At 40.2% G+C, this 60948-nt stretch overlaps 1 protein-coding gene across 1 annotated transcript; it reads right to left on the bottom strand.

Moving 5' to 3' along the window:
* Positions 1–1301: 1301 nt before the first annotated feature.
* Positions 1302–50016, bottom strand: SLC35D1 (solute carrier family 35 member D1). Its single transcript, XM_046011027.1, has 12 exons — positions 49441–50016; positions 48557–48590; positions 48373–48459; positions 47609–47676; positions 45909–45980; positions 45222–45290; positions 43031–43133; positions 39112–39204; positions 24044–24111; positions 22856–22934; positions 18217–18299; positions 1302–5616 (listed from the first exon to the last, which is right to left on the bottom strand). Exons 1-12 carry the CDS (start codon positions 49641–49643, stop codon positions 5508–5510), a joined length of 1068 nt encoding a protein of 355 aa, XP_045866983.1. The 5' UTR covers positions 49644–50016; the 3' UTR covers positions 1302–5507.
* Positions 50017–60948: the final 10932 nt, after the last annotated feature.

The following is a 60948-nucleotide window of genomic DNA, read 5'->3' as shown; positions in this document are numbered from 1 at the left end:
CCCTTCACAACCAGCTCCTGCCCATCCTTTCAGGTTCTCCAAAGGTCACCTCATTAAAAACTCAGATGCAGTTGGTTGAAAGAAGCTCATTATGAATAACAAAAGACTCCCATTTCATCTTTATGGCTACGGAACTGTTTCAACTTTCAACAACTCAGAACAAAAATTTAAACGCTATAGGAATATCTTTTGTTATAAAGCACAAGGGTTTTAGGAACTGTGTGCCAGGAACAGGAATAAAAGCCAGATACAAATTTCTCTCATAAGTCACAATATCACGATGACAAACTGTATAACAAGGTTTCAGTCAACTGGATGCCATCCTCTTAAATGTGGGCAGACCTCTGGCTCCTTGCATGCACTTAGAAAGGAATGTTAATACATGTGTTCAGGAAAAAGTATTTATTTGACACCTTTACAAAAATATTTAGGCACATAATTTTCATGTTTATGTCACCTGATTTACATATCTCAATCCTTAGTACCTTTTAAAACACTAAAACGGTCATTTCGTAAATAGGATCTGTAGTGAAAAATACTGTGATAAGCCAACATTTGTAGACAAAAATCAGTTGATCAGCATGACAAAGAAATATTTATGAACAAAATAATCTCTAAAAACATTTTTGTGAGTTAATAAATCTAACCAGTAGATTTCTTTTTAAAAAGTAATTCAAAAAGAAAGTTTAAAAAAACCCACCAGAGAGTGTCTCTTCTTACCGTAACGAAGTGGCGCCCTCACGCAAGGCCTAGCAGACCAGTTCAGAACACAGTCGTGGCGCCAGAGGCTCCCAAACCCCAACCACCGGGAGCGGCACCGACTCAGAGGCAGTGCGGAGCCAGCGCGTTTCACTCGGAAAAGGGAAGAAGGAATGTCTGGCCTGTGGAGCCTGTAGAGGAGCTACACCTTAAGGAGACAAACTGGGAGAGCGTAACCAGCACCACCATTCTGAGGTGAAGACAGAAAATCATTCTTTCTTTTGAAATTCACCACCAAAAGAAAAGCAACTCTGTTCTTTTTTTAAAAACAGGTGGAATGACCTGCATCACATAATGGCCACAATTATATCCAGTAGGTACTTAACAAAACAAAACAAAAACAAAAACAGAACTGTTATTTAAACATTCCAGAGGCAACAGAGTGCGGGATCACGTTTTTCAAGAAATAGACCCACTGCCCAGGCCTCCAGCGTTTAAGGAGCAGAGATGAAGTACCTAGTTTGCCTACAGTCTCCCCATGATGTCATGACATAATGACACTTGCTGGGCGCCTCATATGTATGAAGCATCGTGCTGAATAGTTTCACATCCGTTACCATTTATTGTGACTGTTACTGTTTTCCCACCAGTTACAGCCTTATTCGAGGAGCCGATACAGAAGTGTCCCCCTTTATTCACAGGGGATATGTCCCAAAATCCCTAGTGGATGCCTGAAGCCACAGAGAGTACCGAACCCTATACATGCTTTTTCCTATACGTACATGATAAAGTTTCATTTACAAATTAGGCACAGTAAGGGATTAACAATAAAATAGGAAAATTATAATATACTGTCATAAAAGTTACATGAATGAGGAGTCTCTCAAAGTGTCTTATTGGACTGTACTCACCCCATGATGGCGTGAGGTGATAAAATGTCCACGTGATGAGATGGAGCGAGGTGAATGACGCAGACATTGTGACATAGCGTTAAGCTACTACTGACCTTCTGACCATATGTCAGGAGGATCATCTGCTTCCAGACCTCGGTTGACCACGGATAACTGAAACCGAGGAAAGGGAAACGGAGAAGGGGTGACTCCTGGACTACAGAGTTATGGGGAAGAAAGAATATGTGAAATAGAGGGAGAGGAAGCCAGACTAGTCACAGATTCTAACAGCCGGACACTTCTCTCAGAACTAGAAGAGTAGCAGGAGTTGAAAAGGTCCTTTTAGATGAAGGAAACGCTTTGGCTCTATGGGTGGGTGGGGCACCCGTACTCGGTGGTAGCTGCCAACCACTCTTACTTACAAACCACTGACTCCTTTCACCCTCTTCCTCTTAACATGCATCTGGCTAAAGAATTATACGTTCCTTGAGAGCAAGAACTGTCCTATTTATGGTGGTTTCCCCAGAGCTTGGCATAAGGCTCTGGCGTAAAAAAGATGCTCAATAAATCTCTGTTCACCGATAAGACCACAATAACAAAAAGAGGTCCAAAATACTAAAGCACTATTCCAAACCAGTCAAATATGAAACTCTGCTAGTCTTTCCATGAAAAAAACATTTCAGTGTTACTGACCCAAAGTTTCCATGGATTCCTGATATGATAGGACTACAGAAAACTTGCAGATGCATGTTTTTTTAAACCAACTTGCGAGCTGGAGCCTAGCAATGACTAACTTATAAATTCAACACCCATATGAAGCAATTACAAATCACCTGACACGCTGGCAATGTGCAGTCTGGTCAGCCAGGGTTCTCTGAATCAATCTGGCACAGACTAAAAAGCAGGATGGCCAAAGAAGACTTTGTTTTCATGAACTCAAGAAGAGGAGCCACTAGTCAGAATTTGGTTTTCAAAATTCTCACCAGCTTATCTGTCTCAAAGGGCAAATGAAGGGTGTAACTATAAAGCTGCCTCTCTTTCCCCCAGGAGGTAGTAGGTCACAGAATTTTTGCCCTGTAAAGTATAAACCTTGGGGCAAAATCCAGACATTCTGGGTGATGTCAGAGCACCAGGTAAACCTCTAGTTCACTAAAACCAAGCCGGCACAAAATTGAAAAACTCCAAAAACGGTTGGCCAGTCTCTTCAGTCCTAACTTCCCCAGGCTGATTTCTCTCATCTTGACATGTTGGTGGAAGTCAGTGGCGGGCATCTAGGAAGCAGAACCTGGACAAGGCAGAAGACGAAACTCTCTCTGCTGTTTCTGGACAGTCAGCAAGTTCAGCATGGGCTGGGGGGATGGGAGGGGGGTGGAGTGCCAAGGTCATGTGCATTCAGTGAGGCTGTAATGACACTATTTTCTCAAACCTAGAGGGATGACAGATCTTCAAGGAACCTGACCCCCAAGAAGCAGTTCGACCCCTCCTGGGGTTCTAGCCTAACAGCTCTAAACACATCCAAAGGCCTTCATGACAAGAAATTCTACAACACAAAGTATTTCTAAAGTCAAAGTTCCCTCCATGTGCCTCAATAGAAGGAACAGAACCACTAAAATTAACTCTCATGATGCCTTTCCACCTTATCCAGGCAAAACCAGGCAGGGGCAGGCAACATTCACAGCCAGAGTTTACAGCAACTGAGGCCAGCCTGGAAATGAGACAGAAGCTCTGGCATCACTATCCTCTCTGAGTCCAAATTCAACCAAGCATTTGCCTCCTTTGAAGAGCTCAAGCGACCCCAGCATCTTCATTTCCTCACTCTCAGAGGAAAAGGGCAGTTTATAATGGCAGCATGGTACAACAGAAGAAGCATGAATTTTTACTTCTTAACAAGTCACCTACTTCCTCAGAGTCTTGTTTTCTTTTGGTAAAACAGAGACCAGAAAAACCATCTTACAATAAGAAAATATCCTATGCTCCCCCTGCCCCCACCCCAGCAAATTTTCTCAGATCAGGTGACCCTGAAAAAAGGGAGCCTTGGGAGCTTTTAGCTTGGAAGTTGGCCATGGGGCTAATTCTAGTGACCCAATACCACTGGTCCAGCTTTAGTAAAGACAAATCCAAATATAGGAAACACATGGATATGAAAATGACCTCCATTTTTTAAAAATAAAAAGAAATCAAAACCTTCCAGGCCTCCTGTTAAGTAAGCCACCAAAATACTAATTGTTTGGATCAGTAGAGCCCTGTGGATTCCAAACCCAGTGAAAGAGAAGTTAGTGCGGACCAGTACAAAAGTACCCAGCCTCTTCCGCACTGACTGCACAACCGGCCTGTGCAAACACTCATACCCAAAGTCAGCGGATGTCTCTGAGCTGGCTCACAGGGCTGTGTGTGAGGGAAGCCCCTTCCCATCCAGAGAGACAGCGCAGGCACCGCCCATTCACAGCTGCTCTCCCAGGATGCAGCAGAAGTCTTTTGAAAAGCTGCCACGCCCAAGGGACAGGGGCTGTCGGTGACAGTACCAGAGGAGACCGGTATGCTCCTGCCGTGTAAACTCTAAGCGGACACTGCCACACAGAGACCAAGCCTGGACAACACGGAAACATCTCGGCAGGCTTTCCCCTCAAACCAGCACACTCAGGAATGGAAGACCCAGCTGCAGCAATTCAAAGAGGAGTAAAAAGAATAGCAACCAAACCCAGAAGAGGGAAGCACAGTGAAGAGGTGGGGGCCACCCTGCGGGCCGGCCAGTCTCCCTCAGAGAAGAAGGTCTGGGCTGCATGGTTTCCGAAATGCAGCTCTTCATACGACTCTTGATGTTGGGGTCAGGGGTTCAAGCTCCACGTTGGGTACAGAGTTTACTTTAAAAAAATTGAAACAAAACAATTGTTTAAATAAATAAACAAAACGCAGCTCTTCACATGCATGTCATCTCCCTTCGTAGCTTCTGGTTTCACCACTGTGGGGCAGACAGGGGCGGGTGCTTCTAAGCCCATTCAGACTCGCAGTAGCTAAGAGCTGAAAAAAGTTTCTGTGGCTTGTTCAGGGTCACAGCATCTCCTGAATGGATCGTAAAGTTAAGTTTCCTCTCTTAACCCTCAGTCACAATAGCAGGAGTAAGATCATTCAGCTACCTCCAGAAACATCCCTGTACCCCTAGCACTTAGCATAATGCCAGGTACATATTATATACCCGGTACCTTTGAGTTGAATGAATGAATCCTACAGATGAATAAATGAGTCAAGGGCCTACTTTCTCCATCCCTTCATTATCGCCATCCTACACAACAAAAAGGGAATACAGCATAATTTCAAGGAATGCACTGTGCCCGTCCCAGGAGTCCTTAGGGAAGCCAACATGGAAACCCATACAACTTCAAAGCCCACATGGCTTTTTAGTGCCAAAGCTGTCATCTTAAGCAAATGCAATGATACTATCCTTACGAAGGAAATGCAATTGTTAAGAAACAAAATTCAAGAAGGAGAAATTGTAGATACTTGGCTGCATTTCCAGCAGAAGGCAGGCTCACCTGCCTCTCTGTGCAGCAGCTATCCAACTGAGGAGACTCCAGCTGGGGCACTATGTAAATGCAGCTCTAAGGGACCCCTGGATTTCAGACTATGGAACAATATTTTCAAAACACCAATGTTTCACTGTCGGCATAAAAGAAATAAATTAAAAAGCCCGGTATATTTTCCAGTTTGATATAAATTAATTCCAATGGCATATTTAAAATAGAGTCAATTATAAGTTTCTCTCATAAAATTTTAAAAGGCAGCAATCAATCCTCAGATTGTACAAGTGCAAAGGAATGGTTATTTTCTCCATAATCAAGACACCTCTGTGTCTGTGTACGAATTGCCAGTGTTTTCAGTTGATCAAAAACTTGGGCCTACGTCATCGAAGCCATCCTCTGGTCATACTGCTCCTTTCCCCTTAATGTCCAGCTTGTTACTGGCCTCTGACTGTTTGCTCAGCTGCTCTTCAGAGAAAGTGATGTAGGAATACACCAGGCTCCCTGCAATGCTGCAAAACAGAAAACCACCATCAGGGAGGAAAGAAGGAAGGAATGGCGAAGGTATGGGGGACTAGTGTTGAGGGCTGGAGTTACCTTCATAAACCAACAGCACGTAAAATTAAAACATGGTGTTTTCAGCTACCTAACAAGAGATGCTCCCTCAGTGCCAATTTTATACCACCCTTCTGGAATACCATTTGTTGAAGTAAAAAAAAACCTTAGGATTCTGCTTCTCCTTTGACCGAGCAATCTACTTCATGGAAGAATTATATACATCTTCATAGACTTACCAAGAAAGAGTTTGCCACAAAATTTATAATAGCAGAAAATGAGGTAAAGGATAAATGTCCCAAGAGAGAATTACATAAATGCATACAATAGAATATGATGTATCTCATAAAATAATATAAAACAAAAATGGCAATGACATCTTAAATGAAAAAATAATCTCACAAAACATGAAGTATTGTCTAATCCCATTATTTAAGTAAACACGTACACTTATATGCATCAGAATGAAGTCTAGAGACAACACAAGAACATTTATGGTTTTTACATCTAGATGGTGAGATCATAGGTGACTTTTTTTATTTCTATTTTCTGTATTTTCAAAAATAATCATTCGAGACAAAGAAATGTAATTTTTAAGGATAAAAAACATCCCAATTAGTAAGTAAACATGCAGACCCTGGGAAATTCATAGAGCTAGTTTCTCTCGGACTAGAATCAAGTTCACAGTGCAGAACCTCTCATCTGAGCCCTCAGCCTCTGAGTTGCTTTCTGGTACTCCTCACTTATCCACCACACTGACCACTACACTTGCCAATTCTCTATAGGGACCTCAAATCCACATGGGATACACAGCCCCCTGCCCCAGTCACCAACTGAAAGTAAACTGGGGGAGCTCACAGAGACACTAGAGACTCTTCTGCTAAGCCTGACACCTTTGACTCTCTTGGATCTCCAGTTGGCATCTTGGCCCCACTCCTGCTTTCAGATGTTCCTGTCCCGGATTTGGCTCCCCACCTTTTGCATGATCACTTGACTCATGAACTTACACCTTGTTTGAAATTGGCTCTATTCTCGGGGCACCTGTGTGGCTCAGTCGGCTGAGTGTCTGCTGGGTCGTGATCCCAGGTTCCGGAGATGGAGTCCCACCTGGGACTCCCTACTCAGTGGGAAATGACAGAAGCTCGACATTCTTTGAGATTCACATGTACATCTACAGGACAAAGTCCCCTTTGCCTCCAACCCTGCCCTCCCCTCACCACAAAGTGGGATTGCTCCTTTCTTCCTTTCATTCTATCCTCTAGGGTCCTCCTTCCACAACAACCTCAAACATAAAAACGGTTTCTTTATTTTTCCTGTCAAGACATTCTCTGATCTTTATATTAAGCTGATTTCACTTGGAGAGAAAAAATAGAGCAGTGGAGGATTGAAGAAGACAAAGAATACCCTGGAATTTCTTCTAGGCCTCATCCTTAAGATGACCCTGTACCCTACATCCCTAGCATAGTTGGTGTAATGAAAAAATATGGACTTTGTGGAGTTAGGTCTTGGTTCAAATCTTGAATATACTATTAGCTCTGTGTCCCTTGTTAATTTCTCTGAGATTCTATTTCTGTGTTAATAAAATAAGAATAATACTCTCTATAAATGAGATCATATGCATAAAGAACCCAGGCCCTGATCCTGGCACATGGTAAAACAACCAGGACATATATATTTCTTCCCCACCCTTCCCTGTCAGCCCCACTATTCACAGACTAGAAGGGATGCACCGTTAACAAAGGTAGGGTGGTATCACAGGGAGACTTGACCTGATGCAAAAGGAGGGCACACTGTTGCCACAAAGCTGTTTGAACAACCAGAACAAAACCAAAACACAGAAACTCCTAAACTCTGGAGAAAGGGCACAGACTTTTCAAATCCTTACATGTTCCAACATGAGGCAATAATAAAAGATTTTTCATCTCATCTTTATTCCTGACTTTATCATTATCAAATATGCACATTTTCAGAAATGGCCATTTCCAAATGGTCTGAAGAGAACTGAGTATCCATCCACAAGGATCCTGTGAGCCAAGCAGTGGTGAATGGATGCTTTGGAAAGGAATCTAAATTGCTTCCTAGCAGCTTTGGTCATGTGAACAAACTTCAAGGAGGAGGAAGAGGAGGGTGGAGAAAAGAAAGGGAAAAGCCCAAATTGGAGGTGGGGGGTCTATATGAATCTTTATATATCAATACCAAATGGCTGGGAATTAGGATCTTCTACAGATTCAAACAAAAAACTTCTCCTTCTATTGGTTCTGTAAATGTTCACATTAAAGATGACTTCTGATACTCTGGACTTGTTATTTATATATTTGACCATCCTAAATACTCATTTTTTTAAATCTCAAGCAATTTTCCCCCTGCCTAATACTCAGATCACAGTACTACCATCTCTGAGTTCACTGAACCTGTGACAGACACAGCTGGGAGCTGAACGGGAGAGAGAGACCAGGCTTCAGTTAGAATACCGCAAGGCTAGGCCACTCCACCCGCTCTGACCACATCTCGTCTTCCCAGGCCAGGCAGACGCAATCTACCTCTCCTAGATCCACAGCCACGGACCTATTTACCAGCCTCACTTAGATATCCGTTCTACAAACAGATGCTGAAATGCCTTCCATATGGCAACTCCATGGTCAGGGAGCAAAAGTCTAAGATCCAGGCTGTCTCCATCTCCTTCACATGTAAAACATGTCAATCTACACCAAAACCTGTGACCCAGGGCAGTGTGACTTATCTGCTATTTCCTAGCATTCAGTAATTCCTGCCGTGTAACAGCAACTGTACCTCTGGCTACATTCTTCCTATGCCCCATCTTGACACCCCACACAGCAGCTACTGGGGAGCCTTCTTTCCTCTTTCTCACCAGCCAAATAAAGCAGAGCTGTGTCATCTCTGTATATATAACCTTCCAAAGCTTTCCAATCTGAACAGAGAGAAGCACAGAGGTGAACAGGATTGACTGCTGACCTTGACATTCACAAAGCTCTATGATGGGGGGACAAGTTACTTACCCTCTCAGAGCATCGGCTCTGTGAAATGAGCCCATCTGGGAAAAGGCGATTAGAATACCACTCTTAAAGGACTGAAGGGCAAATTAAGTTATATAATTTATTTATATAACAAGAGGCTAAATAAAATTATGTGTTAATTTTATAATTCAAATTCTATACTTAAATTATATAATGGACAATAGATCATTTCGAAAAGTTAATTACCATACAGTAAACATCAGTCAAAGTCAAAGTCAAAATGCCAAGGCACACCAGGAGCTAAATACTGCCAAAAAGCAAACAGAAGTAACAGGTTTTGCCAACTGCGGCTTTTCTTCATCTTTTCTTCATCTTCATTTTCTATTCACCCAGAAAATCCAGGAGTCCTACGTGTAATAAAGCCTCTTGTCTTTGGTCATCCCAAAGAGGCCTTACTTGTATTGAGTGAACAAGCTTACCTCACCTCTATGACCTGCAGTTTAGCAGTAACTCGCACGGTGTCTTCTGAGCCGGGTATTCCTCATTCCCGGGTTAGGAGACACTCTAGGCACCTAACACATGGGGGCCGGTCTACTCCAGCCATCCCGGAGTACCTGCTGCCCATCCCCAGTCTCCATCCAACATCTGCACGGCTGGCTCCATGCTTTTGCTCATGCAGTACTCAGTGACCGGAATAAGCCCCTTCTGTTTTCTGCCTCCTCAAATCCTACCTACTGCTCAAGGCCACCCCTAAGGAGCCTTTCCTCTATGCAGCTTCCCAAGCAGACAACCACAGCCTTACGATAGGTACCAGTTTGGACAGCTACTTTGTGACACTTGCGTGATGACAGCTATGGAAAGCTCTCAAGAGAATGTAGAGAAGTACCTCATCATTGCTGTTATTAAGGCCATATACATTCCTAATGTTATAATAAATGCTTCAAAGCCATTACTGTTAACAATATTCACCCTTTCCTTCCTCCTTGCACCTTATCTCAACAGTGGGCAAAGGAGTCCTGTTAAAACTAAATCAGATCATGTCACTCCTTTATACAAAATCCTCCGTCCTGCCCTCTCTTAAAAGCAGTCCCCAATCTGTCACCCCATCCCATTACATGTGTGGCCCCATCTCATCTCATCCATGCCACTCCCACCACATTGGCCTCACTTGTGCCCGGAACACACCAGGCTACACTCCCACTTCAGGCTCTTTTCACTTGCTCTTCCCTCCAGAAATCCATGTGGTTCATTCCTTCCATTTTATAGGTATTGACAAGTTTAAGTATCCCTGCCCCCTGCAACTCTTTAATCCCCTTCCTTGCTTTATTCTTCTGCATTTATCATCACAGCTAACACTGATTACCAGCAAATATTTCACTCACTTATCTCCATGTATTTTTTTGTCTCCTCTACTAGAAGGAAGACTCCTTGAAGGGCAAGGGTTTTGATAGCGGGCTCTATCCCCAGTGCCTAAAACAATGTTTAGCAGGTATCAACCATATATCTGTTAATGAACAAATGAATCTTCCCAGCTAAATTACAAATACCCTCAACATAATTAGTCTATGGCTTTGTATACACTAAGTCATCACTTTCTTTAACATATGCACAGACTGGCTTCAATAATTCTGATTCTTACTCTGCCTACCAAAGGAGACAGGAGAATAGAGACCAATCAGTGGTAAGGCAGGAGGTAAGCGAAGAGGCTCTGGGAACTGTTGAAAACAAAGGGCAGGCCATTTGATCTCTTAATCCATGTGGCCTCAAATGGCTAAATCACGGGACAGATTTTTCTAGTCACATTAGGGTTAGAATCTCAGTTCTGCTTCTCACTGGGGCAGCTCTGTGCCCTTGGACAACTGACTTTACTGGAGTCTCCATTTCACTGTGCTGTGAACCAGAGACAACTGGATGAGGCGGCGTGGAAAGACAGTGTCACCAACTAGGTACTCGGCAAACACTGACTTCCTATCCACTGCCTTCCCACAAAGGTATTTGCGTCCTTTCTGTGCCAGGGTAAGTGCTGGTCCATGCACACACTTTAAAAATAGAAGTACCTTAGTCACAGATGTCTGGCCAGGACGTGAACCATTCCATCTGCCTAAGAGTTTTAGGAATTTGCCCAGGAATAAATTTAGAAACAAACAAAAGTCTCCCAAATCCTGTTGTGATGTTGTTTGGAACTCATGGACCATGAAAAGGGTATCATTTGCTTTATTAACTGATATGAATGAATCAGGCAAACGCTCTAAGATCAGAATTCTGGGGAGGCCCCAGACAGATAGGTTTGTTGTTGCTGTTGTTTTAAAGACAGCACTAGAGAAAAGTTACAGGAAAACAAAAAAGAATATAAGTCTAGAACTTGTTTTCTACCTATTCTGTTTAGTATTGGTTTTTTGGAAGGGGAGATTCTCTTATATATTTACAAAGAGCTTTTTGCTTTGTTTTGTTTTGTTTTCTTGACATCTCTGATACTGTTCCTCAGCTTGGGGCTGAATCCAAACTACTTCAGCCCATCTACCATTTCTTACCCTCCACCTATACTTCTTTTTCTTTTCTGCCTCTTAAAAAAACTTAGGATGTGGATGGAGGACTCCCATCAAAACTAAAAGGACAGCATATTTTATGTATCTTCCACACCAAGAGGAAGTTCCTTCCAATGTCGTGAGTCTCCTGCAAAATAACTCCAGACCCCCTGAGCATGGGGCACAGTTTCTACAGGACTCCCACAAGGTGAAACAGAGAAGTTTAGTGGCAGAATTAGGACAGACAACTGGAGCTCAAAAACGGAGAGCAAAAAACCCCGAGGTTGTGAAAGGTGAATTATGAATAGCACATGGCAGTCCTGCAACGGAACACAGATTTTTTGCCATTTCCATTTCGGTGCTCTTCTGTCAGGAATTATGATATAACCAACAGCTAGCCAACCTCCCTAGATCCTATTCGAAAGTCTGAGTTACTCGAGTGAGATAGATGCCAGTTATATAACTCTATAAATAGCCTAGTGGAGATTCCATCAGCAGCAACTAACTGGTAGCACAAAACATGTCTTTCTCTCTCTCCAAATGAGAGAACCACTAAGCAAAGGAAAAGCTTATGACCTTCAGAAGAAGTCTGGAACCAGAACAAAATCTACTAGGATGGAATTATGCAGGAGGAGAAGCAGTCTGAAAACCGGAAGCAACTCATCTAAGAGGCTAAGGAGTCCCAAATGAGGGAATGGTGCTGAGCAGAGTTGGCAAACCAAAGTCCTCAGGAATCAGCTCTGGAACTACTCTAAGCTGCGCCACGTCCCATTCCAGACACTGTGTAGACTGTCATAAGGCCTCAGAAGCTACAGTAAAATGAGTTTTGTGGCCCTAAAGGAGGCTGCCTTAAAGGTATGTAACCAGTATGATGGCGTATCATGAAGGGATGTGAAAATAAAATTAATCCATTCATCTATCCACTATTTACTAGACTGTGGTTAAGAATGAAGACTTGGAAGGCAAATCATGGATGGAATACTTACCAGCTGGGTACTATGGTACAAGCTTTTCAGCCTGTGAAATGGAATATTCACAGCATCTATCTCATAGGGCTATTACAGAGATGAAGTATGGAGTACTCAGCACAATGCCCAGTACAAGTTCACATAAAAACTATAGGTTAAGGGACGCCTGGGTGGCTCAGTCAGTTAAGTGTCTCCCTTCAGCTCAGATCATAATCCCAGGGTCCTGGGATCGAGTCCTGCATTGGGCTCTGAGCAGGGAGCCTGCTTCTCCCTCTGCCTGCAGCTCCCCTTGCTTGTGCTCTCTCTCTCTGACAAATAAAATCTTAAAAAAAAAAACAAAAACTGGTTAGTATTTTGTTACTATTACCAGTCGAATGCTTACTATGGGTCAGGTGCTAGTAAATACCAGCACAACTATAAATAAGACAAGTGATTTCTGCCTTCACATAGCCAAGAATCTAAAATGGTGATGGATACATAAACAGTTTACTAGGTTACAATGTAATTATTCAGTCATTTGCTGAATGAGGGTACATTAAGGAATGAGAACTTGGACTCTGGAGTCCAACCCATTTGGGTTAAAATCCTTATGATATGACTTACTAATTGTGTGACATCAGCAGATCTAGGAGGGAATGAATGCACCATGTCCTTCTAGAACATAATGCCTGGCATAAAAACACACGCTCAATGCCTAACTTCAGAATACACTCAACTTACTTAGCCTTTCTCTAGGCTCAACCTCCTCATAAATCTCCACTATAAAATAGTGATAATCAAAAAAACTTTCAAAGAGTGTTACAAAGAATCAGGCAATTCAACAGAGAAAGAATAGCATTCTCAATAAAAGGTTCTAGAACATCTGGATATCTCTTTTAAACACACCCAATATAAAAAGAACTTTTCATCCCGATTTTATACTATATAAAAATCCAAAAATGGGCTATATACATAATTGTAAAATAAAACTATAAAATGTCTAAAGGAACACATCAGAGATAATCTTTATAACCCTGGTTTACACTAAAGCACAACTCATCAAGGAAAAACTGATAAAGTAGTCTTAAAAGTTGTGCTCTTCAAAAGAGTATTAAGAAAATGACAAGACAAGCTAGAGACTGGGAAATAATACTTGTAAATCACATAGCTAATAAAGGACTTGCATCCACAATAAATAAGGAACTCTCAAAACTTAAGAAAACAAAATTTAAAAAAACAATGGGCGCTTGGCTCGCTCAGTAGAGCATGTGATTCTTGATCTCACAGTAGAAAGTTCAAGCCCCAGGCTGGGTGTAGAGATTAGTTACCTAAAAATAAAATCTTCCAGGGGTGCCTGGGTGGCTCAGTCATTAAGCATCTGCCTTCAGCTCAAGTCATGATCCCAGGGTCCTGGGATCAAGTCCCGCAGCAGGCTCCCTTTTGGGCAAGAAACCTGCTTCTCCCTCTCTCATGCCCCCTGCTGTGCTCCCTCTCTGGTTGTATGTCTCTCTAATAAATAAAATCTTCCAAAAAAAAAAAAAAAAACCAAAACACATAACCCATTTTTTTAAAAATATGGGCAACATATTTGAAAAGCCTTTCTACCAAAAAATACATACGGATGGCAAATAAGCATGTGAAAAGATATTCAACATCATGAATCATTACGGAAATTAAGAACACAGTAAGGGGTACCTGGGTGGCGCAGTCAGTTAAGTGTCCCATGGCTCAGGAAGTGATCTCATGGTCGTGAGTTCAAGTCCCGTGTAGAGCTCCACATTCAGCACAGAATCTGCCTAAGTCTTTCCTCCCCTCTCCCTCTGTCCCCCCACCCACTCTTTCTCTCAGATAAATCTTCAAAAAAAAAAAAAAAATACAATGAGATACCACTACAGATCTATTAGAATGCCTAGAATTTAAAAAACAAAAACTGACAATACCAATTGCTAGGATGTGGAGCAACCACCATAGATCATCATATGCAGCTGAGGGATATGCAAAATGGTACAGACATTTCTTGAAAATAGTTTGGCAATTTCTTATGAAATTAAACATACATTTACCAGACAACCCAGGAGTTCCACTTCTAGGTATTTACCCAAGTGAAACGAAAACTTATGTTCACAAACTTTTAAGCAAGTTTTTTAACAGCTAATATAAAACAGCTAAAAACTGGAAACTACCCAAACTTTTTTTTTTAATATTTTATGTATTTATTTGACAGAGAGAGAGGTCACAAGTAGGCAGAGAGGCAGGCAGAGAGAGAAGGAGAAACAGGCTCCCCACTGAGCAGAAAGCCCGATGCGGGGCTCGATCCCAGGACCCTGAGATCATGACCTGAGCCGAAGGCAGAGACCTAAACCACTGAGCCACCCAGGCGCCCCCAAACTTTTTTTTAAAAAGATTTTATTTATTCATTTGACAGAGATCACAAGTAGGCAGAGAAGTAGGCAGAGAGAGAGGAGGAAGCAGGCTCCCCACTGAGCAGAAAGCCCGATGCGGGCCTCGATCCCAGGACGCCAGGATCATGACCTGGGCTGAAGGCAGAGGCTTTAACCCACTAAGCCACCCAGGTGCCCCCCAAATATCTTTCAATTGGTGAATGGATAAACTGTGATACACCGATACACCCATAACAGAATCTCTGAATGCAACACAAATCTCAAGTGCAGTATGTTAAGTGAAAGAAGTCAGACCAAAAGCTACCATTCCATGCCATTCTGGACACTACACAGATAGAAAACAGGGGCTGAACAGAAAGGGAGAGATTCAATGCAAAGAGACATGGGAAGATTTTAGAGACAACACAATTGTTTTATTATTTTTTTTATATATTTTATTATTTATTTATTTGACAGAGATTACAAGCAGGCAGAGAGAGAGGGGGACGCAGGCTCCCTGCTGAGCAGAGAGTCCTATGCTGGGCTCAATCCCAGGACCCTGAGTTCACGACCTGAGCCAAAGGCAGAGGCTTAACCCACTGAGCCACCCAGGCGCCCCAACACAATTGTTTTATATCATGAACGTGGTGGTGGTCGTTACATGACTGTAGACATCTGTCAAAACTCACAGAACTTTACCTGAAAAGGGGTGAATCTGACAGTACTTAAATCATATATATATATATGTACATACATACACACACACATACTTTTTTTAATGGAAGGAAAAAGAGAAATCACAGATGAAGTTGAGTCCCAGAGATTCTAGGAATTCTAGCCTGGGCAGTTATGAGGATGATGATATCATTATCTGGAAAAGTTGCATTACTTAGGCCAAAGGCAAGGCCAAGTCCACCAACTGATGGAAGTACAGAAGCAGGCTCTTGTCACCACCATTTGCTAATCATTTCCTACTCTTGGTTGTTGCCTTTTTGGGCTGGGGTGAGCACTCACTAAGTGGCTACTGGAAAAAGGCATTTAGAAGACTTGAAGACAGCCAGGCTCTCAAGAGAGCCCTACTGGGGAGGAAAAAAAAAAAAAAAAAAAAAAAAAAAAAAAGCCTCCTAAATCACAGAATCAAAGTGGATGAAGTCTGAGTAGCCTGGTACAAACCTCCTGCTTCTTGCACTTGAATCACAACAGAGAGAGGGCTACTTTTTTTTTTTTTTTAAGACTTTATTTATTTGACACAGAGACAGAGAGATCACAAGTAGGCAGAAAGGCAGGCTGAGAGAGAAGGGGAAGCAGGCTCCCTGCTGAACAAAGAGCCCGATGCGGGGCCCGATCCCAGGACTCTGAGATCATGACCTGAACTGAAGGCAGAGGCTCAATCTACTGAGCCACCCAGGCGCCCTGAGAGAGGGCTACTTAAACTTTTCTTAAAACAACAAAGAGGGCACCTGGGTGGCTCAGTTGGCTGGGCAGCTGCCTTCGGGTCAGGTCATGGTCAAGTCCCCTGGCGCGCTCCCTGCTTGATGGGGAGTCTGCTTCTCCTGCTCACCTCTCTCCTCTCATGCGTGCACTCTCTCTCATTCTTTCTCTCTCTCAAATAAATAAATAAAATCTTTAAAAAAAACAAAACAATGAATCTAGGCAGGGTAGAGGGAAGCTAGATGTATCTGGGTCTAATCACAGAATCTTTTTTTTTTTTTTTTTTAAGTAGGCTCCACATCCAGGATGGAGCCCAACGTGGGGCCCACACTCACGACCCTGAGATCAAGACCTGAGCTGAGATCAAAAGTCTGGTGCTTGGGGCTCCTGGGTGTCTCAGTGGGTTAAAGCCTCTGCCTTCAGCTCAGGCCATGATCTCGGGGTCCTGGGATCGAGCCCCACATCAGGCTCTCTGCTCCTCAGAGAGTCTGCTTCCTCCTCTCTCTCTGCCTGCCTCTCTGACTACTTGTGATCTCTGTCTGTCAAATAAACAGATAAAATCTTAAAAAAAAAAAAAAAAAAGGCTAGACACTTAACTGAACAACGTAGGCACCCCTAATCATAGATTCTTTTAAGAATATGGTTTAATTAGTGATCTCCTTCAACGTGCAGTCAGCCAAAAATGCATTGACACCATTTCCAATGTGAAATATGACAGCCACTGTACATTTGGTTTTTACATTTAAAAAAAAGGAACGTCCACAACCTGTGAGTCTGCTTACCAATGAGTAAAAGAAGTAAAAAAATATAAATAATAAAACCATAATTTTCATTTTAAAGAGAGAAAGTAAAAAAAAAAAATTAGTTAATATATACTTTCCTCTACAAACATTGAAAAGCATGCTATAATGGAAATAGTATTCGAAAAGAAATTCACCTGAATTTTAATCCCAACTCTGCAACTAATTTGGCTGATTAAGTACATCAATTATTTTCCTCAGCCTTGTAATAAGAGATTAAAATGACAAGATATGTAAAATTTATTACAATAAAATGTGAAAGCAATTAGAAATTGTTAAAAATACTACCTAGGGACAGAGTACCAATGACAGTCATAATCATAATTATCACTATCAAGTAACCTTGCTAGCAAAATGGGACTGTTCAACCAGAACTAAAATGCACTACATGATGCAAAAAGAAATTCTACTGGAAGAATTTTCAAGATGTTGGATTTAATTATGTTAGACTGACATACTTCATAACACTACAACATATCATACACTTTAAAAGTTTTTTTAAATAGCCTGCAATGTGAAAAAAGATACCTAAGGCTTCTGTAAGAACTTTGTTACCTTATGAGAGATATGAACTGCAGAGATCTGAAAATGCAAACAGAAGCTTTTACTTCATTTTGGCTTTACAAGCCAAATAACCTTACAGGTTATTTATTTGAAGGGAACAAAAAGAAAACCAAAGCACCTCTGAGTCAGGTCTATATGGTGCCATAATGATTCTTTAATCCAAATTTTTAGAAGTGAATGAAATGGAGTCAAAGTCAATGAATCCAAAGTCAAAACTGTTCCACCAGGTCGTTCCTTATATCCTGGCCCTTTCTCACAAATATTAATGAAAGAAACTGATGTTTACTCAGCACAGATGTCAAACAGTGAATTAGGTACTTTATATTAGATTATTTCATGCTAACAATTCTAAAGAGATATGGATATCTTCATTCTCAACACATTAAGAAAACTGAAGCTCAGGAAAGATAAACAACTGGAGTTCAAGACAGGGTCCTGGCCCCAAAACAAATCTGAGAATTTTTAAGCATATATACAGCATTTAAAGCCATGAAATTAACTCTGGAACTAATAAGGAAGTTACCCTCATCACTGATGAAGTCTGGACTAAAGCAATCCAGTGATATGTCCAAGGTCAGGCACATATACAGCAATTCTAACAGAGCTGCTCTTCTTTAGCCCTGAATTTACTTGAGAACAGTGTACTGCCATCTAGCATAGTAAGTAAAAGAGACTGTCTTTGAAGGCTAATAAGTAAAAACGGGTTTAACTTCCAGAAAAGATTCCCTAAATACTGTGCATAAATATGGAACCATCTTATCCCCATTTCTTAAAAAGCATTATGTGAAGACATTAAATATATAGTATACTGTAGGTGTTCAATAATTGTTTATTAAATGAACAAATTTTCAATTAAATAGCCCTCTACTATGACACTATCTAAGTATCCCAATCCCACTCGTCGAAGCGGTTACATTTAAATATTTTTACTTACCTGATATTTAAGCCAATGAAGTTTGTCCATGTGAAAATATAATCTCCACCAAAGACCATTCCAATATAAGTTATTAATATATTCTATAAAGAAAAACGGTAATATGCTGTAACACAGGTTTAACTGAGCTTTTTCAATATTCATATTAACTCATCCACAGAATGGCCCAAATACCTATCCTTAAAATACAAAATCAAATAAACAGACAATAACAAAAACCCACCAATCCTATAATGAGTGTAGTAGGAAATAAGAAATAAGAAAGGACATTAACCTCTTCTCAATCTATCCCTCCCAAAGCTAAATGCTTTCATTGAGAATTATCACCAGATTATCCACTTCCCATGTCCCACAGTACGGGCTGACATTGTAAATCTAAATAGAGAAACACTGCTGTTCGTAGGGGTGGAAAGCACTAATGAACGTTTAGCAGTCTTAGACAAGAAGGCTTCTTCCTCCCAACAAGTAACCGTTGACTTGTGAGGCGAAAGTGAAGAAGAAAAACCTCACATATCAACATCTTTTCCTCTTTTTTAGAAAGGAAAAAAGGGATGACAGGGAGTTTACCAACATGAACATTGTTTTTAGAGACATTCTTCTTTGTATTCTTTTGTTTTGTTTTGTTTTGTTTTTGTTTTTTTTCCATTTTATTTATTTTCTCAGTGTAACAGTATTCGTTGTTTTTGCACAACACCCAGTGCTCCATGCAAAATGTGCCCTCCCTATTACCCACCACCTGTTCCCCCAACCTCCCACCCCTGACCCTTCAAAACCCTCAGGTTGTTTTTCAGAGTCCATAGTCTCTTATGGTTCGCCTCCCCTTCCAAATTTTTTTTTTTTTTTAATAAACATATAATGTATTTTTATCCCCAGGGGTACAGGTCTGTGAATCGCCAGGTTTACACACTTCACAGCACTCACGATAGCACATACCCTCCCCAATGTCCATAGCCCCCTCCCCCTCTCCCAATCCCACCTCCCCCCAGCAACCCCCAGTTTGTTTTGTGAGATTAAGAGTCATTTATGGTTTGTCTCCCTCCCAATCCCATCTTGTTTCATTTATTCTTCTCCTATCCCCCTAACCCCTCATGTTGCTTCTCCATGTCCTCATATCAGGGAGATCATATGATAGTTGTCTTTCTCCGATTGACTTATTTCACTAAGCATGATACGCTCTAGTTCCATCCACGTCGTCGCAAATGGCAAGATTTCATTTCTTTTGATGGCTGCATAGTATTCCATTGTGTATATATACCACATCTTCTTTATCCATTCATCTGTTGATGGACATCTAGGTTCTTTCCATAGTTTGGCTATTGTAGACATTGCTGCTATAAACATTCGGGTACACGTGCCCCTTCGGATCACTATGTTTGTATCTTTAGGATAAATACCCAGTAGTGCAATTGCAAGGTCTCAAGTACACAACCTAACCCTACACGTAAAGGAGCTGGAGAAAGAACAAGAAAGAAACCCTAAACCCAGCAGGAGAAGAGAAATCATAAAGATCAGAGCAGAAATCAATGAAACAGAAACCAAAAAAACAATAGAAAAAATCAATGAAACTAGGAGCTGGTTCTTTGAAAGAATCAATAAGATTGATAAACCCCTGGCCAGACTCATCAAAAAGAAAAGAGAAAGGACCCAAATAAATAAAATCATGAATGAAAGAGGAGAGATCACAACTAACACCAAAGAAATACAGACAATTATAAGAACATACTATGAGCAACTCTACGCCAACAAATTTGACAATCTGGAAGAAATGGATGCATTCCTAGAGACATATAAACTACCACAACTGAACCAGGAAGAAATAGAAAACCTGAACAGGCCCATAACCAGTAAGGAGATTGAAACAGTCATCAAAAATCTCCAAACAAACAAAAGCCCAGGGCCAGACGGCTTCCCAGGGGAATTCTACCAAACATTTAAAGAAGAACTAATTCCTATTCTCCTGAAACTGTTCCAAAAAATAGAAATGGAAGGAAAACTTCCAAACTCATTTTATGAGGCCAGCATCACCTTGATCCCAAAACCAGACAAGGATCCCACCAAAAAAGAGAACTACAGACCAATATCCTTGATGAACACAGATGCAAAAATTCTCGCCAAAATACTAGCCAATAGGATTCAAGAGTACATTAAAAGGATTATTCACCACGATCAAGTGGGATTTATTCTTCTTTGTATTCTTAAAAAAAAAATACATGAAAAGTCATCTCAAAGTCCCATGCTTAAAATTATTTCTCCTCACTCCCTTAAACTCCCAGGTGTATGTAAACATCTGCTTATCGGGGTCCCAGTTATTTATCTTCAGGCCACAGAGGTGAAATAAACTTTCCCAAAGTTCAAGTTACTAGTCAATTCTTCCCTAACCTCCTCGCTTTCACATTCAAAGTCACCGCCTCCCTCTCCGCTATGACAGCTGACAGAAATGGTAAATGTCACAAACATTTTTAGAACCTGGGCTCGCCTAGATCAGGTCTACGAAGCAGAAGTAAAGTGCCACAGTGTATCTGAAAAGCCAAAAAGAAACTTCAGAATTATTTTTATAATGGGCGTACCCTCTGAGAGAGCATTCGGAATTATGTCAGCCTCTTCTAGGTCTAAGGATGGAGACAGCAAGTTACCTCAGAACATATTTTCTTATTATTTTGAGGGGAAAACGCAAAATTAAATACCATGCAACAGTAAGCAAGGCCAGTGCGTAACTTGGGAAAACGTGTGGATCAGCTCAGAGCACAGAGATGCAAAGATGGCAGGTTCATTTGCATGAAGCGCCCAGGAACTACAGAAAGGGAGAAGACTGAAAGCCCAAATCCTGCTGTTCAAAATCAGTCAGGAAAAAAACAGTGATGCCCCGAGCAGAACCTACCAGCAAGCACAGAAGAGACCATACTAGTACCTCAAAATTCAGACTATGATTCTCAAACATTAATATACCTTGTTAAAAATGATAATTTCTAGGCTCTACTTGAGATTCTGATTTAGTGTATAAGAGGTGGGCCTAGGAATTGCCATTTGTAATTAAGTATCCTCAGTAATTTTCCCACCATGCTTCAGAGAAACAAGAACCAGTGACAGCCCCACGGGGAACGATGACTGAGCTAAAAGGGTTGTATCTGGGAGGCTAATGAAAGAAGCTCCACTGTGGACGACGAGACTCTGAACCGGCAAGGGCATCGGCGTACTCCCATCTGTCCGAAGACGTCAGACAGCCTTCAACAGCAACGCCACCAGACAGTGAGAAGCAAGAGCAGCTGTAAACTAATCGGACAAACCAGTTTTTTCCCCCTCTCTCTAGAGTTTGGAAGTAACACTGATCCCTTTGGACAGAGTAAATCCAGAGGGCTGCATGGGGAGGAGGATATATCAAAAGAAAAGTACTGGACTTTCTGTTAATCAGACCGTGATTATATTTGTACCCCAATGCTCCTAAATATAAAGAAAGTACCCTGTGAAATCCTAAGCAAATAGGTTTACTAAAATTAAATACTGGCTTTTGGGCAGTAACAACTGGCCCATTTCTCACGTTCTTGCTCTTCTTATTCTGAAGAGGCGAGCCATTCATTCACTTTGCTCTTGAAGCCTTTACTTCACAAAGCCAAAACAGAGCAGAGAGCTAATTTGAGGGGCTAAACCTGTCTTAGCAAGCCCAGGCCTGAATGTAGATTAACTGCCTCTAGCTTTCACGGGAATTCACACAACTAATTCTATTTACACCAAACACTCCAATTCCATGATCTGAAGTCACAGACCTGAAATTTCAACCCAAATCTAGTTTTTAAAGTGAGGGCAGGTGGACACCACTCCATGGGGGTGCACAGGGAAACATAGCAGGGCAGTAAAAACTTTTTCAATCCCTTCCCTCACTATTGACAAATGGGAAATCAGAAAGGAAGTCCCAAGGGCAGGCATTCTAGTTCCCAAATGATGACAGACCTATCTCTCTCTGTCTTACCTTTTTTTAGAAGGCAAGCCAACCCTGCTAATTCACTTGGAAATCAGGCATGCCATGGCCTCTTGGATCTTAAAGCACTAGAAGCACAAAGTCAGATAAAGAGGCCTCAAGCTTCAAGCCACTAACTTCAGCTCTATATTCAAGTCAACTTGGCTCCCCTGGCTGAAGACAAATGAGCCTCCCTCAAATAAAATGGATCAGGAGGAAATGACATCACTGGAAATGTCAGACACAGCTTTTAAAAGTGGGCCATTTAAGGTTTGGCTCATGCACTGGAAAACTCCCTTGATTAACTTCTGGCAGGCATCTTTTCCCTACAATAGCCAGAACTCAGTAAGCGAACAGAACAGTTTTCTTTGGAGGTTAAAGGGACAGGCCTATCACTCCCAAGCTAGCCACCTACCCTGTCTGAAGCAAAGCTAATTCCTCTTCATCTACTCTAAGGTAACCCATTCTCCTTTTCCCATATTCCCCAGAGCCAAGTTGCCTGGAAGTAGAGATTATGCCCTCCCTGAGTTCTTAAAGATCGTTTTAGAAACCAGCACCACAATCTGTCAAACCAAGACAATCTGTGAGGAAAGAAGGATGATGGGGGTTTAGACCACAGCAAGATTTAGAGTCACAATTTTTAAATAAAGCAGGTACCCCAAAAACAACAGTATTTTTTCAACTCACTTTAATACAGCCAACTATTGTAGTTGTAAGGGCAGAATTATACTGCGTGCAGAGTACTGTGGCGTACATCAAGATAAACCTGGAACAGAGAAGGAAGAGGTTTAAGAGCTGGTTGCTTTAGAGCAATCTTCAGCCAAGAGAAACAGCACTGGCCATGCTAGCGCATTACAGTCACTGACTCTGAGCTTTCCCCACCTCACCCCTGCTTGTACTGCAGCTTCAGATTTTTTTAAATTTCATTAAAGAGAATCACATGTTCATTTACTGACCAGGTGTTTTCGCCAACTACCCTCACCAAAACCTTGCAACCATTCCTAATCATGAGTACTCTTTTTAGATCATGTTCCCACTAGTTCACCTAACCCTGAGAGAAAGCTGAGTTCACAGACCACGGCTCAGCAGTGCACCTCCCATGAGGTCAATGCGACCTCTGGACAGGAGGCAAGGGAGATTCTGAAAGATGGAAGAAACCCAAATTAGCACTACTTTGAGAGGGAATATAGGTTCACTTAACTCACTGGCAGCAGTTGGAACGGAGAGATTTACAATGAGGGCTCAGAGCTTGACTCAGTACCAAGGCACCGTGTTAATTTTACTTTGAAGCACTCCCCCACTAGGCACCTAGCCTGTGCCCGATCTAGTCATAAATACTAACCAAACTGACTGGCTGAGGAAAACAATTCCTCATGGAAATACGAAGGTGAAGAGAAGAGGCACGTTAGCAGATACCCTCTTCTTACCTTCCACACATACTGTACTAGGAGGAAGACAACCTGGTAGAGACAGTCAGACGCTTCAAAGTCAAAGGCTGCCAGTGCTAACTGTGCAAACTTAGACAACTTACTTGAGTTCTGGGACTGCTTCCACACAGGTAAGAGGACAAAAATATGTGTCAAATGGTCAATGTAGAAATAAAATAATGCATTTTGAAATATAATGGTGCTTATCACATACTAGGTTCCTATGTAAATAGTTTCTTGTCCCCATCCTTGGAAACATGACTTTGGAATTAGTTTATAGCCCTAAGGGTACATTCCCAAGGGCTGTGAAACCACCTGAAACTGGAAGTTTAATCATCCTATGCAGACACACTCAAGAGACAGAATAGGATACTGAGAAAGAAGCAAAAGGACCCAAGAACAAACGTCTCTAGGAAAACGATCTGCTAACAAGGCAACAAAGGCTTACCCCATCACACAAGAGAGGGTGAACTGCAGAAGAAAGAGGGTGTCGGCCCAGCCTTCAAAATCCATTGCCTGTAAGACACAAGAAAGTATCTGATTTTAGAGCAAGTCCTCAAAATCAGCTGTTCTGTCCTTTCATCAAAATCCTGGGTACTCACTCCCACCACACATACACATGTATACATTTCCCTGCATCACTCCAGGATAGACAGTGATGTTTAAGAAACTCATATATATGGGGGGGGGAGGGGCGCCTGGGTGGCTCAGTGGCTTAAAACCTCTGCTTTCGGCTCAGGTCATGATCCTGGGGTCCTGGGATTGAGCCCCGCATCAGGCTCTCTGCTCAGCGGGGAGCCTGCTTCCTCCTCTCTCTCTGCCTGCCTCCCTGCCTACTTGTGATCTGTCTGTGAAATAAATAAATAAAATCTTAAAAAAAAAAAAAAAAGAATCTCATATACATGGAGCTGAAACCAAAAAACATTTCCAGAAGGCTTTCTCTTTCTAAAATGTAATGTGAGGAAGATTTTGTACCTCTCTCCTTGGGTACGAAGAAACTGATACTTGCTTGAAGGCAGAAGCCATGTCTGGCTAATCTCAGTTTTCCCGGATGGCTAGATTAAAAGCTTTCTCAAACATTAAAACCCATTTCTTCCCTGTAACACGTGAAAGCTCAAGTGCACCCTTAGTTACACAAATTCAGCTGAGGTCTACCCAGGGAGAATTACTCTTTAAAACAGTTGATGGTGAAAGCAAGGTTTTGTTTCCATTCTGTTTTTAAGCCAAATGCAAAGGAAGGAAGAGAAATGAAAGGGTGCACTGATCACCTCATTTCCCATCCAGGATGGAGGATTTCTCTCTCAAGAACATAATTTCTCTTGCAGTATCAGTTTGTTAAGCAAATATGAGAAACAGTCCACCTTTTTATCTTTCTGCCAACCATCCAGCTTCAAGGGCAGGGGGTGGAAAATTTTTGACATGGTTCTTCTATTTCTTATTAATTTCTTATTAATTCTTACTAATATGGGGAATTACACTGATTTTCAAATGTTAAACTAACCTAATTCCTGAGATAAACACAGCTTGGTCACATAGTGCCCTTTTTATATATTGCAGGTTTTTTTTGTTTTTTTTTTGTTTGTTTGTTTGTTTGTTTTCTAACTGTAATTTCCAGCCCCTGCTCTTGAAATTTTTTGTCAACTATCGGTACAAGGTATGCTGGCCTCATAAAAGTCTATTGGGAAGTAGTCTTTTCTATATTCTGAAAGAATTTATGTAGAATTGGCATTATTTCTTCCTTAGACATTTTGTAGAATCATCCATTAAACTGATCAAGGCCTGCAGTTTTCCTTTTGAGAAGATTTTTAACTAAAATTCAGTTTCTTTAACAGAGCTAAATAGTCCCATTAATTAGGGCTAATTCTTTAATTAAGTAGAGTTACTTAATATTTAGTAGAATATGGCTATTCGTGCTATTTCTTCTTAAATGAGTTTTTAGTTTTTTTTTCAAGAATTTGTCCCTTTCACAGACAGTTTTTCAGCTTATGGCATAATGTTCATATTATGCCATTATCCTTTTGGTATATGCAAGCTCTGTGATACCACTTTCATTCCTTCTATGATAATTTGTGCATTCTCACTTTTTGTCCCTATCAATTGGCAATGGTTGAGCAATTTTATTGATCTTTTATTGACCCCCATGTTTTAGGTTCATTGATTTTTTCTCTATTGCTTTCTCTATTGCTCTGTTTTCTATTTCATTGAATTCTGCTCTTACCTTCCTCATGTTTCCTTTGGGTTTAACCTGCTCTTATTTTTTTCTAGTTTCTTAAGGGAAAGGCTTATTAAGTCACTGATTTTTGATCTCTCTTTTATTCTAATGTATACATTTAATTAAGCTACAGACTTCCCTCTAAGCATTCCTTTAGTAGCAACCCATAAATTTTACTATGTGGTGTTCTGATTCTCAGTCATTCTAAATGATTCCTAATCTTCTGCATGATTTTTTCTTTGAACCAGGTGCTATTGAGAGGTGTGTTTATTTCCAAGTATTTGAAGATTATTCCATATATCTCTATGTTATTAATTTCTAGTTTAATTCTGTTCTAGCAAGGGAACATACTTTCTATTATTCCCATTATTTTAAACTATTAACACTTGTTTTATGGCCCAGAATATAATTTCTCTTGGTAAATATCCCATGTGCACTTGAAAAGGGCATTTATTTACTGTTGTTGAGTGTTCCATAAATGTCAATTAGGTCGTATTAGTTGATGGTGGTGTTCACATGTTCTACATTCTGTTTCATGAGTTTTTGCTTCATATATTTTGAGGCTTTCTCATTAAGTACATATACATTCAGGAATGTTATGCTACTTGATATAATTCAGCATTAAAAAATGTCCCTCTTTATGGTACAGTTTAATATAACTTATGGAAATGAAACAAGATGGGATTGGGAGGGAGACAAACCATAAATGACTCTTAATCTCATAAAACAAACTGGGGGTTGCTGGGGGGAGGTGGGATTGGGAGAGGGGGAGGGGGTTATGGACATTGGGGAGGGTATGTGCTATCGTGAGTGCTGTGAAGTGTGTAAACCTGGTGATTCACAGACCTGTACCCCTGGGGATAAAAATACATTATATATTTATAAAAAAAAAAAAAAGGGGGGGCGCCTGGGTGGCTCAGTGGATTAAGCCGCTGCCTTCGGCTCAGGTCATGATCTCAGGGTCTTGGGATCGAGCCCCGCATCGGGCTCGCTGCTCAGCAGGGAGCCTGCTTCCTCCTCTCTCTCTGCCTGCCTCTCTGCCTGCTTGTGATCTCTCTGTCTGTCAAAGAAATAAATAAAATCTTTAAAAAAAAAAAAAAAGGATGAATACCCAACTTTTGTAGCAACATGGATGGGACTGGAGGTGATTGTGCTGAGTGAAATAAGCCAAGCAGAGAGAGTCAAGTATCATATGGTTTCACTTATTTGTGGAGCATAACAAATGACATGGAGGACATGGGGAGATGGAGAGGAGAAGGAAGTTGGGGGAAATTGGAAGGGGCGGCGAACCATGAGAGACTATGGACTCTGAAAAACAACCTGAGGGTTTTGAAGGGGCGGGGGTGGGAGGTTGGGGGAGCCAGGTGGTGGGTAATAGGGAGGGCACATGTTGCATGGAGCATTGGGTGTGGTGCAAAAACAACGAATACTGTTACGCTGAAAAAAAAAAAAAAACCATTAAAAAAAATATATATATATATAACTTATGGTTTGTTGAGCCTTGTATGTGTGCATTTAGTTTTATTTGGGGGAAAAAAATCTTCCATTAACTCAAAAATTTTCCCTACCCCCACCCCTTGCTCAGGACAATAGTTACACATATTACAGCTCACAGTTACACCTCAGGACAATAGAGCTAACACGTATGTTAGATCTCTTGATACTACCCCACATGTTACTAGTAACCTGTTCGTTTTCAAGTCTTTTTTTTTTCATGTGAGAAGCACTAGTTTCTATAGTATCTATTGCTATTTCCATTCATTTCTACTGCTATTTCTTTAATTCACTGATCTTTTTTCTGCAGTGTCTAATCTGCTTGCTATTTAATACCTTCTGCTTTATTCTCAATTCAGATTATTATATTTTTCATCCCTAGAGGTTTAATTTGGTCTTTTTTATATCCTTCTTTTCTCCTCTCATCCTTTACTCCCTGTTGCCCAATGTCTGAAACCATTTTTCATATATATTTGGTATTCTAGTAGGTTAAGGCAAGAAGGTAAATCCTATCCCTGTTATTCCATCATGGCTAGAAGCAAAAGTTCAAATTCAATCACTGACATGAATTATAAACCTATCTCAAATGATGCTTCCACTGGGAAGCTCTGCACAAAAACCCACATTCACATCAGGTACTTTCCTGCCAAACTGTCCAAAACACTAAGTGCTACTTTTATCAAGGACACTGCATATATGTGACTAAGCACATGTATGTACGTGACTCTCGTACCTGTATGTACATGATCACGTAACCAGACACTGTGAATGCCTTCAGGGTTTATCTCTGTAACCACCATGCTTAACGAAGTGACAGCAAATAGAAAATGTTCCACAACTCGTTGTTAGAGAACAAAGAATAAAGGAAAGAAGTCATACAGAGCATTATACTATGCTCTTCCATACCTGTAAACATGGTATGATGAGAAACCATTAAAGCACAGACCTAGAACTCAGGAGACCTGCCTCTATCAGCAAGACTACAAATTCCTTGAGAGCAGGAACAATGTCAAATGTCACATCTGCCTCGCTCCAAGTGTTTGTATGTTGTTAGGCACAAATAACTGAAGTGAATTAAACATCCATGCTCCCTGGCTTAGCATCATTTTCTACAGGCTGAGGAGGTGAATTTACTTTTTAATACACCCACATACCTACCTGTAATGCTACTAAATAGATTTCAAGTTTCCTATTAAATCTATGTCATTTTCAATTTCCTTAAAATGGTAGAAGTAATTGTACTGGCATTAGACTCATTAGATTTTGCACTGGATTTATTTTTTCTTTCTTTGAGGAGAAAAGGCATAACCCAGCAGAGCAGCAGGTGGGCACTGGAAGAAGTCTCTCCGAGGCTTACCAGCACCTGGCAGGAAAAGCCACGGGCCCTGCGAAAGCAGCATGCCAGGCATCAGAAGCCCAGGACATTGCACGAGCCCACCCCTGCTTCATTCTGCCAGCCTTAGCTTCTGTGAGGGAGGTTAAAGGGGGTGCCTGTTAAAGCTTCTTCCAACTCTAACATGAGTGTTAGATCAGCTTTAAAAGGAGAGACTTTATTTCACTGAAGCTGAAACACATAAAAGAAATCTCGGGCCTAAGAACCTTCCTCAACTCTAAATTATCCTCCTTTCCTCGATAAGCTACTCTTTTACCCAAAGTCACTAAGAGAATAAAGCCAGTGTGATGGACCATAAGGATTTGCTGAACCTTAGTTTCTGCATAAATAATAAGAGGAATATTAAGGCCTATCTTGTAGAGTTGTTATCAGAATTAAAGATAACGTGGATATAATGCCTAACGTGGATATAATGCCTGACGTGAAGAGGTCCATCCAGTTCAATAAGTGATGTTAATTATGTGTAAACATTACTTCTAATTCTTTTTGCTATCAGGACCGAGGAGTGGAAAGAAATCAGTTATTTGGCAAAGGCCTCAAATAAAGCTCTCTTTACACCCGAGCTCCTTTCCTGCCTTAGCTCTAAGTATTTCCTCCTAAGTGTACATTTTGACATCTAAGTCCCCAGTCATGTGCCAGGCCCCACAGCTGGCCCGGGGGCACTATGCTGAAGACAGTTTAGTCAGGTAACTGCTAATAAACGAAGGAACAAACTATAACTACCTTTATATTTATGGAATGCTTTATAGTTCACAAAATGCTTCTATATACATCAATGTCATGTGATCCCCGTGACACCCCTGTGAGGTAGACAGGACCAAGCCTTATCCCCAGAAGACAGTGAGTGACTTATTTAGATAATATATAGCCTTGAGTCTATACACTCCAAGCCTAAGGCTCTTTACTCTGAGCATTGAATTTTATATAGAAAAACACCCCAAATACATACTGCACCGCCCCCTCTGGGAACATAATAACTGTATCTGTAGAATATTAAAATAAATCCCATGAACATGATTCCATTTACACAAAATTCAAAAACAGGAAAACAATTCTCATGGGATTATTTCCTTCCCTAAATACTAGGCCTGTTTCTGGAGAAAGCCCGTCTGGCACAAGCAGCCTGTTGCATTCCTCTGCTTTGCCACAGGAACGGACCTCTGGCTGCAACAGAAAAAGCAGCAGCCATTTGAAAGTATAGCTGAAGGAGAAATCTGACCCAAACAGTACCCCCAGCCAGGGGAGTCTACTCTCCGTTATCATAAAGATGGCATTAAAAAAACAACCAAAGCTACTGCCTATTAAGAGCCTATTATGTCCTATACACAGACATGTTAAGTAGCTCTCCCAAAATTATCCAGCTACTAAGTGTCTGCTCAGCTCCATAACCCATCATCATTCTATTAGTTAAGTACTGGGGAAAACCAAAGACAAGGTAATATATTCTGAATTTTTTCTCCTAGATAGCTTCACATGGCTGCTGTTGGACCACTGAGTCAAAAAGTGGGTGTCTGAATTCTAAAGCTGCTATTAACTTTCTGTGAGTCCATCATAAAGTCACTTAGCCTCTCTAAGCCTCTACCTACATTACAAATATAGACAACAGTCTGCTCCAACCGCCTCTTGTGAGAAATCAACAGAGGGAGCGAAATGAAGCACTTTATAAAAAATTCACACACAGAAGAGATTATTATTCACTTAAACTTCTAACACTGTTATCTCTCATGACAGATTTGCATGCAAATTTTTCTTTTCCCTAAGACAGGGAATACAGAAAGCACAGGGAGCATATATTTTGTTAATCAGGAGAGGAAAAAAAAAAACAAACAACATTTAAAGCAAAACTTCTGCCTCTAGAGAAAGCTAATAGAAGAGCCACTGTGAAGAGAAGGCCTTGCTTGGTCATTCTGTGTGACACAGAACAAGATGGGCTCCCTGCCACAAGGCCTGCAATCCTCCATCTGGGCTGAGCAGTAGCTGTGACTACGGACAGCACATACAAAGATGTTCAGGCTTTCCTCCTGTTTTGAACAAAGTCTCCAGTTCTATAGGTGCTGGTGGTGTAATGTAATACCATCGGCCAATACACACCACAGGCATGAAAAGATGTGGCATAATCAACGGGCAAATAGGTTACATGGACCTACTACTTCCTAAAAATAGGCATTTGGTTTGAATGAGACTTTTCAGTTAACAAAAATATTTGAAAAGGAAAGCTAAATTTAAAAAAAAAAAAAAATGTGTTCTCCAGTTGCTTAGGTTAAGGAAATTAAGAAAGCAAGTGTCTGTGTAAGATTAGGCACTAACAGCACATAATCAACAACATAATCAATAAAAATCTAGTTTAGGGATAGAGATTTTATTTTCTATCAGCTCTACTCAACCAACTCTGGCCGTCTGAACTACTACGTTGGTGGACAGTCTGAGGCTGTGTCTAGGTTTAGCAAGGAAGCGTGGGGACAACACGGCAATGTCTACACCGAGCACAGGAGAACATAGGCACAGATTCATCACCCTTGATTTGGTAAGCATGGAATAATTTCAGGGTACATTTGAGTCTTAGATGTAACATTCTCACTCCCAGAAAAATTTGCTAGGTGAAGAGTCACCAGCTTAATTGAGATTTGAAATAAAACCCAAATGATTATTTTTTATACGTTTTGATACCTTAGAAGTTTTGAAATCTGCTTACTATAAAGTCTAAAAATAAATCACTTAGTCTTTAAACCTCATGGTAAAGAAGAAAAAGTGGATGAATATAAGCATTCTATTTGGAAAATTCTTTTCCCCAAAAAAGAAAAAAACCTGAAACCTTACCTGGAAAGTTAACTGCTAGGAAAGTTACTAAGGCAGAAGATAAGGTCAGTGGAGCAAATGGTCTCCATGGTTCCCTGCCTACCTTGCAACAGTCAGACAAGTTCGCGGAGCCAGTGGTCCTGAGTTACCCACCCTATCCTCTGCGCTACTGTAACTACTGGCCATCACGTCTGCTCTGCCCTCTCCTGCTCCTAGCTCTGACAAGGAACTGAAACCCAGATACCTTCACTCTCTCTTCTCACTGGGCTCTGCCACCTACCTAAAACCTATGTAGCATGGCAAAAACGCCACACTCCAGCTTATTAATAGGGTCATTTACTTTTCGTTGTGAAGAAGGGCTAGCCTCGAAGGTAAGGGTGGCTAACCACATTACTGTGTCAATCAAACAACATATAGGGCAAAGAGAAAGTCATTCCTCACTGAAGAATAACTAATGCAACCCACTTGTTTTACACATGAGGACACCAATTCCCAGAAAGCAGAAGGGACCTGTCTGTGTGGAAAGAATAACTCAGGGTTTGAGGATCGGTCTGTACCATCTCCAGAATGACCCAGAAAAGATTAATAATGCTGGAGAGGCTGAACCAACAGCCTAAAATTCTTCATTATCTAGTCAGCAATGCTTAGTAAGAGACATCTCCACGTCACCCATCCACACAGAAACTTTTCCTGTAAAACTCATCTGAGCCATGTAATTTAGCCAGTGATATAATGAAGACATTATACAATGTACCTATGACTACAGTACTGGCCTTGTGAGAGCTACAGCAAGGGGTCTGTTCCTCCATCTCTACGTGAGAACACCTAGCAGGGTATGCTGTCAAAAAGCCAGGCTCCAGTTCCTGTGACTGTGAATCACTGGCTTTGTGCTGTACACATTCCCTTTTGGAGGCAACAACTAACAAGTTTAAACACAGCCTGTCTTAACTGACACTCTGGAAAGTCATTAGTCAGCTGATGCCTGATCTACCTTTATCTGTGTTAACCAGATGTCTTTTATTAACACTGAGCTGGCTTTTAAATACAGTTGCTGTGGTTTTTTTTTTTTTAATTCTTAAATTTTTTATTTATTTAATTCATTTGATAGAGATTATAAGTAGGCAGGGAGGCAGGCAGAGAGAGGGGGAAGCAGGCACCCTGCTGAGCAGAGAGCCCGATGTGGGACTCGATCCCAGGATGCTGGGATCATGACCTGGGCTGAAGGCAGAAGCTTTAACCCACTGAGCTACCCAGGCGCCCAAATACACTTTTTTAACAAAGAGAATGTTTTAAAATTAGAAGACATGTTTTAAAAGAACTAAATGTTGTGTACACTGGTTCGTTGGCTTCTGGTAAAGCCAGGACTTAGAGAACCTTGAATAAACTTCTTAAAAAACTATACACACACACACACACACACACACACACACACGGATATACATGTTTGGCTTCTCAGAAAGCTTTGCCAAGGATTTGCATTATGTGCTCACTGGGGTAAGCTGTTCAATTGGCTCCTGCCTTTCAATTTTTATTGTAATTTAGGTTTCCTTCTTCTTTGGCCTTCAATTATTGCTTAAAGACTGTGTAAGCCCCATCCACTACTCTGTAGAACTCCTGCCTCCCTGGGGAGCTGAACTTTCAGAGCCCTCTTACTGGATTCCTGCCCTAACACAGGAGACCTTTCTCTCCTCTGCCTTCTAAGGTTAACAGTGAGATTTTGAGAAAAACAATTTGGATTTCTCTTTAATCTGTATCCTGGGTCAAGAGTCTCCAACTCTGAATAATGAGAATTAATTAATTTGTCCCACCACATCCAATAATTTTAAACTGGGATTCATCATAGGATAGTCATTATTTATAGAGAAACTTTATCTTTTTCTTACTGTTCCTTTTATAAAAGGTAATTTGAAATACATTTACATGGCTCCACAATCAAAAAAAAAAAAAAAAGATAAACAGTGAGAAGTTTCCCTCCCATTTCTGTTCTATACTTATCCTATTCTCACACATAGGCTCACACACAAATTGGTGGTTACTTTGTTTCTTGCATATTCTTCCAGAGTTTCTTTACTAAATCATCAAATAAAATGTATACATATATATAGTCTTTTTTTCCCTTTCTATTTTATTCAAAACGTAGCATAACATACGCAATTTTACACCGCGCTTTAACAATCTATCTTGTTGATCTTTTCATATAATATATACAGAGCTTCCATGGAAATTGGCTCTGGGTCAAGAAAGCCAGGAGTCCAAAAGATGAGAGCAAGTTCATAAGCACTGGTGTTCAGGAGTCAGGGAGGAGCTGGGCTCACGCCAACCATCAGAACAGCAGCAGCTAATCTCCACACAGGCATGCCTTCTGCTCCTCAGAAATTCTGTCTCAGCCCAGGAAAGGGCCCTACCTAGAAAACTAACCAACTCAGTGGATACAACCTACTCAGTTTACACATGACGCAGCAGGCTGGAGGAGCAGAAGGGATTTGTCCGAAATCAGACAGCGGTCAAGGCCAGAACTGGATGTTACTAGTTGCTTCATCCAACCGGATCCTGCTTCTGCATTCTGCCCCCAATTTTCCACTCTACCTCCCATGTCATGAACTTTTAGAGACTCATCATCTCTGCAGAGTAAATTTCAAATTCCTGTATCTAGCACTTGTCCCAACTTAGAAGGAAGGCAGGTATGATATGTGGGGTGAGGGTGGGGGGGAACGAGAGTACTAGTTATAGTCAGGAAATCAGGGTTCTAGTCCTGAGCAAAATCTGGGCCCTGACTTCCCCAGTGGTGGAAAAAGAGGCTTAAACCAGATGCTCTCTAAGGTCTCTTCAAAGGTCTCCAATGTCTTTAACTGCCACCCTCTAAGAATACTGATGAGGCTGTCCCCACGGCTATATCTGTGCTCATAATATCCATTCCCCCTGGAATGTACCTTTCCACATTCTTCAAGGCCCACCTTGATCCTCCTGGTATTCACCTACTCAAAAAATGCTCCTTGTGAAGAAGGTAAGCACTCCCACCTCAGCACTCAGAACCCACTCTTCCAACTACAGGACCCCTTCCAAAGAGCCACACAAACTGTCTCAGTCCACTCAGTTCAATGCCTGCTCAAGTGAAACTGATGAAGATGCTTTGTCTAGCCACCTTATCCCCAGCAGCTCTTCCCCAATCACTCTCCTCCTTGTTCTGTTTTTCCTCCTGGTTCTTATGATACAAATGTAGGTTTAGTTGATCTCACCCATTGGGTTGCAAGCTCCTTTAAGCGGGACATGTCTTTTTTCTTTTCTTTTTTTTTAATTTAGAACAGCACCGGAGTAAAGCACTCAGTACACTCAGTAAATATTTGTTGAACAAAAGAAATATGATTATTTGTAAAAGATTAAGTAATAACCAGGCCAAGCTGCAGAAACTGCACTTCTACTACTACTCTGATGACGTTCCTCACATTCAGTAGCTTGTTCTTAAGAAAGCCCTGCATGGAATTCCCTAACAAGGGTAAAAATGTAAGTCAGAGAGGTAGTGCATGGCTCTGAGAGTAGTAGTCAGGCCAACAGTAAGAGTTCGATCTGAAGTCAGACAGACTAATTCTAACTCTGCTCTGCCACTGTGGAGGCTTAATCATGTCCTTAACCTCTGTAAGTCAAATAACATACCGACCTGTCAGGTATGTAATGAGGATCAGGGAAAATGATTTATGCAGAAGCATCCTGTTGGGTACATATAAGTAAAGTCTTCCTAAAGGCAGAAGTAGCCTCAAATTGCTAATATAGGAACAGCTTTAATGATAAACTGCCGCATAAAAAGTGCCCACTCTTAAAAAAAATACACACACACATATACACGATGGAGTATTATGCCTCCATCAGAAAGGGTGAATACCCAACTTTTGTAGCAACATGGATGGGACTGGAGGAGATTATGCTGAGTGAAATAAGTCAAGCAGAGAGAGTCAAATATCATATGGTTTCACTTATCTGTGGAGCATAACAAAGAACATGGAGGACATGGGGAGATGGAGAGGAGAAGGGAGTTGAGGGAAAGTGGAAGGGGAGATGAACCATGAGAGACTATGGACTCTGAAAAACAACCTGAGGGTTTTGAAGGGTCTGGGTGGGAGGTTGGGGGAGCCAGGTGGTGGGTATTAAGGAGGGCATGTATTGCATGGAGCACTGGGTGTGGTGCAAAAACAATGAATACTGTTACGCTGAAAATAATTAAATAAATAAAAAGGGAAAACAAAACAAAAAAAATACACACACATGCACGTCTACTTACACACATATTCATCTTAAAGGAAAAGCACAGGTTTAAAAGATACCTCCTTAAAACGAATCAAAATACTAGAAAACTCTTACGCAAAATCCTGCCATAGATACCCTCTGTCATACGAAACCCTTTCTGCCAGGACTTCAGACAGACATACTACTGACTACTATGAAAATGAATCTTCCAGCAGCGGGCGAACAACTGCAGCCTGTCACAGACCACCGTGAGCTTCCTGGATGCATCAGGCCGCCTGTGGCTTCCACACACTGTTTCTGTGCTGGGTAATAAGAGCCAACCACTCAGCTACCTGAATTATATCTCTAACAACTCCCAGTACAGGTTAGCATTTCTTGTTGTACTTGGTGGACAAGAAAACCAAGCCCTATCTCTTCTAAAAAGCTAATCTTGATATTCAACCCACACCCATTTCTTCCTAAATATTTATTGTACTGACTGACGGGCACGCACTTTGGTGCCAGATCTTACACCACCCCTGTAACATGCCAGCGTCTCCCTCGTGTGGCAAGGACTACGTCATATTTTTCATAACTGCCACAGAGAACTTAACATATAGCTTTCTTAGCACAATGAAGATGCTGAGAAATACTCATCTCAATTGAATTGAAAATGAAATTGCAGTATCTTGTCTCCTAAGGAATTTAGGAACAGAGTCAAACAGAATTCTCACTTCCTAAGTTTCAAATGTAATTTATAACCTACCAAGACAACACTGATTTTTCTTACCACTTATATTTCAATTTTGTTTGGAGGCAAAACTCAATGAGGCATTTCATCCCCAACCGGAAGACAGAAATCATTCCTTTTTACATCCCATGATGCCCCCAAAACACTTCTCCCACAGAACCTACAACAGTTTTGCTCTGATGTTGATAGGTCTACTCCCCAAGAAAACTGTATGGTCCTCAGAGGCAAGAAAACCATCGAATTCATCTTTTTTTCTTATCACCTGAGCCTAACATAGTGAGACACACAGTAACACTTAACTATCTGAGAAGGTCAGAAGGAGAGCATGTGAAGGACAGAACGTTAAGAAAAAAAGTGTGATATTATGAGACTGCCAGTGTGCCCATCTACACCCCAGTAAATGTTTTATAAGAACAATATTAACTAATAGTAAGAGTGAGGATAAACAAACATTTATGTGAAACCAAAACACTGACAGGGTTTGATTACAGAGAAATAAATTCATCTTCTATTAGTTTGTCATCCCAGCTTGAAAGTATTTAGGTGAATTCTGTCATTTTTAAAAAAAAACATTTCTTCCAAAATAAACCTTTCTTGACCTTTGCCTGGCACTTTTGTTGGAAACAACAAAAAGATTACTCAAATTCTACTCCTCCGCATAAAAAAGAAAAAAAGAATAAGAGGAAAATCTAAACCTCAACCTATATGTAGGTGACACGGCACCTTTTTTCACTCTGATGAAACACTCTCAATTATATTGAAGCATTTCAAGCTGAACGTTACTGAACTTTCAAATATGCATAATGCTATAACCTGGCAGATAACTTCTAGTTAAACGGTCATCCCTCTGGAATGAAGAACTATCTCCTTTGGTTCATTTTTTCAAGTATCTACAAGCTACTAGCCGAAGTTTCCAATTAATGAGAATTGCATCTTTGCCAAGTCTATAAAATACCTAATCACATTAATTCTTCCAACTTGTCATGTACAGATTGGCCTCAAGATTTGGAACCATCCACGCTGCCATGAGGGGCCCGGCTACTTTACGTTACATCCTTGCCCCAAAGCTAAAGAGTAAGAGTTGCTTCCCCCAGCATCTCCTAGAGGGAGGGAGAACACTGGAAAGACCGTGGCTTCTGGAGTTAGGCCTGAGTTTAAACCCTGACTCTACCCACCGACAGTATGGCATTGGGCAAGGGACTAAGTCTCCCTGAACCCTTATTTCCGCTTTGGTAAAGAGAAATAGTTCAAACTTTCTAGAACTGTTGTGGGGACTACATTATATTACAACATGGAAGTGACTAGCACATAACAGGGACTCAATAAATGTTTGTTTCTCTTCCCACTTTTTTCACAATCATAAAATATTTATTCAACACTCTTTATTAGTCAGAGCAACAGCTCCAGGAGTAGTAACTCCTACTTTGGAGTTACTTTTAGGTCTGCTGGCAGTCAGGTCACAGTTCATTAAAACATTTATACCTGTTCAAGATGATCTATGCCAGTTTTTTATTTTTTTATTATTTTTTTTAAGATTTTATTTATTTGTCAGAGAGAGACCACAACAAGGGGAGGGGAGAAGCAGAGGGAAAAGGAGAAGCAGGTTTCCTGCTCAGCAGGGAGACTGATGCGCGACTTGAGCTGGATGTCCTGGATGTGGGATCATGACCTGAGCTAAAGGCAGACAAATAACCGACTGAGCCATTTGGGAGTCCCTTTGTGCCAGTTTTTTAAAAAGAAAGCATTCTTGATGAATAAAACAAAGCACCTTTATAAGCTTTATAAGGTCTTCTATCTTTGAAGAACATTTTTAATAATCTAGCTACTTTCAAAACTTTTATTTTGGCTCTCACTGATATGCAGAAATTGTCTCTGTCATTAGAGTAAATAACCAACACATTTACTCTGAAGAGACTACTAGCCAGAGGACTCATTAGAAGAAATCTTGTTGCAGAAACTTGGTAAACTCTAGGTTTCCATCCAGTTTGCCAAATTTTGTGAATCCTAACAAAATGGATTATCTATCAATTTTTCTCCTATGAATATGGGTTTCCTTTAAAGAAAAAATGTTGTATTGATTTATTTGCTACTCTATTCTGGGTTTATTTAGCTAATCATTTCAGAAAATGAGTAAACTATTATATTAGTTGCTATTTACACAGTTAAGTTACCACATGATGCTAAATATCTCCTGAGGAAAAAACCCAGCTTGGGATTTAAGCCAGCATAACAACTGTATGATAAAACAGAACTTCTAGAAAGCCAAGCATTTTGTTTAGGTTAGAAGAAACCTTACTAATTCAGGATCTTTTGTTTCTTGAGGATAGCCTGCCACTATTCTTATTTTGCAGTTCAGTAGAAATGTAAAAATTTCCTTCCTCTAGCTTTCTGACACATAAGAGAAGGACACTAGTTGGCACGCACTATTTTTACGGTAAGAGCCAAAGTTATTTTGAGCCATTTTAGTACTATCCAATACTTACGCCAAGAAAAAAAGGTTAGCATGACATTAACAAGCTAAAAAAATAAGCTCTCAGTTTCTGGTCACTCAGTGAGCACATTACTTTTTACCAACCCCACAGTCTATCTGTGGACACAAGCAATAATACAGCTCAAAAAATAAGCCATTAAATCATAATTAGGAAGTCTTACCTTTTGTGCATCTCCTGTAAAATATGCAATGGCCAAGGTGGGCAGAATCATGAACAGTGCATTGTAATAGAGCAGGCCATATTTCCCCAGCTCCTAGAATAGTAAATAATTAGGTGTTTCATTTGGTTCTAGCAGACAGACATACACAACTCTATACAGGATACACACACACACAACTCCCCAACCATACAGACAGCAAATCAGCCGTTTTGCAAACATTAAGAAATAATGTAAGCTTTCAAAAGGGGAAAAAAAAAAAAAAAAGCAAACATACAAGATTTTAAATTTGTCCGAGTCACTGAGTGCTAAAAATCAGAGAAATAAAAATAGTATCAACTGGCTACCTCCAAGCAGCAAACAGGGAAGCCGTTACTTTGAATATACACACACCCTTCTATACAAACACTGCCCTGAGGCCTTGAACTTTTCAGAACCACAACGAAGTGCCATTTGAGAGACAGAGATGGATAGATACCAACACACACGCTCCTACCTAGACCAACACAGACAGATGTAACTTGCCAGTGAAGTATTTCTGAAAATGTATAGGTGAGGTTCAATGAAGATTATCTACAGTTCCCAAAAGTGTGATTCGTTGTGCCCTCAGCTACTGGGGAACAACAAAAGAACCACATACATCTTCAAACACAGGGAGCGTTGAGAAATCTGGGTTCACTTTTGATTTGCACACTTCTAAAACATTCAGCCAGAAGCAGTCGCCTGAAAAAGTAGGCTAGAGTTTGACTGGGGCAGGGTGGGGACGAAGGGGTAGTGAGGATGGGGCATTATATCTGCCTAACTTCTCTGATGTAAGGTGACTGAACAATGTGAGAAGTCCATCTACCTTCTCAAAAGCAGCTTTGAAAAACTGGGAACAAATACTCAACAACAGAAAACTAGGTGGTTAGATGAGGAAACAATCATAGAAAGAAATATTATGCAACAACCAAAAAAGGTTAAATAATACTGACTGACAAGGAAAGAGGCTCATGAAACTGCACTACATGAAAAATATAGGTTAGAAAACATTATATGTTGCTTTTTCATTTAAAATTGTATACAGTTAAGTGTGCACACACAAATGCGAGTGCACACACTTACCCTCCAAAACTGTGCTGCTCACTTGATGGTAGAATTGAGGGAGATTTAGATTTTCTTCTTCTTGCTTGTCTACATCTTCTACTACTTCCATCATAAATATGTATTATCTGTATGATTTTTTTTAAGTTAAAAATGTTTTAAACTCAATAGCTGCATTCAGGTCAGAAATGCAGCACAAAGTCTTTATACCACGTGACTTAAGCTCAAAGGACCAGGATTTTAGCAGTCCTGAAACGATTGGTGATACTAAAACTTCTGACTTATTAACAGCATCTAAGAGTGGCCATACTGCCTCTCAGATAAACCAGATAACTGACTGCTCATGGCGGCCTTGGCATCAATGAAAAGATGTGCCTCATTTCTAAAGCAGCAAGGAAAAGGCCATAGAAGAAGAAAACAACCTTTAACAACAGATACTCTGTCAGCCAGAGATATGAGTGTGATCTAGGAAGTAGAGGATGCCTACACACAGACACACACCATCCAGACAACTGACAACTACCAAAAACTTAAATGTCAAACTGTTCTTATTTTCTCATCTTAACTATTTTGAAATCTTTCCCCCTGCCTCTTAAACAGAGTAGTACATCAACTAAAACTGAATTTAAGGTATCATCATAAATACGCATTATTGTATTGTGTTCTTATAGGATATCACCCTTAATGTCATTTAATTGCCCCATTTTTTAGTATTTCCATCTTACTTTTATAGTTTTCCTGTTTGTATCTTCTGTTGTTAGCTGACCTTTTATACCACTTCTCTGCCTCTAAATAGAATTCCATCTCCTAGTATGTTGCTCCTAATCCATGAAGTATGAAAAGCAGATCAATATGATTAAAAGTTCTAATGCAAGTGAGTCATAAGTCATTTTTAAGTGAGGAACTGAAGGACTCTCCTGGGAATAAAATACTCAGAAGCACGCATTCCTTTTTGTAGGTTCTGGGATGTATTCTAGACTGCGCTGTCCTATACAGTAGCCACTAGCCATGTGCAGTTATTTCAATCTAATTATGATTAAACTACTAATTCAGTTCCTCGGTTGTGCCAGTCACTTATCGAGTGCTCAACAGTAGCCACATGTGACTAGTGGCTCCCGTTAATGGACAGTAGAAATATATAAGACTTCTATCAACACAGAAAATTCTATTGGATGGTACTGTTTCAGACAGTGGAGGCTGCTGGACAAATGGAATGTTATCACTGGTACTTATTTTCCAAAGCAGCAAATGGGCTGAGGGAAAAAAAAAAAAAATACCTATTAAAGCTAAAACTCTAACTGCTCCCTTTTCTCGAGCTACTTCAAAAAGATAAGAATTTTTAACAGTAGTAGCTTCCATTAAAATACAATCATACAGTCACCACAGCAAATAAATGGAGAAGACATAAAAGTATATTTAAGGAAAATTAGTTGGAAACAATCTACACTGATCCTATTCCCATTTCTTCAAAAATCTTCAAAATAAACCTCTGAAAATAATGAAAGCTACTGGGTTGGCCACTCGTTCTATGTGGAGAAGGCAAAGGCCCCTACCTAGACAATACAAACTTGACACTAATACTACCACTGAGTAGTTGGGCATTTGTATTTCTGATCTCAACTCAAAAAAATGATCTGAAGTAGTTTCAGAAATATTTTACATATGATAGAGCAGACTAAAAACTCACTCGATAAGGTCATATGGTTTAGAAAACATGGGTAGGGAAATAAGAAAAAGTCATGGTCAGTTAATAAGATTTAATTATGAAATAAAAAATATACCACTGTTCAGAAAAAACTACAGTGGCATCTGTGAAATCTCATGTGGGTCCTTACACAGGACACACGATAGAAAGGACAGCTCCTTCAATAACAACCCTGTGATATATACAGCTGAGTCCTACACAGCTGCTTATTTTTTTTAAGATTTATTTATTCAAGAGAGATCGAATTTCTCCATCTGTGATGGGGGAGGGGGAGAGGGAGAGAACACCAAACAGATTCTCTAGTGAGTATGGAGCCTACGTGGGGCTCAATCTGATGACCCCAAGATCACGACCCAAACTGAAACCAAGAGTCAGATCTCAACTGACTGAGCCACCCAGGTACCCCTACACAGCTGCTTACAATAATGTGAACTTATGCCATAATGCAGTGAAAGAAATGTGGCTCAAATACTCCGCTTTTGGATGGTCTGGCTTGATCTAAAAATAAAACTTAGTGGGTATATATTTAAAGTATATAGTAGACCGACAAACAAAAAATACCTGTAAAGATTTTGTATGCATGCTGCAAGCTAAGAGAAAAAGGGTAAGTATGGCTAGTTCGTGTGTATGAGATCTAGGCCAAGGAACTCAGTGTTGCTACTAAGAGTGAGAGCAATTCTAATGCTCCATAAAGTTTCCCATTATTTGGTGGGACAAATATACAAAATCCATTCTTGATCTGCAGCCCCTTTCAACCCTCACTTCTCAAATCTGCTCAAGGGCTTCTAGATATTTCTTTCTTGCCCAGGTCCCTCATCAATCCTTCTAGAACATGGCCATGAACATTTATGACACTTTCCTGTAATGAACAACCCTAATTACATCCCTCTCCCAAAGTCAATAATCACCCAATCCCTTCCGGAAAAGCTAACTATAAAATCTAATTGCTTATTAATAACTGAAAGAATTTCTTATGTGAGTAGCAAAGCATGGGCATTTTACCCTCAGAGATGCCTAGGTCTTTCCCAGCTCTCCTAAGTAGTTTTCTTTATTCCCTGCCTTTTCTCCTGACAAATAAACATTACCACTCCCAAAACCAATAAACATCTCTTAAAGATTTAGATTGCTACCTACTTTTGAATCTAATTTCTGTTTTACATATGCGCCATTTGCTGCTGTCAGGACATCATTTATCAGAATGAAAACATATCCTTCCAGATCAAATGCCAAGTCAGAGCTGTAAAACACAAGCAACACTTTAATAACTTAAAGAACATGCATGTAATTTTAAAAAGATCTAATGTACAATAAATGGAAGAACATATTCTAATCTAGCTAAGTGAACATTAGGCATTTTATCAGTGATTAGTATTTCTTGATTCCTGGTTATAATGTGCAATTTCATACTCAATAGGGAAGTCTTCAGAAATGAGAAGTACTAACACTTAAACACAATCATTAGCAATAATTAGTCGTGTCAGTTAATAGCACACCGCTCTGAATTCAAAGTCAGACAACAAGAACAAGTAACCAAATTTGCCATTATAATACATCTGAAGCAGGAAGAAGGCATCAGAGCTCAATTTCCAAGAGAAGGAAACCAAAAAATGAAGTTGTTAACATGTCATTTTCCAAGGACTCATTCACACAAAACGCAGGTTGTACAGGTGGTCGGTTCAGTCACTGGGTGGAATTTCTGAAGTATAGATTACAGTTAGTTCTGAGATCAAGCTACAGCAGTATTTAAGTACACACTAGGAACTCAAATACTTAAACGATTACTTAAAAAGCCTATAACTAGCAGGATTAGGGAAACTGGTATTTTCTAGTATTTAGCTGAGCACCAGGCACAAGAACAGAACTTAGTAAACTGAACAGAATAACAAAAAAAACCTAAGAAAAGTATGCCTTCAGTGTATTTCAGCACTCTGGCTAAAATAGTGGCCCAACATCCTGTGATTGTGCAAAGATACTATGTATTCATAGTAAACCAGTGCATGGAATGGGACTTCTGAGGAACACCATGCCCCTGCAATTCTAGGCAGAACTAGCCTAATGTATAACCCCCTCTTCCAAGCAGCCTGACAACCTTCTAACTTCAGACGCCCTTCCTCCCAATCTTTTTCCCTAGTGAAGCGTTCTGATTAGATTAAGTCTCAACCAGAGAAAATCCTCCTTAGAAACTTTTTGTAGGTCAGGGTTGGTTGACCCTGAGCACTCCTGTTTGGTTCAGTTCTGAATCCCACCAGCTTTACAGAACTGCTTCAAAAAGGTCAGAGGCTCACATAGAATTTTTCTTCAAGAAGGCTATATTACCTAAAGGAAAAAACAGTCAGCCATATAATCGAATTCTAGTAACCAAGAGTAACTTGTGTAAAATTCCAAACATATTGTGTTGCATATAGAATGTGCTCAATAAGCAGAACCAAAAAACCAACTTTTTTGTCTTTTTTTTTTTTTTTTTTAAAGAATGCAATTTCACTTGGGAGATATGGGGTGGAATGTGACTTACAGTATTTCCCCCTGCCTATACTACGGAATGATGAAGGTAAATGAGCCAATGCAAGAAGCACACTGAACCCCAGACAGAAAATAAAAGTCAGGCAAAATTTGTGCCATTAGCAAATCCATACATCCATGCCCTGGTCAAAGTTTCTACCCATCACTTTAATTTTCTCAATCTTTGGGCATATATTTTCTAACTGCATTTTAAAACTAAAACTTAAGAACAATGGGGAAAGCTTCAATAATTTAATAGAATATGTAAGTCATGGTACTTGTGCTATATCTTAAGTGAGGCCAAATAAAGATATTCTATTATTTATTATTCCACCACAAGGAAAGAATTCATTATCATTTGCCTTTTCTGAGCACTATTTTCTTTAGCACTATGTAAATAAAGTAAAAGAATACCACATGAATTATAGAAGCACACAGGCTCTGGAGTCAGGCACAAATTCAAATTCCAGTGCTGCCATCTACTAGCTGTGTAACGTCGACCAAGTGTCTGAACTTAGGTTTCCGTTTCCTCAACTGAAAATAGGAAAATTATACCCACATCTTTCAGAGGTGTTGTAAAGAATGCATAAATATGTGTAAAATTCCAAACATATTGTGTTGCATAGAGAATGTGCTCAATAAGTAGAAGAATCAGATTTTGCCAGCCTTGACCTTAATATGGCCAGAAAGATTGAACTTCCCAAAGAGTCTTTTGGATGCCTCCCAAAGACAGATTCTTACTCAGCCTATAAAAAATTCTTTTTATTAGTAATTGATTATCAATAACTATTGATAATTTCCTAATGTGGTCTTAATACATTCTTACCTGGCAGCTACAAAGGCTCCAATAATCATTGCAAATACAGTCATCTTAATACCCCAGGAAAAAGTCTTCCTACAAAATAAAATAATTTAAAAGTGCATACATGTACCTGTAGTTATTCACAAAGATTCATTCTGCAATATAGACCAAAAAAAAAAAGTTTTCCTTAAAAAAGCTATAAGCAATTTTAATTTTAAATGTTTCCAAGGAATTGGATATTTCAAAGAATCCTTTTGAGAAAGCAAAAACTTATACAAAAAAAGTATATTCATTGTTTTCTTATTCTTGTATTTGCTATTATTATTGAGTTTGAATTTTTGCAAATCAGAATTTCTTTCAGTAGAAAAAGGTCACACGCATTTGTAGTAAAGTAGCCAAGACAGGAACATTATGTAAAACCTATACTGGTGTTTCAGACCCAGCATCACTTGTGGCAACAGTAGGTACAGGAATTCTGGAAAGTGTATCTCATGTTCAGACAGATTCCAATTCCAATTCATAATCTTCCCAACTACTGATCCCATAAACTATCAACTACTACGGAAAGGAAGAAAGTCCTTAAACTTCTTGAAAGATAAAGTAGAAATAAGAGAAGTAATTTTGCTACTTCACATATGCTGGTCCCTTTTCAAGATGACTAAAGTCTGTTAAAGACTAGATATATACATATATATTAGAAATTTAGCTCACTTGAGTAAAACTCCTTCAGCAAACATTGTAAACAGGATGGAGAACCTTCTCAGAACTGTAAACATTGGCAAGCTGCAGAAAATTTTAAAAAGAGAAAAAATATAATTAGGTAAAATAAAGTTTAGCGATTGACTTTTTGAACTAAGATTCTCCAAATAAGTACCTTAGAATAATGCTAGTCTCTTCCTTCCATTATGCTGATTAATTTCACTCCATGTTGGTTAATCTGTGATTAAATTAAACCTTCATTCCTCTCTAGAAGTAATTCTTATTTGAAAGCCTGAAAGAGTTGCTTTTATAAAACTACAAGAAGTGAGAAACTTCAGGCTACCTATAAAAAATGGTAGCAATCACATATCTATTATCAAAGACTAGTAACAGCCACTTTTTAATTTTACACTACTTATTATACAAACACCCTGAACAGTAACCATGTTAGTTTTAAAAGAAAAAGACCTCTTTTTTCCTTCTTTACTAGACTGATCTAATTTCCCTCCCACCCCCCAAAAAACGACATCTCCAACCCTCCAAACAGCATCTATGATAATCTCACCCCATGAAATTCTCCTTGATTGTGGAAGTACTTTTGTCTTCCTCTAAATTATCAGAGCACTCTGCTCGCACTAGTCAAATACAGTCTCTTGCAATACAGTTATTTCTGAATATATCCCATCTCACTCCAAAGTGCCTTATACTTAGCTGGCAACCAGAGATAGGGTGCGAATGAATGGATGGATAGATGGATGACAATGGATGAAAAAGAGCAAATTCTATACAAGCAGCACTTTGCAGCAGGTCTACATTTCTTCCTGAGTGGGTAATGAGATGGAAAAGGATGCCCCACCCATGCGTGATAAATTCGACTTCCACGAACCCTGCCCCAGAGATATCGTCATAGTAACTCTGTCACATCTCTTGGGTCTGAAGAAAGAGGAAATGAAAAACGCTTTGTCTCTGATCCTCAGAGATCTCCCCATTCTGTTTTACAGTCGTCTAATATGCCGGGGGTTAGCTTAAGTGGAAGTAGTGAAACCACGGATTTCTGTTAAATGGCTTCTCCATATGTATAATTTTAATATCACATACACCTAATACATACTACACTCCTCAAGTGGAGAAGTCAAGAATTAGGAGGTTAGAGGATAATAAAACAGTATTGTCGTAGAGCAGAGAACTACTGCTTCTTTCTAAAAGTGAACATGCTGCCTCTACAGTGGTATGCTCATGGGTATAATATTAATCGTATTTGTATCAGAGTTCCATCTGATGTTAATTTAACTACCTCATGTTAAAAGAAAAATTACAAAAGTTCTCCTACCCACCCTCTGATTTTGCTTATTGAATTTGCCTAAAATACAGTATTAATAAATTGTGTTAAAGAATTGAAATCCCAGGAACCTAGCATATATTCTTCAGTACTATAGCTCTGGAAAAATAATGAAAATCTCCTATAATAGAATTTTATAACATTTTAAGACTTCTAGTATCAAAGTTGGGGGGGGACCCAAAACAAACAAAAACTCCTTGTTTTCAACTTAACGAATTTAAACTAAAACCTCTGGTGTAATCTTATTTAGTAACAAAAGCTTTCTGGTTCTTCCATTTTTTTTCCAATAACAATGTGTTAAATATTTGACATTCAAGTACAGTTTTAAGAACACATCATATTAACCTCACTAGTAAAATAAAGTTATCCATACTTCAGTTTCTTTGTGCTGAACAGTCCCGTGATTTGGTTCCCAAAATATAGTAGAGGTAGTGGAAACGTCTAGAAAATTTAAAAAGGGATAACAAAGCTCAATAATAAAGATAGCTAAAACAAGGTCCTTTCAAACAGAAACAGTTGTTTATATGATCAAATTATTTCCACTTAAAACATAAGATTAGAACTCATATACAATTTTTGGCCCCCATGAAGCACCCAAAAAAACATTATTCCTGGATAACAGCAGTGCTATGGCAAAGAGAGGGAAGAATGGAGAAGAAAAAAAGAAACAGAAATATGAGTATGATCAAACTATATAAGACAGAAACATCATTTGCTTTAAAATATGATAATGTAATAGCCCATGGCTCTAATGTCAGCAGAAAAGGGAAAGGCATTTCATCTGCACGTGGAGTCAAGCAGCAAAGGAAGAAGAAAATAAACCCAAGGAATAATGAATGTAGGATATGTCCACTAGATTAGATGGATGTAGAAAACGCAAAACAGCTGTACTCCCAACAAGTGTTCATTAATTAAAACAACACAAGATATCTGGGGGCCTTTTCCCCCTTAATTTTAAGGAGTTGGTAGGACTTTTTTAAAACATGTAATACTACATTTATTCTTTACCTTCATTATACCCATTCTGGGCGACTTCAAAACTGCAATTTTTTAAATATGCAGAGGACTGATAAAAATATAGAGCGACTTGTTTGCAGAAAATAAAGATTTTATTATTTCTATTTTATTTTATTTTACCTTTCGAGGTACATTTCTGTCAAGGTCAGGAAACTTGACTACTCTGAGTGCCTTTCCCACCCAGAGAACTGCCACTGTGGCCACCATCTGCAAACAGAGAACACAGATTCACTGTTCTACATATAAAGACACACACATAAGTTCTAACGACATAAACCACGTAATGCTGAAGATTCCAACTAACCTGGCCAAGTCCAACACATAGTGAGGAGGGAAATCTACAAAAAAGGTAAAGAGAGAGAGAGAGAAATAGACGGTCAGAAAAACTCAAAAGCAGTTCTGTGAATTCAATTTGCACATCTGCAACCTTAAATTGTATTTTGAAACAAACACCAACGTCTCCCCAAATGAAAACGTGAGGAAAAATCCCTGCTGGTTGTCAGGCAACGCCGCTGATTGCAGCTGATTTTGTAGCCTCCGGCGGCCACTTGTCTCATCTTGTCCGAGTCCACAGTTTCAGCCAGCAGCCTGCAACGGGTTTTTCAACGGATGAAGACATAGGTCTCCTCAACGGTTTCACATCTTTACAACAAACATGCTTCCGCCTCTGCCTCTGCCTCAGGGTCCCAGTGACAGCGGCAGAACGGTCTTAAATGAGCTTGGTGCGCACGTCTCCAGAGGCTGTCAGCGAACTCAGGAACCCTGCAGCCCGGGACCCCGGGCCAGGCTGCGGGGAAGGGAGGGCATCCCTCGCTCTGCTCCCAGCCTGGCATGCTCAAGAGCCAAAAGTCACGAAGCTACTCCGCTCCATCGCCCTGAAGGGCAAGGTTTCCAGAGCGCTGCTCGATGGGCGCTTTCCCACCAGGGTCGAAACGTGCACGGGGCGGTCCGGAGCTCCGCTCCCGGAGCTGAACCCGCACCCGGGTCCGCGCGCCGAGCCGACCCCGCAGCCCCGGCCGCTCATTCACTGCCCGCTCTCCCCAGCTCCCGCCCAACTTTGTTCAGCTTTAACTTTAGCGGCATAAGTCCAGGGAGCCGGCACCCTGCCGCCGCCGCTGCGCGCTCCTCCCACGGCCTCGGCCGCCGCCGCCGCCGCCGCCGCCGCCGCCGCCGCCGCCTCGGCCCTACCTGTAGTTGGTGAGCACGCTCTTGTTGACCACCACGATCAGGAAGGAGCTCACACCGTAAAAGCCGGCGGCCAGCAGCTTTAGGAACACCGTCAGCGTTTCGGCCGACGCCATCCCCAGCTCCTCCTCATGTCTGTGTGTGGAGGATTTCGCGGGGGCTTCTCCTTTAACCCGGGCATGCTGACGTCTATGAACTTCCGCCATGGCTGCGGCGGCGGCGGCCTGCGAAGGGAGCGGCGGGCGGGCCTGGCGGTGGGGCCGAGCGGCGCGGGGGGCCTACTCCTGGGGGACTCGCCGGGCCCTGGCCGGTGGACGGTGCCGGTTGCACCCTCGCCGCCTCGCCGCCTCGCCTCCCCGCACGGTCACCGCGCGTTCCCGCCCAGGGGCAGGAACGCTGGGTTCCACACCCTTGGGGACTTTGCTCGGGCATTATGGAACGCAGGGTCAGAGGGTAGGGGGGCGCGCCGGGATTGGCTTGGGTTGGAGTGGGCTTGGAGAAGGAGCAGGGGCGACTCTGAACTCGGGCGCAGAGGGAGAACAGGCCAAGGGGGGAACCACTCGGGGACACTGGGGCGCTCGGCAGCAAAGCCCACACTCTGAACGCCGCTACCGCCTCGCGCCTGCGTGCAAGTCTGCGCTGGGTCTCTCTGCGGCCGCGTAATTTAAGCCGGGGAAGCTGGCGGTTGGGGGCCCAGAAGCCGTATTCTCCAGATAACAGCCGCAGGGAAAGTACGGACCATCCTCCCCTCGGTAACAGGTGGCTAGCGAAGTAGTTCTCTGTGGTGCGAGCGTCTAGACTCACTTTGATTTTTTGGTCTCCCTTTCAGAAGGTCAAAGCCCTTCAAAACTATAATACGTGGATAAAAGGAAACACTCAACAAACATTTTATTCTGCATTGCCTTGGGCTTCTTACATTTTCTGAACCCAGAAAACAGTACTTTTTTTGCAGATCAAGGGAAAACTTGCTTAAGCAAAATGAAGGCGTATCTAAAAAAGTAGTAAGATAATCAAGCAACTTGGGGATTGGAGACAGAGCAAGGGTTTTGGAGCCGAGTTCGGATTCTAAAATTCCTAGAAATGTCCCCTCAGTAACCACGTACTCTTGGATCAATTAGTTGACCTCTCTGAGCCAGCATCTCCTTATCTCTATGGATGTAAAACTAGCGCAGAGCTAGTTTTCAGTAAGTGGCAGTCATTATTATGTAACAGAAACAAATCATCATTATCAACCTGAGCAAAGAAATGACATACCTAATTTTAATGTCAAAAAGAATTGAATTTGAATTATGTATCTATTTTGTCTATCTTTTTTATTTCTCTTATCCCATATTTTGTAATCGTGGTAAAATACACATAGAATTTACCATTTCAACCTTTTTTTATTATGGTAAAATGTGATTTGTATAACATTTATCATTTTACCACTGAGTGTACAATTCGGTGGCATTAAATACATTCACATTGTTGTGCAACTTACCACTACCCATCTCCAGAACTGTTGCATCATCGCTAACTGAAATTATTAACCACTATACAGTCATTCCCATTCCTCCTCACCCCAACATCTAGTAACCCTATTCTTTCTGTCTCAATGAATTGGACTATTCTGGGTACCTCATGTAAATGGTATATCATACGGTATTTGTCCTTCTGTGTCTGACATTTTAGAATAATGCTTTCAAGGTTCATCTGCTTTTAGGATATGTCCAGAACTTCCTTCCTTCTTACGGCTAGATAATACTCCATTCTGTGTATATCTTTTGATCCATATCCTTTGATCCATATCTTTTGAGTTTTTCCATGAACACCTTTGTTCTTTGCATATTCCTTAGGAAACACTGGTACATGGATGAAGTTCTTAACATGACCCACAAGGACTTACAGGATTTTCCTTCTGCCCGCATTTCCAGAGGCATTCCTCACATTTCCCTCCCTAGGCTGTAACCAAATTAAACTATGCCCAGTCCTGTGAAGAACAATGTGGTTTCCTGCCTTTGTGTCTTTACTCCCATTTTCCTGAAAGCAAAAGGATGCTTTTTCTCTTCCTCCTCTCCCGTTTCCTCAAGAACTCCGCTTTTCCTTTAGTATTTAGGCAAAGCCTTACCTCCTCTTTGCCTACCTTCTTTCACACTGTCCCTCCATGACCTCCACAGAATTGTTATCTCGCCTTTGTGCCCCTCCCACCCCGTCCTTGTACATCCCCATTATAAAAGCTCTGGAATTACATGTTTATATGTCAATCTGTTCCAGTAGGCAGTGAGCTCCCTAAGGACAAGGACAGGCAGGGACACCTAGCACAGTTTAAATGTTTTTGCTGAATGAATAACTTTTTAACAATGAGGAAAAATGGGCAGATGTCTTCCTTAATTGCTAGCAGCAGAAGAAAAATAACGAGGTAGTTATATTTTGGGAACCACCTATGAAAAACTTACTATAAAAATAATATCTCTCATAACAAAAGCAAACAAGCAAAATAAACTTGTATCACATAAAAACTATCTTCCCCTCTTCCTCTTCTACAAACTCTTTAAAGAAAGCAACTGTTAACAGTTCAGAAATTGTATTTAGTGCCATGTTCCATGCAGATATGAATACATACATGCATACATAGGTATGTATCCATATACATATATGTGTATATTTACACATATAGATTTTTTTAAAAGGATTTTATTTATTTATTTGACAGAAAGAGAGATCACAAGTAGGCAGAGAGGCAGGCAGAGAAAGAGGGGGAAGCAGGCTCCCTGCTGAGCAGAGAGCCCAATGCAGGGCTAGATCCCAGAACCCTGAGATCATGACCTGAGCCAAAGGCAGAGGCTTAACCCACTGAGCCACCCAGGCACCCCTACACACATGGATTTTTACACATTTTTTAACACACATAGAATAGAACCAGGTAAGAACACTGAGCCTGAAGCCAGACACTGCCTCTGACACTAATTTTGTGACTGGTCAAATTACTTGACAATACTGTGCCTCAGTTTCCTTATCCATAAAATGAGGATCTCAGTAGCACCCACTTCATAGGGTTGTGGTGAGAATTGAATGAGTTAATAAAGGTAAAATACTTAGAATATAGTCCATACTTCATAATATTTGTAATAGTAATAATTACTACTATTATCACTATTATGCAAACTTTCTGTTTTTCACTTAGTATTCTTTAAAGATCTTTCTGTTGCATAAAGAAATTCTACCTCATTATTTTTAACAGCTGCTGAAAATTCCATTAGCTAGATGCATCATAATTCATGTAACATTTCCCATGGACATTTAGGTTGTTGCCAGTTTTTTGGTTTATAAACAATGAAGCTTTGATTATCCTTGTCCATTCAACTTTGTAGAGGTATAAGTTTCTGGAAGTGGAATTGTTTAACTAAAGGCTATGTTTTTTTAATTAATAGCATTAACAAATTTATCTCCAAAAAGATTGTACCAATTTTGTATTCCCACTAACACTGTATAAAAATGAAATTACTGTTGTTTTTCTCAGCATGGTTATGTTATTTATTAAAAAATATTTGTTAAGCACTACCGTAGACAGGCCAAGAACTATATTGGATTTTTCTCAACACCAGGAGTACTTTATGGACCCTTAGGAAAGTGCTGTGGATTCTAATGAAGTCAAGCATTTGCATCAGGTGCTTGTAGAATAGGTGCTCACCCTCTAGTTGGGTTTTTTTAATTATAGGTATTTAGACTTTTGGGTACTTTTAGGATTTCAGGTGCTCAGACCTGTTTCCTAACCTCAGGAATATTAATCACAGAACTATATCCGTGAGACTTAGATAGTATGTATTAAACTGAATAAAGGAAACATCTGAAATTGTGCTAGATTGGAAAAATGATCAAAATGTTCTCATTGGTATACAAGTCTACTCTATTTGGGAATGTCAGCATTGCAGCTTGACATATTTTATATTTTGCTAGGTGGAATTACCGGCAGAAAAATCTTCTTTGTAATTAAATCATGTCTTTTTATCAAAACCTTGCTTTAGCTATTGTGTTTCTCCACAAGGGAAAATTAATTCTGTATACTATTTATTAAAGTAATTCATGTTATTTCTTTTCCCTGCACTTCTCCCTTTCCCTTAGCTCACTTGATCTTCTTTATATTTTATTTTATTTTTAAAAAAGATTTTATTTATTTATTTGATAGACAAAGATCACAAGTAGGCAGAGAGACAGGCAGAGAGAGAGGAAGGGAAGCAGGCTCTCCGCTGATCAGAGAGCCCGATGTGGGACTTGATCCCAGGACCCTGGGATCATGACCTGAGCTGAAGGCAGAAGTTTTAACCCATTGAGCCACCCAGGCGCCCACTTGATCTTCTTACAGTGGAATTTATGTAGGTCTTTTTTTGGTGTCTATCTCCATTTACTAATTTCTTATTTCACTGCCTGCCTAGATCATCCTAGTGACCTGCCCTGTTGCACCACTGATTATTTTACAGCCAGGGAGCAAAGGTCATGTGTGTTTACTATTTGAATAATGCCCTTAAAATTCTGAGACCTAAAAAGCATAGAAGGGGCATGGAACTTCTCAGCAATGCCTCATACTTCTCTATGCTGGGCTGGAAGGAATGAACTTCTTGATCACTGCTGGTAAGCCTGGCCATGTGCTATTGTAATTTATTATTTTCTTCTATCATTATCACTCTAGGAAGTAGGTATGGTAAAAACAACTTATAAACAGGAAAACAAAGGCCAAGAACGAGTCTTAGGCATGCCCTGAGTCCTACAGCTCTAAGTGACTGTACACAGATTTGGCTCCAATATATTGAGCATTTAGTCTGTGCTCCTAAACTACACAGTCCTGCTCATTTGGGGTAGGTGAACAAACTTGCTTTTATAAGAATTCTGGCAATACCATTTCCTCCTTCAATTACCAAGTTCAGTGTTTATCAACTGTATAAAGAAGAAAAAGAAATGACAATTTATTGAAGTCATAGTCAATCATGACCCATTCACAAATACCATACCAGTAATCAAATTAGTCATTGAAAATACAAAGACATTTCAAACTCAATGTGTTTACAACTGAACTCCATATAAATCCATCATAAATCGGCTGCTTTGATCCTCCTATCTCAGTAAACTTGGCCTTACTATCCACTGATTGACCATGGCTCTACCCTCTCTATAACCACCCTCCATCACTCTTCAACCCACTCCAAACTACTTTTACTACCTCCACCACGTAAGTGTTAATCAGCTTCTGTAACAATACAACATGTAGAACATAAACTACAACTGAAGTCACCTCCTGATTAAGCTTATGATCATCCTCAGAAATCTGTCAAGATCAGCCTTCTGCATTGGACAAACGAGCCACTTAAGTGGGAATGTGATAGGTATCACCACTCATGAATTATTCCAAGTCTTGGTGATGGACACTAATCTTTGCAATTTCCCTGAAGATGTGCCATTCATTTTGGTTACTCTCCTGGTAGGATAGAAAGGTTCCAGATGATTCCTTCTTTCTACTGTTACGGTTCTTATTCCATGAGTCAAACCCAACGTAAGAATTTTGCCAGTTTCCATATATATCTTTTATGTCTAAACATGTATCTTTTCTAATTATGCATTCAAAAACTGGATAAATAACCACACAGTGGGTCTGTAGAGTCTGTAGACCTACTGGGTCCACTGTGTTTCGAATTAGGGCTAAGACTTCAATTAATATCTGACTTATACAAGCCCCCAGTAATCACTGGTAGATTACAGTGACATAGATACCCACAAATTAATATAAATTAGCCAATGTTTGATAATCCTCAAAAGGTCTAGGTATTTCCTTTTCCCCAGGACACAGTCACTCCAGTAAATGACTACAGGTCCCTTTGAGGAAAACTTAAAGGAAAACGTACAGTATTTCAATAGTGACATTTCCATAATTATACTTGGCTTACAGCCATGAAAGAACTTCTTAAGGATGTACATGCCTTACAAACAATGTGATTTTCAATGTGTTATGGATGAGAGTGTCCTCTGGATCCTCTTAGGATGTAGTTGACAGATGAACATGTAGATTAAGCATGATACAGGCACTATCTCTATCTCCCTACACTTTCCTTCATCTACATTATGATATCTCAGTCTCATTAAGAAGACACTATAGAGCCCAAACCTCTGACAACTGATAAATAAAATTGTTAGAATATTTCCACCTGCGTGAGCTAACAGAGTAAATTCAGAACCTCTGGTAAGAGCACTCTTATCAATACATTTGGTCTAATCCAGTGTTATATCCCATCTTCCTTAAAATCCATTCCTATATATGTTCCCCAGTTTATACTGATGTAAATTGGGAAAATCTTGCAATTTGGGGGGTTTATAAGCTGCTTCCTCCTGGACTTTGTACATGTTCCCCTGGAGCATGCTGACATCTGACTCTAGTTATGGGGATAGTGGATAGTTTTCAAACAAGGAAAGACTAATATCCTCAGACACAGAAGGACAAGCTGCTTTCACTGACAGAAGTTCAAAGTGACTGAGATTTCAAAATTCTCAACTTGGTCTAACCAGATGTATCCCCAATCCAAGTTTTGGGTCCTCTCTCCTTTCCTATCATTTTCCTAACTTCTACACGAGAGACCTGGCAAGGCTATAGAGTCAAGTGTTGTAAAAACTGTGAACTGGACATTTTAGCAATGGCAGCCCCATAGCTATAAGAAATGAGAGATTCTTCTAGGGCTGCCATGGAATGTCTCTGCCTCTCTGATGAGACCTGAGCAGAGAGTGTAAGGACCTGAAGTTTGTACTTTATTTCTGTAAGTGCTTTGGTGTACTCAGAAGAATCTATTTCCCACCAGTCATCATAGTTATTGCTAGAGTTGTAACAGTCAAATGCAGCAGGTACATGCTCCAAGGCACTTGTTTCAGTAGGAACTTTATCACAATCAACTACAGGTGATGACTTAATTAATCATTATTCTTCTGCATACATGGGCTACCAGCATTCATTTCCTATTAACAAGGAGCTCAGCACTACAGCCAAGCCCAAGCGCAAAACCAAGCTAATGCCCAGATCCCATCTTTTAGGGTCTGCTTCCTGTGACAATTCCTAGCAACAATTTCTGTACCAGTCCAGGTAGGAGACAGAAACCACACAGGTTATTTCCATAGAATTTAATACAAAGAAATACTAGCTTGGTAAATTAAAGGTTAAAAAAAATCCTCTAAGGAATCATGGAGATAGCAATTGCAGGAAAGGCAGAAGAAATAGTAAAGGGGAGAGACTGGAGTTATTAAACCTAGAAACTTAGAGGGTCCCCCAATAACTAAAACTCAGACATCTGAGGAAGAGATACTGCTCAACTGATACTGACATCTTTGAGTTCAAAAGAGGCTCCCATAAGTCTGAGATCCAGGCTTTGAAGAGGGAGCACCATCTGGTGGGTGCTGTCAGCTCCAAGAAACATGGTTAGACTGACTTTGCAAATGCAGGGAAAACTGCAAACTGCATTCAGCTACTTCTGTGGGAAGGGATTGCTGCTTCTGGGGTGAAGAATCATTCCTGGAGAGATGCTAAACGGAAGCGGACAGTAAGGGGCATTTCTTTCTTTCTCCTCCAGCTTTGCGGTCTTCCTAGTATCACCAATGATAGACCCTCACATGGAGCCAGCTGGCAAAGCAGGAATGTGGTTTGCAAAATACAAACATCAGCTTCACAAAGCAGAATAGAGACAGATAGTCCAAATTAGTCCAAGGTTTGGAGCTAAGAGACAATAACTTAATAATTGACACTCTAATGTTTGTAAAAGGAACAAGCATCCACCAAGTTGCTCACCTTAGAAACCTAGTAACTAGTCATTCTTAGGGCTTCTCTCTTCTCATTGGTCATCCATAAGCCCCTAAATATCTCTGAAGTTTGAACCCACTGCCATCATCATCAATCCCTCACCAAGAATGGATAACTAGCCCTTTATCTGATAAGTCGTTTGCAAATATCTTCTCCCATTCTGTCAGTTGTCTTTTGGTTTTGTTAACTGTTTCCTTTGCTGTGCAAAAGCTTTTGATCTTGATGAAATCCCAATAGTTCATATGATCTCCCTGATATGAGGACATGGAGAAGCAACATGGGGGGGTAGGGGGATAGGAGAAGAGTAAATGAAACAAGATGGGATTGGGAGGGAGACAAACCATAAATGACTCTTAATCTCACAAAACAAACTGGGGGTTGCTGGGGGGAGGTGGGATTGGGAGAGGGGGAGCGGGCTATGGACATTGGGGAGGGGAGGCAAACCATAAGAGACTATGGACTCTGAAAAACAACCTGAGGGTTTTGAAGGGTCAGGGGTGGGAGGTTGGGGCAACCTGAGGGTTTTGAAGGGTCAGGGGTGGGAGGTTGGGGCAACCTGAGGGTTTTGAAGGGTCAGGGGTGGGAGGTTGGGGGAACAGGTGGTGGGTAATGGGGAGGGCACGTTTTGCATGGAGCACTGGGTGTTGTGCAAAAAGAATGAATACTGTTACACTGAAAAAATAAATAAAATGAAAAAAAAAAAAAAAGAATGGATAACTAGCACCCATGCTCCTCCAGTTCATTCTCTACACAGGAGCCACATAGCAAGGCACGGTGGTTTTGCAAAACTGCAGATCTAATTGTTAGGATTAAACCTACCTCCTGCCTTATTTCACAACATTCTCCTTTTGGTTCTCCCTGCTCTACAGTCATACTTGACTTTCTTTAATGAGTTCTTCAAACACATCTTCTCATTTCTGGATCTTTGCACCTGCTCATCACTCGGCTTAGTATAGATTAATCTTCCATCAGCACAAAACATACCTCCCTCTGCTGGCTAACTTCTTCAAGTCTCAAATAAAATAGATAATCTTCAATGAGGTCTTCCCTACCCATAGACTCATTAACACCCATTCCTGCATACTCCTGAAGTAGCATACTAACTTTCAGTCTATTGCCTTTCCCTTACCACTCATGCTCAGACCATAATGCACAGGTGGCTGCTACTGAAATATACTCAGAGCATAGACTGCAAATTCTTAAATTCTGTGCTTAAAATTCAATGGTGCATAAAAATTTCAGAAAAAAAATCTTTTCCCCTTCTTATTCTTTTTAAGCCAGATAAACACCTTCCAAAACATCTCCCCTCAGAAACTTCCCCAATTGAATTGATAAAAACTCTATTCTTCGAATTGTTTAGACCCCAAACCTTGCAGCCATCTTCATCTCCTCCCTTTTTTCACAGCCCACATCTAACTTTCAGCAAATTCCATCAACTCTGTCTTTAAAATATATCTGTATTCTGACACTTATTACTTCCACTGGCATCCTAGTCCAAGTTGCCATATGGTTTTGCTAAAATATTATAAATCTTTCTGCAGTGGTTTTTCTGCTTCTATCTTGAATTTACCTTTCTTCTATTAATCCTTTCTCACTGAACAACCAAAGTGACCTAAAAAAAAAAATATATCAAATGTCACACCTCTGCCCAAAACTGTTCAACCACTTCTCATCTTACTCTAAATAAAATCCAAAACCTTAAAATGGCCTACAAAGTCTTACATGACCTGACCTCTTGTTACTTTTGTGATTTCATCCTCTCCCCTCCCTGTTCTACCTCACTCCATTCAGCCAGAGTGGCCTCCCTGCTGTTCTTAGAACACTCAAAGTATACTATACCTCAAGACCTTTGCTCTTATTATACTCTGCCTGAAATACTGTTCCTCTAAATAGCCTCATGGTTCATGCTATAGCTTAATTCATTTCTTAGCTCAAATGTCATCTTAATAAAGTAGTTTTCTCAACTGGAGAAAGAAATGAAAGGAGAGCTAAATAAATGAAGAGCTATACTGTGTTCATAGATTGGAAAATTCAATATTGTTAATATGTTAATTCTCTCCAAATTTATCTACAGGCTTAATGCAATTCCTGTAATTAATGTATAATATTCCATTATAGGTATATATATATATTTTAGCCCATTCATCCACCGAAGAACATTTATATTGATTCCATATATTAGCTATTGTGATTAATGCTACAATGAACATGGAAGTGCGAATATCTCTTTGAAATTCTGTTTTAAATTCTTTGATAATAAATACTTGCCTCATTGCAACTAGAGAGCATTATATTAAGCGAAATAAGTCAGAGAAAAACAAGTATCATATGATTTCACTTGCATTTGGAATTCAAGAAATGGTCATAGGGAAAATCAGAGACACACAAACTGAAAACAGACTCAACTATAGAGAGCAAACTGATGGTTACCAGAAATAGTGAAATAGGTGATGGGGATTAAGGAGAGCACTTGTGATGAGCACTGGGTGTTGTATGGAAGTGCCAAATCACCATATTGTACACCTGAAACTAATATAATACTGTATGTTAACAACTGGAATTTAAATTGAAACTTAAAAAATTTTTAAAAATCAAATCAATAATCTGATTTTATATCTAAGAAAGTAGATTTTTAAAAAAATTTTTTAAAGATATTATTTATTTATTTGACAGACAGAGATCACAAGTAGGCAGAGAGGCAGGCAGAGAGAGAGAGGGAAGCGGCTCCCTGCTGAGCAGAGAGCCCGACGTGGGACTCGATCCCAGAACTCTGGGATCATGACCTGAGCCGAAGACAGAGGCTTTAACCCACTGAGCCACCCAGGCACCCCTTTTTTAAAAATTTTGAAGTGTTTAATAAATATCCAGAAGTAGAATTGCTGGATCATATGGTAGCTCTATTTTTAATTTTTTGAGGAAACTCCACACTCTTTTCTATAGTGGCTGAACCATTTTGCATTTGCTTCAACAGTGGATAGGGTTCCAATTTCTCCTCATCCTCACCAATACTTGTTGTTTTCTCTTTGTTTTGTTTTATATAATGACCATCCCAACAGGTGAGGTGATTTCTTGTTGTAATTTACATTTCCCTAATGTTGAGCATCTTTTTATATGCTTGCCAGCCATTTGTATGTCTTCTTTGGAGAAATGTCTATGCAAGTTCTTTACCCATTTTTAAATCAGATTATTTGTTTTGTTCTGTTTCATTATTATTGAGTAGTAGGAGTTCCTTATATATTTTGGATATTAACATCTTACCACATACACGCTTTGCAAATATTTTCTCCCATCCCATAGCCTTTTCACTCTGTTTCCTTTGCTGTGCAGAAGTTTTTTAATTTGATATAGTCCCATTTGTCTATTTTTGTTTTTGTTGCCTGTGCTTTTGGTGTCATATGCAAGAAATTATTGCCAAGACCAATGTTATGAAGCTTTATTCTTATGTTTTCTTCTGAGAATCTGGACTTCTAGACTTTAATCCATTTTGAGCTGATTTTTTCATATGGTGAAATATCAAAGTCTAATTTTACTCTTTCACATATGGATATTCATTTCTTTCCTACAACCATTTGTTGAAGAGACTCTTTTCCCCATTGTGTAGTCTTGGCACCCCGTTGAAGATCATTTGACCATATACATGGTTTTATTTCTGGGCTCTCCATTTTGTTCCAGTGATCTATATGTCTGTTTTTATGCCAGTATCA

Source organism: Meles meles, chromosome 1 (assembly GCF_922984935.1).
Source record: "Meles meles chromosome 1, mMelMel3.1 paternal haplotype, whole genome shotgun sequence".
NCBI classification, from domain to species: Eukaryota; Metazoa; Chordata; class Mammalia; order Carnivora; family Mustelidae; genus Meles; species Meles meles.
Note: the sequence above shows the minus strand (reverse complement) of the source record. Positions and strands in the feature narration are given on the sequence as shown.

Bases quoted from the DNA above. Each gene is read 5' to 3' on its own strand.
- SLC35D1 (XM_046011027.1), bottom strand. From the start codon at position 49,643: ATGGCGGAAGTTCATAGACGTCAGCATGCCCGGGTTAAAGGAGAAGCC. The intron at 22,935-24,043 runs GTAAGCCTTTGT...TCTCTGTTCCAG, and splicing joins ACCCTCTCTTGTGTGATGGG to GTTTATCTTGATGTACGCCA. The intron at 18,300-22,855 runs GTGAGTTGAAAA...TTTTCTTTATAG, and splicing joins CAATAGTTGGCTGTATTAAA to AATATATTAATAACTTATAT.